The 60,948-nt window shown below is 43.6% G+C and overlaps 3 protein-coding genes across 5 annotated transcripts in view; 2 read left to right on the forward strand and 1 right to left on the reverse strand.

Moving 5' to 3' along the window:
- Nucleotides 1-4,699, reverse strand: part of taf13 (TATA-box binding protein associated factor 13) — a 9,508-nt gene extending 4,809 nt beyond the window's left edge. The window contains exons 1-3 of one of the 2 annotated variants that reach the window (XM_033969663.2): nucleotides 4,656-4,699; nucleotides 3,528-3,638; nucleotides 636-777 (exon numbers count right to left, since the gene is read on the reverse strand). In XM_033969663.2, coding sequence (XP_033825554.1) covers nucleotides 636-777; nucleotides 3,528-3,637 — 252 coding nt within the window. In that variant the 5' untranslated portion in view covers nucleotide 3,638; nucleotides 4,656-4,699. Of the gene's footprint in view, nucleotides 1-635; nucleotides 778-3,527; nucleotides 3,639-4,018; nucleotides 4,038-4,655 lie in introns of those variants that run through there. The other variant, XM_055223273.1, reaches the window with a different exon arrangement.
- A 1,076-nt stretch (nucleotides 4,700-5,775) lies between these two features.
- On the forward strand, nucleotides 5,776-12,298 carry slc35c2 (solute carrier family 35 member C2). Of its 2 annotated transcripts, XM_055223113.1 has the most exons (10): nucleotides 5,776-6,137; nucleotides 6,442-6,675; nucleotides 7,040-7,190; nucleotides 8,511-8,574; nucleotides 8,999-9,071; nucleotides 9,675-9,843; nucleotides 10,241-10,324; nucleotides 10,439-10,614; nucleotides 10,829-10,958; nucleotides 11,032-12,298. In XM_055223113.1, the coding sequence occupies exons 2-10, from the start codon at nucleotides 6,565-6,567 to the stop codon at nucleotides 11,169-11,171; spliced, it is 1,098 nt and encodes a 365-aa protein (XP_055079088.1). In that variant the 5' UTR covers nucleotides 5,776-6,137; nucleotides 6,442-6,564; the 3' UTR covers nucleotides 11,172-12,298. The 2 variants fall into 2 exon arrangements, with proteins under 2 accessions (XP_055079088.1, XP_055079089.1); XM_055223114.1 differs by having other exon boundaries at nucleotides 5,776-6,675.
- A 3,175-nt stretch (nucleotides 12,299-15,473) lies between these two features.
- Nucleotides 15,474-60,484, forward strand: LOC117372960 (collagen alpha-1(XIV) chain). The gene is made up of 42 exons (XM_055223115.1): nucleotides 15,474-15,657; nucleotides 19,275-19,383; nucleotides 21,584-21,688; nucleotides 22,735-22,878; nucleotides 25,841-26,014; nucleotides 27,897-28,067; nucleotides 29,106-29,273; nucleotides 29,803-29,922; nucleotides 30,694-30,858; nucleotides 31,120-31,278; nucleotides 31,993-32,258; nucleotides 32,865-32,994; nucleotides 35,042-35,187; nucleotides 36,084-36,213; nucleotides 36,608-36,747; nucleotides 37,299-37,425; nucleotides 37,544-37,683; nucleotides 38,413-38,545; nucleotides 38,881-39,026; nucleotides 39,961-40,090; nucleotides 40,801-40,917; nucleotides 44,959-45,105; nucleotides 45,615-45,671; nucleotides 45,784-45,822; nucleotides 45,998-46,136; nucleotides 46,768-46,910; nucleotides 47,595-47,704; nucleotides 48,136-48,294; nucleotides 49,086-49,163; nucleotides 49,256-49,342; nucleotides 49,930-49,983; nucleotides 50,765-50,860; nucleotides 51,152-51,205; nucleotides 51,289-51,342; nucleotides 51,661-51,714; nucleotides 51,808-51,879; nucleotides 52,060-52,095; nucleotides 53,301-53,367; nucleotides 53,972-54,160; nucleotides 59,246-59,323; nucleotides 59,399-59,560; nucleotides 60,308-60,484. The coding sequence occupies exons 2-42, from the start codon at nucleotides 19,278-19,280 to the stop codon at nucleotides 60,334-60,336; spliced, it is 4,821 nt and encodes a 1,606-aa protein (XP_055079090.1). The 5' UTR covers nucleotides 15,474-15,657; nucleotides 19,275-19,277; the 3' UTR covers nucleotides 60,337-60,484.
- Nucleotides 60,485-60,948: the final 464 nt, after the last annotated feature.

A 60,948-nucleotide genomic window follows, 5' to 3' on the forward strand; every position in this document is an offset into this window, starting at 1 on the left:
GCTACTACATCAAATAGATTTCTGTGGCGATTTCCAGCAGGATTTTCATGATACATCAGGTATCATAGTCATTATTCATTCATTTCCACACTTGGTGATGGTAAGCTACTATTGTAGCCACAGCTGCCCTGGGGCAGACTGAGGGTGAGATATGAGGGTCACAGCAAAGGGTCTGAATACTTATGGCCGGGTGATATTTCAGTTTTTCTTTTTTAATAAATCTGCAAAAAATGTCAACAATTTTGTGTTTCTCTGTTGATATGGAGTGCTGTGTGTACATTAATGAGAAAAAAAAGAACTTTTTAGCAAATGACTGCGATAGAAGAAAGAGTGAAAAAATATCGGGGGTGTGAATACTTCCTGTACCCACTGTAAGTCTGCTGTGTTCTGTCTACATCTAATTATAGTCTTTAATTGTCAGAGGATCAGAAAGTGTGTGTAGCATGCTAGTTCTGGTTAGCTTTACAGTGACAGCAAAACTCCGCTCTGGTCTGTGAGTTGTGAAAAGTGCTTATAAACTCATCATGGTGAGTCATTAGGATGCTTTGATGCATCTGCCTGCACTCCATCTGAACTCACATCGCCTGAACTCACCTCGGCACCCACCTCCACCTGGATTCTGCCCTGGCACTCACCTCCACCTGGACTCGGCCCTGGCGTCCGATGGACATGGCCTTGTGGGTCATTTCTGTGATGAACTCGATGACGAGGTCCTCCAGGATGTCCACAGACTCAGTGTATGGATTCTGATCGTCTCCAAAGCCATACATCATACAGCTGCAACATGAGAAGAAGAGGAATGAGGGGAAATATAAAACAAAAATGCTAATGTTTATGTGGTTTATCTTAATGATTTATTTGACTTTATACATTTTTACTACCCTTAATTAAAACGTTCTGTATCACACAAACTGACTCTTGTAGCTTTAAGTCATGTTCTAATGCTGTTCCCTCCTCAAAAACAGACCTGGAGTTGTGTTTTGTTTCATTCACACCTTTTTGAGTAACAATTTATTATTAGTCTGTCTACATCTCTAAAGCTCAAAATGCTCTGTTCCACCTTGTGATGTCAATTGGTAATTTTCAAGTTACAGCTCCTTTACCTTCAGTTCAGTAGAGATTGAATATTCCAAGTCTGAAATGAGCCAAATGATTCCATATGACATCATAAGGTGGAACAGAGTGTTTTCAGGTTGAGAGAACTCAGCCTCAAATATGCAGGTTTTGTAACCCTATCTCCAGGTATGTTTGTGATGAGGCAACAACATCAGAACATGCACAGGTCATTCAAATGGTCAAATATAAAGCGGTCATGACCTTTGAAAGCACCAAACTGAGTCATTACTGATTTGACCCTTTTGTCTAAATGTCCCGTTCACTGTTTGGATTCCATGTTCGTGTTATATAAGATTCTGTGCCCATTCTCTCCCTTTAACATGACCAGTCACTCTAATACAGGGGTGGACAAACTTTTTGACACACAAGCCACATTGGGTTCTAAAATTTGACAGAGGTGCCAAGATATGTATATATATAGATATATATATATATATATATATATATATATATATATATATATATATATATATACACACACACATATAAATATACATATATACACATAGATATACACACACAACTGATGTCTTTTGATTGCTAACAAAAATGCAAATAAATGTATGTACACCATTGTAGTTATTTATATTTTAATTACATTAATGTTATATCGGTAACACTTTAAAATACGGTCCGGGACTTACGGTGGTAGTTAGTAGATACTTGACTAGTAGTTACGGTGGTACTTACAGTGGTAGTTTGTGGTACTTACAGTGGTACTTATAGTGGTACTTACAGTGGTACTTATAGTGGTACTTACAGTGGTAGTTTGTGGTACTTACAGCGGTACTTATAGTGGTACTTACAGTGGTACTTACAGTGGTACTTACAGTGGTACTTACAGTGGTACCAGAAGTGATACTTAGACTAATAACTACTGGTACTAGTACTGGTACTTACTGCAAAATCATATGAAGTGAATGGTATTAAAGAATATGGTGTTATTAGGCATATGAATCTTTGATTTCATTATACGTTCATAGAAAATACACAAGACAAAACACTGTGAAAACACAAACACTTTATTATGACAAATTTCACATTAATACGACAATCAGATTTAAAAGAAATTTCCAATAATGACAATAACAAATAAATGACACGTTTTAAATGAACATGACAGTGATACATACTGTAAAATATCAAAACTTTAACTGCTAGTTTAAAGCGAGACATTATGGTACTTGCACTATTAATTACTGGTACTTACTGTAGTTTATACTGGTAATTACTAGTACTTTCCGTGGTACTTACTGCTGTATGTACTGGTAATTACCATAATAGTTACTATGGTAATTACCAGTACATACAGCAGTAAGTACCACGGAAAGTACTAGTAATACTATTTATACTGGTAATTACTAGTACTTTCCGTGGTACTTACTGCTGTATGTACTGGTAATTACCATAATAGTTACTATGGTAATTACCAGAACATACAGCAGTAAGTACCACGGAAAGTACTAGTAATTTACCAGTATAAACTACAGTAAGTACCAGTAATTAATAGTGCAAGTACCATAATGTCTCGCTTTAAAATAGCAGTTAAAGTATTGATATTTTACAGTATGTATCACTGTCATGTTCATTTAAAACGTGTCATTTATTTGTTATTGTCATTATTGGAAATTTCTTTTAAATCTGATTGTCGTATTAATGTGAAATTTGTCATAATAAAGTGTTTGTGTTTTCACAGTGTTTTGTCTTGTGTATTTTCTATGAACGTATAATGAAATCAAAGATTCATATGCCTAATAACACCATATTCTTTAATACCATTCACTTCATATGATTTTGCAGTAAGTACCAGTACTAGTACCAGTAGTTATTAGTCTAAGTATCACTTCTGGTACCACTATAAGTACCACTGTAAGTACCACTGTAAGTACCACTATAAGTACCGCTGTAAGTACCACAAACTACCACTGTAAGTACCACTGTAAGTACCACTGTAAGTACCACTGTAAGTACCACTATAGGTACCACTGTAAGTACCACAAACTACCACTGTAAGTACCACCGTAACTACCAGTCAAGTATCTACTAACTACCACCGTAAGTACTGGTAAGTCCCGGACCGTATTTTAAAGTGTTACCGTTATATCTGATGTAATATATATATATATTACATTAGAGATTTGGCCTGTAACATGTAGCAAAGCATGATTATGCAAGGTTCATTGTACAAATTGTTTTATCAAATATATTAATTCAATTAATAATTAATGTATTAAATTTCAGTTAAATAAACAGCAGAAAAACTTTGAACAAGGTTTACCCTTACCTATTTTAATATAATTTGGTCACGTTCGGCAAGCCAGATTAATAAGCCCAAAGGGCCGTGTGTGACCCCCGGGCCATAGTTTGCCCATGTCTGCTCTAATAAAACAAGGACTTAATGAACCAAATACCGGAGCTCTTTGGAGAACAGTCGTTTGCGTCGGCCATGTCCAGACTCTACTCCTCCGTGTGCCTCCTCCGGTTCTTCTTCAAACCCCGGCTCCTCCTCTTCATCAGCCATACTGAACAGGAACAGTTAAAAACATGATTACAGAAGTGAAATGTCATATTCTGTAGAAATGGGCCCAACTAAATCCAGGCAAAAATAATCCAACTTCAAGAGAAAATTATCACATTGAAGAGCGAAAGAAGTCAGATGTCTATCATGAAAATGTGTGTGAACAAATAAAACTACAAACTCATCAAAGTCAAAGCAAAATTGTCACTTTCAAGTAAAAAAAAGTGTTTTCCTAGAGCAGCGGCGTCCACACTTTTCCACATAATAATAGTAATAATATTATATTATTATTGAAACATATTCAAAGCAGAAGGCCACAGATTCAGGGGGCAGAATTGGGGAACAGACCCCTGCAAAGATTAAAACCACATTTAGAACCAGTACTGAAGTGTCTTGGATGAGCAGCCAAACGTCTTCAGTAATACAACTTCTTGTCCAGTTGACAGATTTTACTGTGACTTTTACTGTAGATCAGATCTGGAAGACTGCGGGATTAAACAGACAACCACATTTATAGTAAATTTAGTCTAAAGTTCTCACGGTATTGACGCTTTTATGAGACTAGAAAACGCGTGAATGTTTCAGTTTTCTGCTAAAACAAACCAAACTCGCCTGGCTTGTTTGGGCTTATATTGTACTGCTGTAGCCCTCTGTCCCATGCACAGACTGTATATAAACAGTCTTTATATCGTCTATAGACTGTATAAACACAGTCTTTATAGCGTCTATGGTCCCAATGCGCATGGCTCCGATGAGAGACGGTAAAGAATCATCTTATTGTATCTTAAAGTCGAACTAATCCCAGACTAAATAGCGTAAAGTCTGGGCTAAACTCGTTTTCAGAGACTACAGTGAGGGACAGACCCTAAATTAAAACCAAAACGGGCTGAAATTTAGTTAAGTTTATTCAAAGCATTCCACTACAGCTCTGTCAGTTTTTGCTCTGTGTGCTCTTACGAGCCTAAAATGTTCCTAGATGTTGTATAAATGTGAGTTGCTGCTCAAACAGCTCAAGTCTCACCTGCTCTTTTTTGCGAGTAATCAAATAGTTCACTTCCGGTCTGAGCTACACGACCCGGAAGTGCTCCACACAAATAAACACTGTCCCCATGGTCAGCTGACAGTACAGAATCAGAAGACTTTATTGCCATCGTTTGTGAACACGCTTCACAAACTAAGAACTTACGTCGGTGATCAAGTGCAACATAAAACACACTGAATAAATACAAATACAAATAAGGGCATGCACGAAGTTAAAAAGATATGCTTAAAAAAATAAAATAAAATACTTATAGGTAGAAAATATATACAACAGCAGCATCAGAACAACAATGCAAACATGACTTATTAAAGTGACCGGTATTATAAAGTGTCCAGTTTTGTGCAAATATTATAAAGTATTTTAATTGTACTTAAATCTGTTGAGTTGTGCAAATGATTATGAAATGATTTTATCTGCACTCTCAAAGTTAATTGTATCAGGATTATTTAATTTGTTACTAGTTTATATTTCGATTTTAATGACTTTTTTATTCTGTAAAGCACTTTGAATTACTTTGTGTTCGACTTTACAGATAAACTTGCCTTTCCAAAAATGACAAAGAAACTGCTCCGGACAGATAAAACGGGAAACTTCATCCTCGAGGCGTGGAACACGTGACTTTAATAATGACTTCAGTGACGTTTGTGAGTTTAGACAAGATAAAAAGTCAAACTGATTAAAACGCTGTGGCTGTAGGGGGCGCTACAGAGGCACACGTATCTGCTGAACGAACTAAACCCAGGCATTTCGACCGAATCGGTTTACAACTAATAAATTGGGAATATTTTAACAAAACTGAAAATGAATATTAGCTTAAGTGTCTTTTAAACTGCAAAGTTGTAGTTTAAACTGAATAAGATTATGATTTAAAATAAATCATAATTTGTATTAGTGTTAAATAATAAGTGACAGCAACCTCTGAATTTTCACAATTGCTTTCTCAAAAATAGACGAACCTTAATCTAAACAGGCAGTATTTGAAAACTGCATTTTAAAATGTATTTATTTATTTTAATTTTGTATTCAGCAGCTGATTGGATGCGAGTAAACCCCGCCCCGAGCGCAGAAGCGGCTTGGTGATACTTTTCTCGCTCGGTTCGTTGATTTTTAGGGTTTTAAAACTCAGAATCACCTTAAACACCAAAACAACACGACAGAGGTTCGGAGAGAGGCTCAGAGGATAACAGCATGACAGTGGTAGACAGGCTCGGAGGACGCGGCGGAAACGGGAGGTACCAGAACGGAAGGGAAAGTCGGAGGTGAAGCAGCAGGTAAAAGTGACACTTACAGGCGCAGAAACCTGCTGCTCTGCGGGGACAAGAGAAGACTGAAGCCGGGGACAAGAGGAGACTGAAGCCGGGGACAAGAGAAGACTGAAGCCGGGGACAAGAGAAGATTGAAGCCGGGGACAAGAGAAGATTGAAGCCGGGGACAAGAGAAGATTGAAGCCGCCGGGCAGAGGTGCTCGTCCCTGGGGAGAGGACAGACAGGCGGACAAGTCACTCTCCTGGAGAGTCTGAGACATCATCAGGATCTCTGAATGAATGAGTGCATGCAAGGACTAAACCAGGACTAAACCAGGACTAAACCAGGACTAAACCAGGACTAAACCAGGACTAAACCAGGACTAAACCAGGACTAAACCAGGACTAAACCAGGACTAAACCAGGACTAAACCAGGACTATACTTACCACCTTACTACTTACTATACCACCTCTATTCTAAAATGAAATCAAAGTAAACAAAGACTCTTTTTTTCCACAGTAAACTTTGGCCTGGATGCTTTTAAACCCAGAAAAAACCAGGTCTAAACTGGGTCCAGACCTGGACTAAACCCAGACTCCACAGGGCAGTGGCAGAGTGGTTAGCTTCGGAGGTCCTGGATGGATGGCGTTTCCCGTGCATTACCTGTGGCGTGCGTTGCGCACGCTGGGGCTAGTGCTGCTTTATTACATCTTCTCCATCGGCATCACCTTTTACAACAAATGGCTCATGAAGGTACATCAGATGCTCTTCCATGCTCTCCATGTGTGTCAGATGCTCAATTCTCCTCCTGTTTATCCCCTCTCTCCTCTTTCTTGTAAAGTTTCCATTACCCTCTCTTCATGACTCTGGTGCATCTGTCCATCATGTGACAGATGCTCTCCCTGTGTCTTAGATTGTATCAGATTCTGTCTCTCTCACCCTTACCTCCCTCTCTCTCTCACCTCTCTCTCTCATAGGACTTTCATTACCCTCTTTTTATGACCCTGGTGTATCTGTCCATCATGTGTCAGATGCCCTCCCTGTGTCTTAGATTGTATCAGATTCTCTCTCTCTCTCACCATTACCTCCCTCTCTCTCTCACCTCTCTCTCTCATAGGACTTTCATTACCCTCTCTTCATGACCCTGGTGCATCTGTCCATCATCTTTGTTCTGTCAGCATTGACGCGCAGAGTCCTTCTGTATGCTACTGGGAAACCCCGCGTGGTGCTGGGCTGGAGAGACTACCTGTGCAAGGCTGCGCCCACAGGTACGCAAGGAGGGGGTTAAAGGGTTAGAGCCATGTCTGTAAAGAGCTCTCAGGGCTACAGGATTTTCGAAAGTATCAAAAATTTGACACAAATCGATCTCACAGTGTGGTCACAATATTAAAATTCTACTAATAAATTACTATTTTGATATCAATCCTGATACCGCGATGATGGTGATAATAATAAAAACACTCTTTCTTTAGACACTGATGTTCCACATTAAATGTTGGTACTTTGTGTTCTCTTCCCATGCGTCCTTATATCTGTGTAATCCCTCAGTGTCCAGTAGGCTCCATAGTGGTCATGGGTGTGTGTGTGTGTGTGTGTGTGTGTGTATGCTAGAGTATGTGTCCTATATTCAACATTATCTTTTTTAGTATCGACACCTGTTTAAAATGAGTATCTAGTTTCAATGCTAGTTCTATTATCGATTAGGATCAGATTCTTGCTATTTGACATCCCCAACTCAGTGATGTGACTGTTAATAAGAATCATTAAGACACAGATTGATCAAAGGAAATACATTCTGTCCCTTTTTTCTGTTTTTAGCTGAATTCTTGTTTTTTTTTTTAGACGTTTGGACTTTTCCACAACTCATCGTGTCTTATCGGCTGGAGGCCAGAGTCCACACTGACACAGCTGTAGTTCAGTTCAGACCTAGAGTTTGTGTGGAAGGTGTATGTTTTAGATTATAATCATGTAAATCTCTTAATATTGAGTAAATCAGGCATTATTTAATTTCATTTATTTGCCCCAAAAAACTAAATATCTTATCTACATTGAGTAGCACCTTGTGGGACATGTTTAGACAGGGCTCTTTGGAGAGGGCTTCTTTTAGCTCGAAAATATTTAAGTAGCCCTCTGTGGTATGAACTCTCAAAAATGCATATAGAAAATAGAGATAAATACTTGGACGTTTAGATCTCCAGCAGGGGATAATATTTAGTTTCCATTTGCATAAAACTTTATTTACACACTCCAGTCCAGGGGGGCGGTGTAAAGATGTGACTAGACTGCTCTCTGATCCAGTTTGTAGTAAAACAAGGTTATGGATGGGTTTGTACTAAACTCAAATGAGATCATTTGGGTAAAATTACCATGAATGATGCTGATACCAATAAACATATTTTTACAGTGCCCCCTCTGGATTGGAGTGTTTAAATAAAGCTTTATGCAGATGGAAACTAAATTTCGGCCAACCAATATAACCGTCGATCTTTAGTTCAAGCCCCACTGTGGGACATATCCTCACATTAGAACAGGGATAAAGCCCAACAATGGGACATTACTCTTCTCATTCTTTATCCTCTGTGCTTCAGCGGTTGCCACGGCGCTGGACATTGGCCTGTCCAACTGGAGCTTCCTCTTCATCACCATCAGTTTGTATGTTTACTTTATAATATCACAGAACAATCAGTCTGGACCATCACAGTGTTTCTCAAACTATTTAAACCAAGTTACACCTAAAATGACATCTGACTTGCTGAGTACCGCCGGGTCTAAGCCGGGTCTAAGCCGGGTCTAAGCCGGGTCTAAGCCGGGTCTAAGCCGGGTCTAAGCCGGGTCTAAGCCGGGTCTAAGCCGGGTCTAAGCCGGGTCTAAGCCGGGTCTAAGCCGGGTCTAAGCCGCACCACAGTTTGAGAAGTACTGTTCTATTACACTTGACACTCATGTACTGTCTGCATGTGAGCCATAGGGGGCAGTACTGACAGTGTAGTGTTTGTGCCTGAGCCGTAGGGGGTAGTATGGACCCTGTAGTGTCTGCGCGTGAGCCATCGGGGGCAGTACTGACTCTGTGTCTCTGCAGGTACACTATGACCAAGTCCTCCGCGGTGCTCTTCATCCTCCTCTTCTCTCTCCTCTTCAAACTCGAGGAACCCGTGAGTTACACATTTCACATTATATTTATTTTATTTAGGATGGTTTGTCAGGGTAACCTCCAGCTGGGTACTCCCAGGTTTCTGATAGAGTTCCACTGCTCCTGACGAGGAGGATGGGTCAAATTCAGCTTTAACCCAGAGACACCGAAGAATGGGTCACATTTCCTTCAGGGACATCACACCTGAAGTCCCTCTAACTGTCTCTGGTCTTCTTCGTCATGGTCCTCCTCACCGCCTCTGGCTTCTCTGGCTCCTCTGGCTCTTCTTGATGTGATGATGTGGTCTTGTTTCTCCTCAGAATCTGTTCCACTTACTTCTGGTCCTCCTCATCTCCTCTATTTGCTTTGGCTCCTCTGGCTCCTCCTCATCTCCTCTGGCTCCTCCGGCTCTTCTTAATGTGATGACCTTGTCTTGTTTCTCCTCAGAATCTGTTCCTGTTCCTCAAGGTCCTCCTCATGTCTACTGGCTCTTGGGGGTTTTCTTTATGTGATGACCTAGTCTTGTTTTTCCTCAGAATCCGTTCCTCCTCCTCGTGGTCCTCCTCATGTCTTCTGGCTCTTCTGGGTCTTCTTTATGTGTTGACCTGGTCTTGTTTTTCCCCAGAATCCGTTCCTCCTCCTCGTGGTCCTCCTCATCTCTGTGGGCCTCTTCATGTTCACGTATAAGTCGACTCAGTTTAACCTGGAGGGGTTCCTCATGGTGCTTTTGGCCTCGTTCATAGGGGGGATCCGCTGGACCCTCACCCAGCTGCTCATGCAGAAGGCCGAGCTCGGTGAGAGACACAGCACACTGGACATATCTCCCCACCTGACGTTGCTAACACCCTAGCCGCCACGTTCTAAACAGGAAGTGAGCCTGGACACATTCAGCTCCATTGCCTCTGGCTCCAATTCACTTTCTGTGTAAAAACTGTGGCCCCTCTCTCTGTAACTGCTTCTGTCAGACTTGTCATTTTGGTCTTAAAATATTTGTATTAACCCGCTCTACATGATCCTGGGGTTTTTATTTCACTATTTTGTCCCAAATAAAGATATGAACATTAATAACAGACAAATCACGCACCTTCTTTCCCCGAGGCCACTTCCATTAGCATTAGCAAGTTTGATTTACAGCGAAAATTGTGGTATTAATTAACACTATAATAATTGACTGATTGATTCTGTGTTCAGGGCTGCAGAACCCAATCGACGCCATGTTCCACCTGCAGCCAATCATGTTCCTCGGACTGTTCCCTCTGTTCTTGTTCAACGAAGGTCTGACCCTGAATCAATTCTTTTATTTAAGGCAGTGGAACAGGATTTTTACTTTGGACCATATTTTAAATATCTTTTCTCTCCCTTTCTCTCTCTCTTCCCTCCTCCCTCCAGCTGTGAGCCTAAGCAGTTCGTCACGGCTGTTCCGGGTGACTCACCTCTCCCCCCTGCTCTCCTCCCTCCTCTCCCTCTCTGTGGGGGGGGTTCTTGCCTTCGGTCTGGGTTTCTCAGAGTTCCTGCTGGTTTCTCGGACGTCCAGCCTCACACTCTCCATCTCAGGGATCTTTAAGGTGACCCCATGTGACCCCACGTGACCCCACAACCTCCATCTGAAAACAGAATAATACACTTTGTAGAATGCTGTACTGTGTTCATGTGACATCCCCACATCCTAAAGTGTGTTTACATGCATATATATATATATAAATAAAATGGTCTGCTGTGTGTGTCTGTAGTGTCTGTATAACACATATAACACAGATGTACTGTATTGTGTTTGTACAGGAGGTCTGCACTCTGCTGTTGGCAGCACGGCTCATGGGAGACCAGATGAGTTCTGTGAACTGGCTCGGCTTCGCTGTTTGTCTCAGTGGTATCTCTCTGCACGTTGCTCTCAAGGTTTACTACTCCAAAAGTGAGTTATAAATATTATAATATATAATATAATAACTCCATAAGATTTACCCCCCCCTTTCTCTCCCTCTCAGATAAAGGAGTGTCAGTGCGACAGTTGAGCAGCAGGAGCCCAGAGCTGGAGCTGCCTCTGCTGCAGAGCGGAGAACAAACCAACCAACTGGACTGTGAGGAAGACTACACCGACAGAGAGGAAGAGATCATCACACACTGACGAAGAGGAGGAGAGAGAGGGGGAGGGAGGGAATGAAGAAGAGAGTCAGCTACAACACTAACAACTATAGTGTGGTGGAGAGAGAGAATAAAGGGGTAATGCTTTAAAGAGGAGAAAGAAAGAATAAGGCTTTATTGAGGAGGACAGAGGGAGGAAGAGCCGGTACTATGAGTGTGTGTCTCTCTCTGTTGGTGACAGTGGGAAGTGATCCGAAGTCTGCACAAACTCAGAAGATTTTCACTTTGAGCTCGATTTTAAATCCCAGACTGGAACTGAACTTCACTGGGTCCCTAGCCGGGTCCCAACCTCTCCAACATAAAAGGGACACGAGTCTAACACCTGATCTAAAGTTCCTGTGCCTGATTTTTTATTTTTTTTAAAGGGAACTAGTTCAGTTTAAATGGATTGCAGTGGTCCAACATTAGTCCTCATTTATGTTACCTAGGACCAAACCAGGACTGAACCAGGACTGAACCAGGACTGAACCAGGACTGAACCAGGACTGAACCAGGACTGAACCCGGACCGAACCCGGACCGAACCCGGACCGAACCCGGACCGAACCCGGACCAAACCAGGACCGAACCCGGACCAAACCCGGACCAAACCAGGACCAAACCAGGACCAAACCAGGACCAAACCAGGACCAAACCAGGACCAAACCAGGACCAATCCATGACATTCCAGTGAAATTCCGATTCATTTTTCCCAGAGATTCTTAATAATTTACAAAACTCATAAAAGAGCTGCAAGAGTTCTGACAATCAAATTTTTACTTTGACAACTGTCGGATATCAAGGAAGTCTATGATGTCACTGCATCAGATGCCCTCCATGTGTGTCAGGTGACCTACGAACCTTTAACTTTTATAGCTTTTACCACAGTTGTTTCTGTGAACCAACGGTCTCTCAGTTTGCAAGCCACTAGAGGGTTGCTGGTTCAAACCTAAACCAAAGTGTTTACTGTTTTGTGTCCCTGGGCAAGATACTTCACAGTCCAACCCCGCACTGCAAAAAGGAGGTCCATTTTGTGTGTGAAAGGGCATGTCACTTTGGACGGAAATAAAGGGTTTAATGTTTAAATATGTAAGAATAATGTCACAATGATGTCACTCACAGACATGTAAAAAAGGGGCTCTGTCTGAAAATGGAATTGATTAAGTACTGTTTAAAAATATATATATATATATATATATATATATATATATATATGTATATATATATATTTTTTTTTATTGTATTCATTAAAATCTGCATTTGAGCCATTTTAATGAGAACAGCTTAAATTATTTCAAATCAGTGGTTTTTTAAGAGTGCAAAATCACAACCTTACAAAACTGCTGATTTAAAGCTGCAATATATAACATTCCATTGTAAATAAGTGGCCTAGAATGTTCCACCATATGGCATTAAACATATCTATATTGCATTTATTCAAGCACAGATGTTTTTATTGTTCTAAATGCCTTAAAAACACATGTTCTGTGTGCGGGGCACCTCTCCACAGATCTGACCCATCACTCGGTAGTGTCGTCTAGTGTTTCCACGAAGATAAGTGCGTTTACTACCACACTGTGGAACATTCTACAAAAAGCATTCACATCTCCACTATTTGAAAGACTCTGTTGTAATTCTGCTTGAACCCATCGCACAAGAACAGCACTGAACACACGAAAACAGTTTGTTTAGAAAATAAAGTCTATAAGAATTCATCAAACCCACTTCAGGACAGATGCTCATGTATCACATTAAGTGTGAGCTCCATGTTCTAATGCTCCTCCTCAAAAACAGACCTGGAGTTGTGTTTTGTTTCATTCACACATGTTTGAGTAACACTTTATTATTAGTCTGTCTACATCTCCAAAGCTTAAAATGCTCTGTTCCACTTTGTGATGTCATGAAGTGGTAGTTTTCAAGTGAACAGCTCCTTTTACCCTTAGTTCAGTAGAAATTGGCAATTCCAGGTCTGAAATCATCCAATTGATTCTAGTGAAGGTGTGTGGAGTTTAAAAACACAATGGAGCACTTCCTGTATTACCACATGACATCACAAGGCAGAACAGAGTGTTTTAAGTTTGAGAGAAGAACTCAGAAGAAGAAATTAAATATGCAGAGTTTGTGTGTTAAACATGTGTGAATGAAACAAAACATAACTCCAGGTTTGTTTGTGATGAGGATCAGAGAATAGTGCATTATGGGACCTTACAGGTCTTTTTTCTATGTATGGTTTTAAATGTACTTTATTATTTATTATGAGGGCGTTTTGATCATGTTTCTGGCTCCTTTAAGTCTCTGACTTTCTAAGCTCATGTTGATGTAAAGGTTTAGATCCTGGTTCGTGTCTGGACACAGTCTGGCTCCTTCACTGAACTCCTCTGATATAAATCTCATTATCAAAGTCCTTTGGCTGCTCCCGTTTCACTGACGCTGCAAAAAGCATTTCATTAAAAACATGAAGCGCTGACAGTTTTCTGATTTCCATCTCAGTCTCTGACGATGCATGATCACCTGGGACCTGAGACCTGTGACCTGAGACCTGTGACCTGAGACCTGGGACCTGAGACCTCGGATCTGGGACCTGAACTGTAAACCTAAAAGATCAGACTTTACAGAAATGTCCACAAAACCCACCTTAGTTTCCTGGTCTCACGTTGTTGTTTCCTGGTCTCTCTCTCATTTCCTCATCTCACTTTGTTAGTTTCCTCGTCTCAATTTGTTGTTTTCCCGTCTCACTTTGTCGCTTGCCGTGTTTCAGTTTGTCGTTTCCTCGTCTCATTTTGTCATTTCCTGGTCTCACTTTGTTGTTTCTTGGTGTCACTTTGTCGTATCCTCGTCTAACTTTGTCGTTTCCTGGTCTCACATTGTTGTTTCCTGGTCTCACATTGTTGTTTCCTGGTCTCACATCGTTGTTTCCTCGTCTCATTTTGTTGTTTCCTGGTCTCACTTTGTCATTTCCTGGTCTCACTTTTTTGTTTCCTTGTCTCACTTTTTCATTTCCTTGTCTCACTTTGCAGTTTCCTCATCTCATTTTGTCATTTCCTGGTCTTATTTTGTTGTTTCCTGGTCTCTGGTCTTACTTTGTCTTTTCCTCGTCTCGCTTTGCCATTTCCTGTTCTCACGTTGTCACTTCCTGGTCTCACTTTGTCATTTCCTAGTCTTATTTTGTTGTTTTCTGGTCTCACGTTGTTGTTTCCTGGTCTCTGGTCTTACTTTGTCTATTCCTCGTCTTGCTTTGTCGTTTCCTGGTCTCACGTTGTCGCTTCCCGGTCTCACGTTGTCGCTTCCTGGTCTCACGTTGTCATTTCCTGGTTTCACTTTGTCATTTCCTTGTCTCGTTTTGTCGTTTCCTGGTCTCACTTTTTCGTTTACTTGTCTCACTTTGTCGTTTCCTCGTCTCGCTTTGTCATTTGCTGGTCTCGCTTTGTCATTTCATGGTCTCACTTTGTTGTTTCCTGGTCTCTGGTCTCACTTTGTCGTTTCCTGGTCTCACTTTGTCGTTTCCTGGTCTCACTTTGTCAGTGAACTCTCCTCAAACTGCGAGAAATCTTCTTAAAGTGTCTCGGTGTAACTTTCTTACTCGTTGCGATGGAGATGTCATTCCTTTGCCTGGGATGTTCTTAAAGAGCTTCATTGCCATCGGACCAAGTTACATGTCAGATCTGTGATTAATGTTGAACTGAAACAATCACCATGGAGACGACCAGGTGGCACGCCCTCCACTACAAAAGTTACATAGTACAGCTTTAATGCTCTATTCTGTGTGAGGATGAGTTTAACGACTAAAAGAGGCTAAAAGACATTGAACTTTGGGACAGTTTTTGTTTCATGTGGATGGGCCCAGTCCTTACAGAGGGAGTCAGGCTGGGCTCATTTGGTTTGTCCACTGATATAAAGGTTGTCGGTTTGAATCCTGCTCTCCACATAAACATCATTGGTAGAGCGGTCAGATCCACTGATCCAGACGTTGGCAGTGTGATTCCAGCTCCCACAGATAAATGCTGCTGCTGTTGTTGTTGTGTCCTTGGGCAAGACATTTAACCCGTCTCGCCACCAGTAAAGCGCTTTGAGCCTTGAAGTTCGAAAAGATCTTTTATAAAAATGTGACCTTTGGCCGTAGCTTGACCCTAAACCAGGTCACCAGGGAAACGCAAATTCCATAAATGGAAATTATAAAAACGTGGCCAGATTGAGCAATGGAAACTTGACGTAACCCCAGACCGGTGGCGTCTAGAGGAACGCGCTCGCACTCGCCCCGTGCGTTTACCAGACCCTTTTACAGCGCCCCCTCCCGGACCCCCACGTCTTCTCCCGGAGCCCCTCCCTCCTCAGGCCGGAGGTCGTTTCCCCCGCGGAGAAGGCTCGGGTTTCCCCGGGGAGAGGCTCGGGTTTCACCGGGGAGAGGGACGCCCTGACGCGGGGAGCTGGCGTCAGTCTATCTGCACCGCGCGGAGAGTCACGAGGGAGCGAGCCGCGCGCAACTGACCACAGGTGAGTCTGTGCCTGCCGTGTATTTACCTGTGCATTTACCTGTGCATTTACCTGTGTGTGCGCTTACCTGTCCGCGTGACTGTGCGTAACCTCATAAACAAAGGGAGCAGAGGTCACGTTTGTCCGGAGAATGCGCCACCCTGGGTCGCAGCGCAGCGCCACCTGTGGGATTCTTCACGCGCTTGAGCTTAATTAAAAGTTCGGACTCGGTCATGTTCCTTTTGTCTCGGAGAAGAGGCAGACTGTGGGGAAAGTACCTGTACTCTGGGTCAAATACACAGCGCCCAATGTGTAATAGTAACGTAACTCCCAAGTGTTTGAGGAAAAAAAGAGATTTTCATATTAAAAAAAAGTGTCATCAGCCCTCGTGGGAGATCGTAATGTTAAAAATTATCCGGAGCTGATTGAGGAAAATCTTAAAAATGCGTCTGAAATAAAAAGGCTCCTGGTCCTTTAGGAAAGTTTAAAAGCATTTAGACTTTATAAAGACTTTTAAAGACTATAAAGACTTTTAAAGACTATAAATACTTTATGAAGACTTTTAAAGACGTTATACAGACTTTACAAAGACTTTATATAGACTCTATAAAGAGAACGGGCATCCTACACACAGGGAAACAGGAAGATGGAAGGGCATCTGACATAGAAGGATACAGGAGGATGGGAGGGCATCTAACACACAGCGATATATGAGGATGGAAGGGCATCTGGCACACAGTCAAAAAAAACAAAACAACAACCCAATAACATGAAGCTGGTTTTGATCTGACATCATCCCTTCTGTTGCCTCAATAATTTTTTTTTCTCATTGCTGTTTCATGTTTTGTTTTGTGTTTAAAAGAAGCACCTGTTTATTTTTTCATCTGTTCATCTGCTTATCTTTTCTTCTGTTTCATTCATGGAACTTTATGTAACAACATGAAATGACCTGAATCTTTGTGTTTCTGGCTCCTTCAGATCAGATTTAGTTTGGCTCATTTTTGTGGCTCTTTGAAAATACCACATTTTGTGACTTATTACACTTATTGTGACTGATATATTTGTCACATCAACCAAAATTATAAATCAGATGTGATGACAGTTACTCTTTAAGTTACTCTTACTTGAGTAGTACTTTTCACAATTACTTTTTCTTTTACTTGAGTCCTTTCTTGGACCGCTGTTGTACTTCTACTAAAGGAATATTATTTTGAAGTAACGTTACTCCATCTCTGAACATATACTGCCAAAGCGTCGTACCTCTGGTCTAAGGTTAAAGTTATGGAGACGTGTTTCTGCTTTGACTCGACTTTGTGAAGCCCGTGGATTTATGTACACTCCTGTACACCACAGACTGACCCTATGAATTCCATGTTCAAATGTTGTTCCTCAAAAACAGACCTGGAGTTGTGTTTTGTTTCATTCACACATGTTTGAGTAACACTATTATTGTCTGTCTACATCTCCACCCTGTGATGTCATGAAGTGACAAGTTAACAAGTTTTCAAGTTAACAGCTCCTTTTACCTTTAGTTCAGTAGAGTTTGGCAAGTCCAGGGCTGGAATACGATTATGATTCTAGTGAAGGTGTGTGGAGTTTAAAAACACAGTGGAACACTTCCTTTATCACCACATGACATCACAAAATGTAACAGAGTGTTTTCTGTTTGAGAGAAGTACTCAGGCTAAATATGCAGGATTTGTGTGTTAAACGTGTGAATAAAACACAACTCCAGGTCTGTTTGTGATGAGGAAACATTTGAACAGAGGTCAAAGAATAAAGTTATATGGGCCTTTAAACTTAATTAATCTGATTTTGACAAAGCTGTGAAAAAAAAGTGCTTCGCTCCTCCACAGAGCCGGCTCAACACCTCCAGACTTAAAGAGATGGGCTCGGTGACACTAACATTGAATTAAACATGGCCGTCTTTGTTTGGCTCCACATGTCGCTGCGTGTCTGAAATCTGCTCCATCAGCCACATACCTCTGAGCTGACGAACCCCACACACGCATACAAGCGGGACATACACCTGATGCCCTTCCAGACCACTCTGTCATACCTCCAAGCTGACGAACCCCACACACTTATACAAACAGGAAATACACCTGATGCCCTCCCAGACCACTCTATAAGAGCCCCCCCAGTGTGACAGATGCCCTCCTAAACTCTTGCGTGTCAGATGCCGTCCCAGGCTACTGTGTGTCAGATACCCTCTCAGTGTTGTGGTGTGTCAGATGCCCTCCCAGACACCTGTGTGCCAGATGCCCTCCCAGATGTTGTGGCGAGATCCTCGTCACTGATAGAACATTTGTGTATATATTTGTGAGATGTCCTGTTTCCTGGAGTGGGCTGTAAAACACCTGGTTTGTCTGATGAGAGACTGTGGGGGCGGAGCTCTCTCTTAATGACAGCTCTGTGGGGGTCATTAGCTGTTAGCCATTAGCACCGGCCTCTAATATGGCGTCTATGAAGCTCCGGGGACAGAGGGAGGCTGTGGTTCCCGTGAGAAACAGACACCGGAAACTGTATAACACTTTAGACAGAACTGAAGCAGAGGGTGACGAGCTGAGAGACATTCAGAAAACTCAGAGAATGTCCTCTGTTAGTCAGAGCATGTCCTCTGTGAGTCTGTCATCATCATCACTACATCCACTCAATGTTCAGAGTATGAAAAAAAAAACGTCTCTGACTCAATGAAAATGTTTTTATCGAGACTAGGTCTAGTTCTTCACTTTTTCAGTCGCATTAGTTTTTTCTGTTTTGGGTGCCATTTTGAGGACTTTTGCATGAGATCTTTGATACTTTTCTTCAACAGTTTGCACACGATAATCCAAGTGCCCTGTCAGGACACAGAAATATTTGTGTAAAAGTAAAGATTTTTAAAACAATCAGTAAAGCAGTCCAGGTCCTGGTCCACCCTGGGCCAGAGTGAAATCCAGCCCCTCTGGGCCAGAGCCACACAGTGATTTTTCTTTTATTCTGATGGCCTTTTATCACTTTCTACCTTTGACCATTTGGTCCTGTACATCTTCCTTTTCTCCTGACCCGGGTCACGGGAACAGTAGTCTAAGCAGGGACTCCCAGACTTCCCTCACCCCAGACACTTCATCTAGCTCCTCCAGTGGGACCCCGAGGCATTCCCAGGCCAGCCGAGAGATATAGTCCCTCCAGCCTTTTCTGGGTCTTCCCCGAGGCCTCCTCCCCTAAAAGGACACCGTGGAACTTTTCTGATGGAGGATCTGCCACCTGCTCGTGTCCATGCTTTGCTTTCTCTGCAATGTGCCACAGTAAGGCATCCCACTTATCTCCATGGAGACACACAGATCTGTGGAGGAGCGACCCCACTGCATGAGGAATGCATGTTTTTGCAGTAGTTATAAAAGCAGCAGTAATGGAATAAATGCAGGGTGGGTTAGTTTAATGTCACACTGTGAAACCTTCCAGGCAAAGCAATGACATCTCCATGGAGACAAGCAGGTGGCAGAAACTCCAGACAGTGCCACATTTTGACATTTGAAGCCCATACATCCTTGTGTTTATTCATTTCCCCACTGTTCCATTTTGTCTCTGGTTTGTTCATGTCATGTCTTTGTGTTTTACAGTTTTATACATAACTTCTGCACTCTTCATGTTTTCAGGTGATGATGCCTCCACCCTCCGCCTCCTTCTCCTCTTCCTCCTCTTCCTTGCACAGACTTCTCCTCTTCTCTGCTCTGCTGCTGCTGTCCTCTGGAGTCTATGGACAAGGTAAAACACAACAGTCATGCAACATTATAACACAAAACACAGCTCTACTGTGTGTGGGTATGACTGTGTGTGTGTGTGTGTGTGTGGGGGGGGGGGGGGGGTGTTTGTCCGTGTGTGTGTGTGTGGGACTTGTGGTTCACTCTCCTCCATCTCCGGTCTCCATGGATATGGCAAAATAAGCTCATTTCATGAAGTTCAATGGTCCCTCATTTTTGTTGTTTGCTCATGCTGCATTTCTTCTCATGATCTGTCAAAAACTGCTCAGGGTGCCAGCCAGGCAGCCACAAGAGCAGACAACCTTTCCATTGCCGTGGGAGATTTGTGCAGAATCAACAACAGTTCTGACCTCTCCGTTGTTTGTGGCTCTTTGTGGCTCTGATTCTAGGCTCATCTGCATCAAGAACAGAATGTAGAGGGAGTGACTTCAGGCAGATTTTTCCTGGTTCAGTCCTGGTTCACTCCTGGTTTGGTCCTGGTTCAATTCTGCTTCAGTCTTGATTTGGTCCTATTTTAGTCCTGTTGTGGTCTTGGCACAGTTCTTGTTTAGTCCTGGTTGAGCTCTGGTTTAGCTCTGGTTCAGTCCTGGTTTAGTCCTTGTTTAGTCCTGGTTGAGTCCCGGTTGAGTTCTGGTTGGGTCCTGTTTTAGCCCAGTTGTGATCCTAGCACAGTCCTTGTTTAGTCCGTGTTTAGTCCTGGTTGAGTTCTGGTTGGGTCTCGGGGTCAGAGGGGGATTGTCTCAGACAGGAACTGGGTGACGTCTGTGTGACATGAACTTTGACCTCTGCACTAAATCAGCCCTGACTTTTTATTTTCCACAAGAACAGACACAAGAAGCGCTTTTACTGAGAGAGGGGCAGATGGAGGAGAGGAGGAGGAAAGAGAGGAAGGAGGGAGGAGGGGGAGGAGGAGAGAGGATATGAGGAGGGGAGAAAAGAGGAAGGAGGGGAGAGGAGGGGAGACTGTTTTTTACTGAGATGGGCAGATGGAGGAGAGGAGGAGGAAAGAGAGGAAGGAGGTAGGGAGGAGGGGGAGGAGGAGAGAGAGGATAGGCTCTGAGGAGGGGAGAAAGGGGGGAAGAGGGTAGAGGAGGAGGGAGGGTGAGAGAAGGAGGGAAGAGAGGGGGAGAGGAGGGCGGGAGGAGGGGAAGAGGAGGAGGAGAGGAGGGGGAAAGAGAGGGAAAGAGGGGGAGGATAGGGCGAGAAGAGGGCGAGAGGAGGGCAAGCACTCACAGCAAGAAGGTTCTAGGTTCAATCCCCAAGTCGCCCAGGCCTGTCTGTGTGGAGTTTGCATGTTCTTCCTGTGTCTATGTGCAACAAGGCTGTCACTCAAACCTGTTGCTAACGCTAGCAGGAGCGACTTTGGGGAAAGAAGGCGCCTGATTTGTCTGTTATTAATGTTCATATCTTGATTTACAGACACAATAGTGAAATAAAAACCCCAGGATGTAGAGCGGGTTAACACAAACATTTTAAGACCAAAATGACGAGTCTGACAGGAGCAGTTACAGAGAGAGGCCACAGTTTTTCAATGCAAAGTTTCATTTCCTGTTTGGAAAACGGTGGCTAGCAGATTAGCTATGACCATTTATATATACAGTCTATGGATACGGTTGTGTGTTTGTAGGATCTGAGTGATTTGAGCTGTTTGTGTCTCTTTAATATTTCCATGTTTATAGTTTGTGAGCCGTTCTAAACATGAGATTCAGATCGGAACTCTTCACTTCCTCCTCATCAATCACTCACTTTTGTTTTGGGCTCCACATTTTCCACAGCACATCTTCAACAACCCTCGTCTTTCAGTTCGGCTGCCCCCTACCCTTCCCCCCTTCTGCTCCTCTGTAAAAGCCTGCATCTCTCCTTTTTCACTTCTTCCCCTCTCTCCCCCTTTTTCTCTTATTTGTCTCAATTTAATTCTGTCTCCTCTCTTCCCCATCATCCTCACCCCTACTCCCCTCTCTCCCTCCTCCCTTTTTTTGCCTGGAAGAAAGTTGCACTCCCAATCCACAAGAAAAGTTACATAGTGCAGCAAGTGATTAAACACATCCTCTGCCCAAAGAGCCACAGGAGCAGAGCTAGAGTCAGGTTTAAGTCTCACCATAAGACCGGGTGGCCACTCCACAGACCTGACTTGTAACCTTGTCTCCGTGTTTAGTGGGGTGGTCTTTCTACAGATCTGACCTGTAACCCTGTTTGTGCCTCAGGTCGTCTGAAGCTGACCGTTCTCTCTGAGGAACGTCTCCAGGTGAAGTGGAAAGAGCCTGAGGGGCCAGTGCAGGGATACAAGGTCCGAGTCAAACCCATATCAGGTCAGTGAAACTAAAGATGCGCACACACACACACACACACATATATATATATATATATATATATATATATATATATGTATGTATGTATGTATGTATGTATGTATGTATGTATGTATATATGTATATATATATATATATATATATATATATATATATATATATATATATATATATATATATATATATATATATATATATATATATATATATATGCACACGTTTCCAAATTAAACCTGGTGCAAATACCAGATCATTAAACTGCAATATCCCACTTTATGTACAACTAATCAGTGTTCTCTGGTTTATAGACTATGAATGTAAAAGCGATATTGGTTACCTTTGTCTCTGTTATTACATTTTCACAAGGTATATTTTATTAAAGTTATGAAGTAGTTACAATATTATATATGCCTATTGATATTCAATCTAAACAGAAATAAATGGCCTCGGTGACGACACGTTGACTTTTCTTCTATTAAATAATAAATAATTATAATAACGTACGTAACGTACATATTGTACATGCAAAGACAGTGGTAGAAGTACAGTCCATGGTATAGGCCTGTCTCATTTCGGCAAGAGGGCGGCTACACTGAGGAGTACCCATTCTCGGCCGGGTGCTTTGAAAGATACTTAGGGGAGTACTTCGAAGGGTACCTTTGAACGGTACATTTGACGAATTTGGCCATGGCCACACTGTTCCATAGTCCTCTAGACCCCTCCCCTCCTCCCCCTCATTTTGGCCCCTTCACATATGCCCTCCCCCTCACATATGCCCCTCCCCTTCACATATGCCCTCCCCCTCACATATGCCCCTCCCCTTCACATATGCCCCTCCCCTTCACATATGCCCCCCCCCACATATGCCCCTCCTCCTCACATATGCCACCCCCCTCACATATGCTCCTCCCCCACATGTGCCCCCCCCTCACGTGTGCCCCTTCCCTTGCTGTAGAGAGAGAAGTATCATGCCCAGGGACAGTGAGGGACTTGAACCGGTGACCTCATTGATGTTGGACTGACACCATGTGACTCCTGTGTTTCAGATGTGCCTCAGCCTGAACTGATGCTGACCACCACCAGGGGGCGTGCCACTGTGGCTGGTCTGGACTCTACTCAAGAATACGCCCTGCAGGTGCTCCTGCTTAATGGTACAACGGAAAAACTGCTGGCCAAACGACGCTTCTCTAGTAAGAGCTGAACCCACAACAAAGAGTCTATTCTCTCTGTAACCCTGCTCTAATGTGATGAAATATCCCACAGTGGGGCTTTAACCCTGTTCTAAAATGGCATCCTCCTCAGAAACATCTCTGGAGTTGTGTTTTGTTTCATTCACATGTTCCAGTTTCCTGCAGATTCGTGTTTGTAACGTTTGGTGGTGAAATGATCCTAGAGTTTTATCCATTCCTCTGGACTCACTTTAAAGTCCCTCTGCCTCCGCCGTCGTAGGTCTGTTGTAGGTCTGCGGCTGTAGGTTTTTTGTAGATCTGTGGTTGTAGGTCTGTTGTAGGTCTGAGGTCCTAGGTTTGTTGTAGGTTGTAGGGTTGTTGTAGGTCTGTGGTTGTGGGTTTGTTGTAGATCTGTGGTCGTAGGCCTGTTGTAGGTCTGTTGTAAGTCTGTAGTTGTAGGTTGGTTGTAGGTCTGTTGTAAGTCTGTAGTTGTAGGTTGGTTGTAGGTCTGTTGTAAGTCTGTGGTTGTAGGTTTGTTGTAGGTCTGTTGTAAGTCTGTGGTTGTAGGTTTGTTGTAGGTCTGTTGTAGATCTGTGGTAACCTGCTCTCTCCAGACTGGTGTGTGTAACACTCTGAATAGACTTCTACACCTCAGTCTGGGACGGCTCTCACTGAAAGAGATCGGAATGTTCAAACAGATATTTCACTTTGATTCAGCATCACAACATCAGAACTAGCAGAAAAATCATACAACTCTAGTTAAATCCAGTTTAGAGAAAAGCTCAGACGTTTTTCCACAAAAGCACAAAGCTCTTCTTCCCTCTGAACACTGAGCACATACAAAGGCTGAAGTCTGTGCCGCCATGTTTGTTTTGGTTTGTTTGCTGCTGGCTCGGTACGAACCACAGTGCTTCTCTGTGATTGGTCAGGACCTACCACATACAGACGATTCAGCCGAAGCCGTTTAAAGTCGGATTCTGAAGAGTTTGTGAACTCACAAAATTTGGCAATGCTCAGTCTGCAGTTTAGAGCTGAACCATTTGGGAAGTGCCATTAGATTTGAGATTTATATGTTAAGAACAGGATTCTGTTCAGAGATCACAGGCTATTACAGAACACGTTTGCAGTTTGTATGAAGAATAAAACAGGAGAGTTTGCTGTTTGTGGAGAAAATTATGAAAATTCAAAAACTGCTGCCTTTGAGATTTGCTCATTGTGTATGTGTGTGTTCTTTGGTGTGTGTTCTGTGTGTGTTCGTGCTCAGACAGGTCGTGTTTGTTTTTTTATGTGTATATTCTGTTTGTGTTTGTGTGTGTGTTCTGTGTGTGTTTATTCTCAGATAGGTTGTGTGTGTTCTGTGTCTGTATGCGTGTGTTCTGTGTGTGTTCTTTGTGTGTGCGTTCTGTGTGTGTTCTGAATGTGTTCTTTGTGTGCGTGCTCAGACAGGTTGCTCAGTCTAAAGTCGCATAGATGAGTCTCATTAGGTGGATTCTTTCCTAAAGCATCTCCGTGGCCGTAGGCACATCTCAGGTTTAACAATGCACATGTTTCACTTTCACTGTTCCAAACACAGCTCCACAAGGCACTGGAGAGACGAGCAACATCACAGATTCAGAAAAATATTTTGTTTTTCACTAAGAACCTGCTTCGTCATTGCACAGTGCATAAAACTGTGCACTCTGCATCACACTGGGGGTATTCTACACGTATGTCTATGGTGGAATGTTCAGCAGTTACCATGGTGACACAGTGCACACATTAGCATTACCTGATATGTACTCAAGAAACTCAAGAAAAAATCCCAGTGATTTAAAGAGCACATTTTCAGGAACCTGGAGTCATTCCAAGTGTTCATGGCCCTATTTAGGAGTTTGATTTTACACAGAAAGGTGAAAGTGAATACCTGAAAAACTGTTGGCTAATGCTAATGCTAGCTAGCTCGTGACTGTAATGTTGTTTGAGAGGGACTTGTTTAACAGCACAAATCAGCTCACTTGTTGTAGTTCAGATCAGTCAACTCGTTATGGTCATATTGTGTTAAAATAAAGCTCAGATTAAAGTCACAAGCTAGCTAGCATTAGCCAGCACTTTTTCAGTTAGTCACTCTCACCTTTTTTGTTGAAAATCAATCTCAATAGGACCATGAACTTGTATTTTTTCTTGAGTTTAAAACTTTTGCTAATGGTTGCTAATGTGGGAATTGCGTCACCATCGTAACTGCTGAACATTCCATTATAGACATTCATGTAGAATACCCCAGTGTGATATCACTGTAAAGTATCCATACACTTTGACCACCAATCACTCTCACATTATCCATTAGACATTAGTAAGAATAATTTCTCTGGGTTAAATCATAGACTGTATATATCACTGGACATAACTGCCGCCGCGTTCCAAACAGGAAGTGATCATAGGCGCACATCAGGCTCCACTGACTCTGGCTCCAATTCACTTACTATTTAAAAACTGTGGCCACTCTCTCTCTGTAACTGCTGTTGTCAGACTCGTCATTTTGGTCTTAAAATGCACGTATTAACCCCTCTACATGATCCTGTGTTTTTTGTTTATGTTGTTATTTTTATGTTGTGGGTTTTCTGTAGGTTTTCTTGTCTGTATGATGTTGTGTCTCTGTGTTTCAGTGGAGTACCTCACTGTAGGTCTTGTCTCTGTGTTTCAGTGGAGTGCCTCACTGTAGGTCTTGTCTCTGTGTTTCAGTAGAGTGCCTCACTGTAGGTCTGAAGATGTGTGTCTCTGTTTCAGTGGAGTCCCTCGCTGTAGGTCTTGTTTCTGTGTTTCAGTGGAGTCCCTCGCTGTAGGTCTTGTTTCTGTGTTTCGGTGGAGTCCCTCGCTGTAGGTCTTGTTTCAGTGGAGTCCCTCGCTGTAGGTCTTGTTTCTGTGTTTCAGTGGAGTCCCTCGCTGTAGGTCTTGTTTCTGTGTTTCAGTGGAGTCCCTCGCTGTAGGTCTTGTTTCTGTGTTTCAGTGCAGAGCCTGAAGGAGGGGGAGCAGGTTCGGAGCAGACAGAGGAAGCGTCTCTTTTCTCTGGGCTCAGGTTCAGGAGAAACAGATGAGAGTGTCGACGAACCTGTCACCGAGCTAACCGCCGTGTTCTACCCACACACCTCTGCCCCTGCCCCCACGACACCAAGTAACTATGGTAACTACCCCCACACCTCTGCCCCCTCTAGCATACACTGTACATGTAAATGGACATACAGTGAGGCAAAAAAGTATTTAGTCAGCCACCAATTGTGCTTACCACAGTTCTCCGTCTTAAAAAGATGAGAGGGGCATATAATTTTCATCATAGGTCCACTTCAACTATGAGAGACAAATTATGGTGGAAAATAAGTATTTGGTCAGTAACAAAAGTTCATCTCAATACTTTGTTATATATCCTTTGTTGGCAATGACAGAGGTCAAACATTTTCTGTAAGTCTCCACAAAGTTTTCACACACTGTTGCTGGTAGTTTGACCCATTCCTCCTGCAGATCTCCTCTAGAGCAGTGATATTTTGGGGCTGTCGCTCGGCAACACGGATTTTGAACTCCCTCCAAAGATTTTATGTAGGGTTGAGATCTGGAGACTGGCTAGGCCACTCCAGGACATGGTCATGCTGAAAGACCCAGCCATCTTTCATCTTCAATGCCCTTGCTGATGGAAGGAGGTTTTCACTCAAAATCTCACGATACATGGCCCCATTCATTCTTTCCTTTACACGGATCAGTCGTCCTGGTCAGCCCCAAAGCATGATGTTTCTACCCCCATCCTTCACAGTAGGTATGATGTCCTTTGGATCCAACTCAGCATTCTTTCTCCTCCAAACATGAAAAGTTGAGTTTTTACCAAAAAGTTCTATTTCGGATTCATCTCACCATATGACATTCTCCCAATCCTCCTCTGGATCATCCAAATGCTCTCTAGCAAACGTCAGACAGGCCTGGACATGTCCTGGCTTAAGCAGGGGGACATGTCTGGCACTGCAGGATTTGAGTCCCTGGCGACATAGTGTGTTACTGATGGTAGATGGTAGTTACTTTGCAGGTCATTCACTAGGTCTGCAGGTCATTCACTAGGTCCCCCCATGTGGTTATGGGATTTTTGCTCACCGTTCTTGTGATCATTTTGACCTCACGGGGTGAGATCTTGTGTAGAGCCCCAGATTGAGGGAGATTATCAGTGCTTTTGCATGTCTTCCATCTTCTAATAATTGCTCCCACAGTTGATTTCTTCACATCAAGCTGCTTACCTATTGCAGATTCAGTCTTCTCAGCCTGGGGCAGGTCTACAATTTTGTTTCTGGTGTTCTTTGACAGCTCTTTGGTCTTGGTCATAGTGGAGTTTGGAGTCTGACTGTTTGAGGTTGTGGACAGGTGACTTTTATAATGATAACAAGTTCAAACAGGTGCAGTCATTGGAGAAGTCATTTGGAGGACACAACATGTGACAGAAGGCAAGATCTGAAAACTACAGTTCACAAATGGTCTCCATCAAATCTGACAGAGCTTGAACTGTTTTGCCAAGAAGAATGGGCAAAAATTTCAGTCTGTAGGTGTGCAAAGCTGGTGGAGACATCCCCCAAAAGACTTGCAGCTGTAATTGCAGCAAAAGGCGGTTCCACAAAGTATTGACTTAGGGGGGCTGAATACTTTTGCACGCTGCACTTCTGTTTTGTTGTTTTTTGTTTTGTTTTTTTTAATCTGGAAATATATAATTTTCTTTCTACTTCTTCTTTCTACAAAAAAATAATAAAATTATTTATGGTTATGACTTGACAAAATTTGAAAAAGTTCCAAGGGGATGAATACTGTATAAATGGACATAGCTAACCTGCTAGGATAGACTGTATATATAAATGGACGTAGCTAACAGGAAGTAATCATGCACACGCTTCCGGCTCCATCAACTCTGGCTCCATTTGGGTCACTTTTACTTTCTGTATTTCCTGTATTATTCCTGAGTTATTTTGTTGAGTTATTTCATTACAGAGTTTTTATAGCTGTGGCATATTTATTCCATTTGTTTTGTTTTGTTTCAGAGCCTGAGCTCACACTGACAACCTCTGAACCCCCTGAAGAAATGCCAGACAAAACAAAAGAGAGAAGGAAGAAAAAGAAAGAGAAAGATCGCTCCAAAAACGACAAGAAAGAAGAGGAGAGGACGAGTGAAAAAGAGGACAAGCACCGAAAGAACCATAACACACATTCAGGTACTCACCACAGAGAGGTACTTCCGCTAGCGTTAGCAACAGGCTTGATTGACAGCATTGCAAGTGTCCACTCTTTGCTAAACCAGCTGTGCGGGCGGGACAGGGCGTTACCTTCAACAAACTGGCTCCTGATCGGCTCTCTGATTTTGTGTTCAAACTTACAAATATGGTCTCTGGTTGCAGATTAGCTGCTATAACTGCTAGCCCCAGGAACACATCTGTATATAGGCGATGGGACAAACCAGCAGAGTCTGAGAGAGGAGGAGGTGTACAGGTCTAATGACAGACCTGCAGTGGCCCCTGCCCTCTGCTCTCACACCTGTTTAAAGGTGACGTGGGCCCTCCCTTCTGCTCTCACACCTGTCTAAAGGTGACGCGGCTTTTCCCCTCTGTGAGCTTTACAGTGATGTAACACGTTGGACTCGGGATCAGACTCAAAAATACTTTCTAGAACTGACCATGGCACCATCTTGGTCACTGGTTTGAACACTTTACTTTCTTTCATTCTCAAACCTGTCACTTTTAGAGCAGAAGTGTGAAAGTGGTGCTGTCAGTATGTTTACCAACCAGAAGTTACTGGAACAAATCTCTCTGAAGGCCTTGTTCATAAAAGGAAGGGCATCTGATGTAAACATTTATAGAAAACGGTTATACTGCAGTGTTGTTGTTGGTTATGGTTATGTGGGTGTCATGCTAACTGTAAGGACTGAACTGTTTGATGTTTGTTAAACTTTAATCTGAGCTTTATTTTAACACAATATGACCATAAAAAATGATTTATCTGAACTCCAACAGGTAAACTGATTTGTGCTGTTAAACAAGTCTCTCTCAAATAGCATTACAATCACAAGCTAGCATTATCATTAGTCAACGTTTTTTCAATTAGTCACTCTCAACTTTTAGTTGAAATTCAAACTCTTAAACAGGACCATGAATGCTCGGATTGATCACAGGCTCCTGAACATGAGCTCTTCTAATCTATTTTGTAGATTTGAACAGCACATGAATGAGTTGGTCACTGTTGCCCCTCCCCCTCAGGCCCGTCTGTGCGGAGGCCGTTCCAGTGCGACAGTGACGCGGCGGCCGACATCTTGTTTCTGGTGGACGGCTCATGGAGTATTGGACGTACAAACTTCAGACGAGTCCGAGACTTCCTGGAGGGGCTCATGGTCCCATTCCACATCGGACCAAAGCACGTGCAGATCGGTCAGACACTGTTTTATTTTAAAGTATGACACAAAATGGACCCCTGTTAGCTCCATGTTCTAATGCTCCACCTCAAAAACACACTTGGAGTTGTGTTTTGTTTCATTCACACATGTTTGAATAACACTTTATTATTAGTCTGTTACATCTCCAAAGCTCAAAATGCTCCGCTCCACCTTGTGATGTCATGAAGTGGTGGTTTTCAAGTTAACAGCTCCTTTTACCTGGCAATTCCAGGTCTGAAATCATCCAAATGATTCTAGTGAAGTTGTGCAGAGTTTAACCACACAGTGGAGCACTTCCTGTATTACCACATGACATCACAAGGTGGAACAGTGTTTTCAGTTTGAGAGAAGAACTCAGTCTAAATATGCAAGGGTTGCGTGTTAAACATATGTGAATGAAACAAAACACAACTCCAGGTCTGTTTGTGATGAGGGAACAACATTAGAACAGAGGGCAGAGTTGAGTCATATCGGCCTTTGAACTTTCATTGAAATATGACTCGTTCTAAGATGTTTGGTTCCAGGTCTGACACAGTACAGCTCCGACCCCAGAACCGAGTGGAACCTCAACAACTTCACCCACAAAGAGGAGCTGCTGGAGGCAGTGCGCAACTTCAGATACAAGGGAGGGAATACTTTTACAGGTGAGAAATACTAATACAATCTGACATTGCTACCACTAGCATTAGCAACAGGTTTGATTGACAGCAGTGCCAAGATGTTTCCTCCACGTTCCTCTCTGTATTTCATATGTTTCCTCTGTGTTACTCTCTGTATTTCAGATGTTTCCTCCATGTTCCTCTCTGTATTTCAGATGTTCCTCCATGTTCCTCTGTGTATTTCAGATGTTTCCTCCATGTTCCTCTGTGTATTTCAGATGTTTCTTCCATGTTCCTCTCAGTAATTCAGATGTTTCCTCCATGTTCCTCTGTGTATTTCAGATGTTTCCTCCATGTTCCTCTGTGTATTTCAGATGTTTCCTCCATGTTCCTCTGTGTATTTCAGATGTTTCCTCCATGTTCCTCTGTTTATTTCAGATGTTTCCTCCATGTTCCTCTGTGTATTTCAGATGTTTCCTCCATGTTCCTCTGTGTATTTCAGATGTTTCCTCCATGTTCCTCTGTGTATTTCAGATGTTTCCTCCATGTTCCTCTGTGTATTTCAGATGTTTCCTCCATGTTCCTCTGTGTATTTCAGATGTTTCCTCCATGTTCTTCTCTGTATTTCAGATGTTTCCTCCATGTTCCTCTGTGTATTTCAGATGTTTCCTCCATGTTCTTCTCTGTATTTCAGATGTTTCCTCCATGTTCCTCTGTGTATTTCAGATGTTTCCTCCATGTTCCTCTGTGTTTTTCAGATGTTTCCTCCATGATCCTCTGTATTTTAAATGTTTCCTCCATGTTCCTCTGTTTCAGGTCAGGCTCTTCTTCATGTGATGGAGCACAGTATGACCTCTGCCTCTGGAGCTCGCTCAGATGTGCCCCTATTCCTGATTCTTCTGACCGACGGGAAATCTCAGGATGACGCTGTTTCAGCCGCGGCTAAACTGAAGAGTAGTGGTGCCGAGATCATCACCGTGGGTACGAGGGACGGGAATGTTTTACCGCAAGTTTCATATGGGTCACTTTTATAGAGATATTATGGAGCTATATAAACTAGGACAAGCATCTGCAGGAGTCTCCACACTGTCAGCTGACCTCCTTTTTCTCTTCAGTGATCCTCATTCACCCATGACTCGTCAGGATTATAAATATCACTGCCAACTAAAAGTGTGTGTCTGTGTGTATGTCTGTGTGTATGTGCCTGTGTGGGGGTGTGTGTGTATATGTGTGTGTTTGTAGGAGTGAAGAACGCAGATGAGGCAGAGTTACGTCAGGTGGCGTCTGGTCCAGAGGAGTTAAATGTTTATAACGTGAACGACTTCCCTCTGCTCAGTAAACTGGTGTCACGGCTCGTGCACATCCTGTGTGGACGGATCCATGAGCGTGCTGTCTCAAAACGTGAGTCACATGGGACACACACACAGAATGGGAAAGTACGATATCTCCCAACATAAACAGTACGGCCCACGCCTCTGGTACAAGGCTCCGCCCACAAGCCCACGTCTCAAATACCCCCTCTTTAATACCCCATAGATGTATATATTCCCTCTTTAATACCCCATAGAAGTAAATACCCCCTCTTCAATACCCCATATAAGTAAATACCCCTTCTTTAATACCCCATAAAAGTAAATACTCCCTCTTTAATACCCCACAGAAGTAAATACCCCCGCTTTAATACCCCATAGAAGTAAATGCCCCCTCTTTAATACCCCATAGAGGTAAATACCTCCTCTTTAATACCCCATAGAAGTAAATACCCCTCTTCACTACCCCATATAAGTAAATGCCCCTTCTTTAATACCCCATAAAAGTAAATACTCCCTCTTTAATACCCCACAGAAGTAAATACCCCCGCTTTAATACCCCATAGAAGTAAATGCCCCCTCTTTAATATCACATAGAAGTAAATGCCCCCTCTTTAATACCCCATAGAGGTAAATACCTCCTCTTTAATACCGTATAGAAGTAAATACCTTTTAGAGGTTAATACGTCCTCTTTCAGGTTGTTTCAATATTATCTTTCATCGTTTATATTTTCTTCCAACATATATTGCACTTCACATTTATTATTATGAGGCCTCTTCACCTTTTCTTCTGTGTTTGTTGCAGGTATGGAGCCAGAGGCCACACCCTCCCCCGGCCCCGCCCCCAGACCAGATCCAGGCCGAGAACCTGGTCTAGACCCAAGTTCAGACCAAGGTATAGACCCTGGTCCACATCCAGACCTCCCCAGCCCCACAGACCTGCGCTTCTCTGAGCTGGAGTCCAGGAGCGTCCGACTGCACTGGAACGGCCCTAAAGCTAACAGCGCTAATGCTAACGTGCAACAGTACAGAGTGGTGTATCACAGCGCTGAGAGCCAGAGTGCACAAGAGGTCAGGACACACACACAACTGGTTTTAACATGTTTACTGTCACACAACATCATGAGAACAGGGACTGAACCAGGACTGAACCAAGACTAAACCAGGACTGGGCCAGGACTGAGCCAGGACTAGACCAGGACCAAACCGGGACCAAACCAGGACCAGACCAGGACTAAACTAGGACCAGACCAGGACCAGACCAGGACTAAACCAGGACTAAACCAGGACCAAACCAGGACCAAACCAGGACCAAACCAGGACTAAACCAGGACTAAACCAGCACTAAACCAGGACTAAACCAGGACTAAACCAGGACCAGACCAGGTTCAAACCTTCTTCTCAAAGCACTAGTAGTAGTTTTGGTTATATTTTCTCTTATTACACGCTAAATTCAGGTGGTGATCCTGTGCTCTCCTTTCCACAGATCTGACCTGTCTTGTGTTATTTTAGGCGGTGGGCTCTTTCTGCTCTGTTCTTCTGCAGAGTCTCTCCTTTCCACAGATCTTACCTGTCTTGTATATCCTGTTCTTTTACAGTTGTTGGTTCAAGGCTCCTGCTCTGTTCTTGTGTCTCTCCTCTCCCCAGATCTGATCCATTCTGCCTGCTCTGTTGCAGGTGGTGGTACCAGGCTCCTCCTCCTCCGTACTCCTTCAGAACCTCTCATCTCAGACTCTGTATCACGTTTCCATTTTCCCCGTTTACGAACATGACGTGGGGCTGGCACTCCGAGGAACCGTCACCACACGTGAGGAAATGAAACTAATCTAAACTGCTCTTTCAAAAATAGATTTAAAACAGTCCCACATAAGAAACTAAAACTATGGAATCTACACCACAGACAAACTAGGCCCTTTCAAAATAAGTCTACACCACAGACAAACCAGTCGCCTCACGAGTCCTTTCAAAATAAAACTACTTCAGAGGGACTGGTGCCACATGAGAGGAAAATCAAACTTTGAAATATTCTAAAGATGTGTCCGAGGGTCAGAGGCCTGGGCTTTACATCTGGAGGAGATTCACGTTACTGAAGTTATATTATGTAACTGCCGTTGTGTCCTTGGGCAAGACACAAAACAAATTCTAACTCAGAAAAGAGCCTTTGTTACAAAAGAGGAACACAGGGTCCCTCTACTGAACCCAGGGCTCTCCCGCCCTGGGTCCCGCTCTCTGGATTACTCTTGCTCGGCTCGCCCTGGTCTCGTTCCGCTCCTGTCCTCGCTCCGGTCCAGGCTTCCCGTCCCTGCTCTGCACTACGCCCGCCTGGTCTGCCTCCCGCTCCCTGCTCCCCGTCTGTGACTTATGAACTATTGACTTGTATTTCTGCACAAATTGTGAATAAACACTGTGAACTTGCCCCGAGTCTGCACTCCTTGGTCTGCACCTGCACCTGCCATCACGACAGTCTTCTTGATTATTTCTTCTTTGCTCTTGTAGTTTGAGAGCAATAATCGATCATGGGGGGTCATCTTTGGGGACCCAGCGCTCTGTGGGCTCTCTCCTCATTCAGCGCAAAAGTTGGTGGCAACTTGAGTTTCTCCCTAAGTAGAGCCTCCACGAAAACTGACACCGCACCATTCTCCACTCCTTCTTTGATACTGTGAAGACGTATGTTATCTCGCCTACCATGGCCCTCCTGATCAATCAGTCTCTCCTCCAGCCTTTTCTGTAGTTTAATTAACTCGCATGTTGCCCCCTTGATGCACTGGATGCGTTCTTCTGCGCCCACGAAACATCTTTGTGCTTCATCTAGCCTGCCATTAGCCTTTCTTATTTCTCCTCTCATGTCTTCAAGGTTTTCCATGGTTTCTCGACAGAAATCTTTTATCTCCCACAAGATAGCCTCCAAATCTGACATTTTTTTATCCACTTGTGTTCTTTCGAGGGAGTCCTGCATTAACATGCCAGTCTCCGCGCCAGCTAGCTCCAATCTTAGCTTAGCTTGTTCCTCCTTTTTATCCGTGTTTAATTCAGCGGTACAAATAGATTTTTTTGTTTTGCCTCTTGTCATCATCAAGGCCTCCAATATTGCCTTGATACTGTATCTTCTCTTTTTGCCTCAGAGTTTAACCATATGGGCCTATCACAACTTATTGTAGGGGAGCTATGTTTTTTACGCTGTCGCCATGTTTGAGTTTCGGTCAGAAGTCTCCCCCTCTCTATCTCTTTAAGCCCCCCTGCAGACTCCTGTCTCCCTCCTTGTCTCCTCCTCTTCTCTCTCTCTCGTTCTCACTCTCTCTCTGTCTGTCTTTCAGCCCCCCTGCAGACTCCTTTCTCCCTCCTCTCTCTCTTTCCCTGTGGTCTAATTCCTCTCCCTCTCCCTGTAGACTCCTGTCTCTCTCTCTCTGTCTCTCTCTGTTTCTCTCTATTTCTCTCCCCCTGCAGTCTAATCCCTCTCTCTCTCTCTTTCAGCTCCCATGCAGATTCCTCTCTCCCTCCTCTCTGTCTCTCTCTCTCTCTCTCTCTCTCTCTGTCTGTCTCTGTCTCTCTCTCTCTCTCTCTCTCTCTCTCCTCTCACTATAGTCTAATCCCTCCCTTTCTCTCTCCTCTCTCTCTTTGCGGTCTGATCTCTTTTTGTCTCTCTTTTTCAGCCCCTCTGCAGACTCCTGTCTCCCTCCTTGTCTCCTCCTCTTCTCTCTCTCTCTCTCTCTCTCGTTCTCGCTCTCTCTCTCTGTCTTTCAGCCCTACTGCAGACTCCTTTCTCCCTCCTCTCTCTCCTCTCCCTATAGTCTAATCCCTCCCCCTCTCTCCTCTCTCTCTTTGCGGTCTGATCTCTTTTTGTCTCTCTCTTTCAGCCCCTCTGCAGACTCCTGTCTCCCTTGTCGTCTCCCCCTCTTCGTATGACTCCCTGCGGGTGAGCTGGGGTGCTGTGGTGGGGGCGTCTCAGTACATGCTGCTGTACTCTGCCCTCAGTCATGGAGAGCCGGAGGACGCACGAGAGGTGAGCGGTCAGAGGTCAAAGGTCAGACACAAGAGGTGAGAGGTCATCCACGAGAGATCAGAGGTCATAAATGAGAGATCAGGAGTCAGGTAATGGTCTCAGACATCTGTGAACTAGTCCGGGTTTCGCCAGCAGATGGAACTATATACAGAGAAATGTCAACAATGATAGAACTGGAGGTGTGAGGAAGGGCATCTGACACATTCACCATATCCCAAATTGCCAAATGTACACTTCGTTGGGTGTATCGAAATCGAAGGGCACTTAGGTAACTTCCAGCGCGGCAAAGCCTGTCCCATTCCATGCACCCGACGAATGTGGCTGAAAATGTGCCATGCGTTTCCATTGAGATCGGCCATAAACGAAGCGTGCATTCGAGCACACTTCATGCACTGCTATATCCCATCATGCACCACACCTACGCAATAAAATGAAAAAAAAAAGAGTTTTAACAATGTATATTTTGTTAAAGTTTTGTAGTATCTACAATTTTGAAAAACTCAAACGTATTTGCCTATTGATATTCAAAGGGAAACATTAATTCATTACTTCATTCAATCTAAACAGAAATACAGAACAACAGCTGCCACGACGACACCTTGACTCTTCTTCTATTAAATAATTAATAATTAAAAATAAAACTGTAATTATTTCACCTTAGCTCATTAGTCAGCAGCCGTCACAGTTACTCGGCAACATAACGTAAGCGATGTAACGTAACTGACGTAACGTAAGCGACGTAACGTAAGCGCGCAGTGGTTGAAGTACACTCCGTGGTGTAGGCCTGTTCCATTTTGGCAAGATATACACGGAGGAGTACCCTTCGTCGGATGGGTACTTTGAAGGGTACTTCAAACTGCATTTGGTGACAAGGCCTTCTCCTCTGTGTCCTCCAGGAGAAGCTGAGCCCCTCCCTCACTGAGGTGACTCTGGAGGATTTACTGCCCTCTACAGACTACTCTGTGACACTGTACGCGCTGTATGACGACGAGCCGAGCGAGCCACTCACTGCGGTCGCTACTACGTGTGAGTACATGAATATATACACACACACATATATACATATATATATATATATATATTTATATATATATATATATATATATATATATATATATATATATATATATATATATATATATATGTACACAACACATCCACAGAGCACGCCGCTCACTGCAGTCGCTACATGTGAGCATATGTATACACGTATACTGCAAAAGTATATTTTTGTACAACAACAATACAAGTAGTACAGTTACATAAGACTTTCTCCGTAGAGATGGATTCCAATAGACAGGTGTCGGTCAGATAACGTGAGGGTCAGTCAGGTGAGAGTCAGGCAGGTGAGAACCCGACAGGTGAGGGACAGGTATTGCTGTTCCTTTACCTGATGTCTCTCTCCTCTCTCCCCCCTCAGTCGCCCTGCCTCCCCCACACTCCCTCTCCTTTCCTCTGGTGTCCCACAGTCGGGTGAGAGTGAGTTGGACCCCAGGAGCTGGGCAGGTGCCTGCGCACCGCATCACCCTGAGCACCAACCACGGCAGCGACGTCCGACAGGTAAAACTCACTGTAATTCTGCTCTAAGACAGCTGTGACTACAATCTGCACAATTAGCCTCTCCCTCCACCAGGTGGGAGGTGGATGAAGTGTCTCAAGAACACAGCTGGAGTATGGACTGATTATAGCAAGGTTCAAACCACAGACCTTCTGGTTGGTGGGTGAACACTGAGCCACTGCAGCCCCTCAATCATGAAACAAACTTTACTCTCTGTGAATAAAAAGCTGTGATCATTTTCACACGTTAGTGGCTCTGTGGAGCACCCCCCCAGTGGCTGTTGATTTAGTTGTGTTTACTTCTCTTTTGGGTTGGTCCTGGTCACACACATCACGCATCATTCACGCCAAACACCATGAGCCACGTGAGAGTCCATCACCTGATCAAAGAACTTATCTCCATGACCTGAGCTTGACAGAGCCACGTGAACACATGCGCACACCCACTTCAGCTACCACCTCACGCGGACAGTATGAAAATGACACTTGTGAATGTGCGTATGTTTATGTATTTTTGTTTATTTATTGGTCTGTTTGTTTGTTTATGTTTCCAGGTGGAAGTCTCGGGTCTAAACTCAGTCTTGGTCGAGACTCTTTCGTCTCTGTCCAAGTATCAGGTCTCAGTCCAGTCCCTGTTTCCTCAGGGCGAGTCTGCGGCCGCCACCGGGAACGTCACTACATGTAATATATCCCAGATGCCCTCCCAGCGTCTCCCTGTGTCTCCTCCCTATGTCTCAGATGCCCTCCCTATGTGTCAGATTGTGTCAGATGCCTTCCCTGACCTTCTCTCTCTCTCCAGTGAAGGTGCCCCCGCCCTCTGACCTCAGGGTCACAAACTTCTCGGGCAGTGACCTCACAGTGCGTTGGGACGCGGCGGCGGATGATGTCATCTCTTACCTCATCAAATGGATCCCTCTGAGTGGAGGAGAGCTGAAGGAGGTGGGGCTTAGGCTGAATGTTTGTGAGGGTGCAGAGGATGGAGTGAGGGTACAGAGGAGATTGTGTGGGTGCAAAGGATGAAGTGAGGGTGCAGAGGAGGTTGTGAGGGTGCAAAGGAGATTGTGTGGGTGCAGAGGATGAAGTGAGGGTGCAGAGGAGATTGTGAGGGTACAGAGGAGATTGTGTGGGTGCAGAGGATGGAGTGAGGGTACAGAGGAGATTGTGTGGGTGCAAAGGATGAAGTGAGGGTGCAAAGGATGAAGTGAGGGTGCAGAGGAGATTGTGAGGGTACAGAGGAGATTGTGTGGGTGCAAAGGATGAAGTGAGGGTACAGAGGAGATTGTGTGGGTGCAAAGGATGAAGTGAGGGTACAGAGGAGATTGTGTGGGTGCAAAGGATGAAGTGAGGGTACAGAGGAGATTGTGTGGGTGCAAAGGATGAAGTGAGGGTACAGAGGAGATTGTGTGGGTGCAAAGGAGATTGTGTGGGTGCAGAGGATGAAGTGAGGGTGCAGAGGAGGTTGTGAGGGTGCAGTGGATGACTGTTCTTGTCTCTAGCTCTCTGTGGAAGGGGGGGGGGGGTGAGGGAGCGATCCTGGACAGTGCAGAGGAGGTTGTGAGGGTGCAGAGGAGGTGGTGAGGGTGCAGAGGGTGACACGTGGGTGCAGACGGGGTTGTGAGGGTGCAAAGGAGTTGTGACAGTACAGAGGATGACTGTTGTTGTCTCTAGCTCTCTGTGGACGGAGGGAGTGAGGGAGCGATCCTAGAGGGTGCAGAGGAGGACAGAGAGTACCAGGTGTCTCTTTCGGCTCTTTACTCAGACGGAGCTCAGAGCGAAGCTGTGGCCATTCGATACAGCACCAGTGAGTACTACTAATACTGCAAAATATACTTCAAATACTGCAATATGTACTACAAATACTGCAATATATACGGCACAAGTGACTATAAGTACTGTGAAAAATACTGCATCTGTAAGTATAAGTTCTATGCGGTACTCCACAGTGAAGTAGTGCAGTACTGTGTAGTAGTGTGTAGTACTGTTACTCTCTGCAGTGATGATGTTTTAAATCTGCAGTTTTATTGTAAATCTGACTTGATGTAAAAATGTTCCTTTTCTCTTTTGCTTTCACAAAAGTTGGTTCTGCGGTTTCTCTCCCCCTTTCTCTCCCTCCCCCCTCTTCCCCCCCTCTCTCAGTGTCAGGGGCGGGGCCAAGTGCTGTGTCCGTGTCAGGGGAGACAGCGGTCAGTCTAGTGGTCAGCTGGACTCCTCCAAACGCCCATGTGCTGCATTATAGAGTGACCTACACCCCCCTGAGCGGAGCCGATGCCCACGACACCATCGTACGTGGACAGAGACGAGGAGCTAATGAAAGGGACTATACTGATACTTTACAGCTGATGTCATCGACATTCTATGGGGGTGTGATGCTAACCGTAGGCACTGCTCTGTCTGAAGTTTGTTAGACTTCAATCTGAGTTTTATTTTAACACAATTTGACCATGAAGATCTGACCTATTTGCATTATAACAGGTGAGCTGATTTGTGGTCTCTCAAGTCCCTCTCAAATAACATTACAGTCACAAGCTAGCTAAGATTAGCATTGGCATTAGCCAACAGTTTTTCAGTTAATTACTCTCACCTTTTTGTGTAAAATCAAACTCCTAAACAGGAACATGAATGCTCGGAAAGATTACAGGCTCCTAAACATGAGCTCTTTAAATACAGCTTGGATTTTTGAGTTTTCAGACTATCTTAAAACTTTTAGGGTAGTGTTTGCTAATGTGTGCATTGTGTCTCCATGGCAGCTGATGAATATTCCACCATACACACCCATACAGAACACTCCCAGCGTGACGTCTCTGCAAAGTATCAATAACTCTACTCTCTGACATCTGACCTCTGTTTTAATTTGTCCTCATCACAAACTGACCCGGAGTTGAGTTTTTTTTTTCATTCACGTGTTTAACATTTAAGCTGAGTTCTACACTAGAATCATTTGGATATTTCAGCCATGGAATTGCCAATATCTACTGAACTAAAGGTAAAAGGAGCTGTTAACTTGAAAACCACCACTTCATGACATCACAAGGTGGAACGGAGCATTTTGAGCTTTGGAGATGTAGACAGACTAATAATAAAGTGTTACTCAAACATGTGTGAATGAAACAAAACACAACTCTAGGTCTGTTTTTGAGGAGGTCATCTGAATGTGGAGCTCACAGGGTCAGTCTGTGATACTGGACCTTTAATCACGTGATGTCTGTTTCTGGACAGGAGCTGGTCTCGGGGAGCGAGAGGCGGGTGGAGCTTCAGGGACTACAGCCGGACACTCGCTACAGCATCATGGTGACCGCCGAGTACAGGAGCAGAGAGGGAGGGAGTGGAACGGCACAGGGGAAGACAGGTGAGATGAGGGGAGACAGGTGAGAGGAGGAAGACAAGTGAGGGGAGACAGGTGAGAGGGGCAGAGACAGGTGAGAGAATGGTGACAGGTGAGAGGAGGGAGACAGGTGAGAGGAGGGAGACAGGTGAGAGGAGGGAGACAGGTGAGAGGAGGGAGACATGTGAGAGGGGCGGAGACATGTGAGAGGGGTGGAGACATGTGAGAGGAGGGAGACAGGTGAGAGGCGGGAGACAGGTGAGCGGGGGGAGACAGGTGAGACAGCGGAAACAGGTGAGGGGAAGGGGAGACATGTGAGGGGAGGGGGAGACAGGTGAGAAGAGGGGAAACAGGTGAGGAGAGGAGAGACAGCTGAGGGGAGACAGTTGAGGGAGTGGAGACAGGCGAGCGGGGCGGAGCACATGGATGCAGCAGATTGACAGCATGTTTACACAGAACTATTATAAATAAGACAAGAAACCACCTGAAATGTGCCACTGTCACTTTACCTCAAATGAGACGTCATTAGGCCCAGACCCTCAAAACTACAAACTCTGTTCAGATCATTACAGTGGACTAGTCCCACAGTGTCATAACACGCGTGATGGTTACATGGTTACACCACAGACCAACGTTTAACTGCAGAAGTGTTCAGTGACTGAACCTGGACAAGTGTCACCACCTGAGTGCTGCCCAACATAATCCTGTCTCTCTCTGCCCCCCCTCCCCCCCAGGCAGTCTGCGTGTGAGCAGTGTGAGCGTGCTCAGATCCGATCACTCGTCTCTTTGTGTTTCCTGGAGGCCTGTGTCTGTGGTGGACGGATACCGCATTGTCATACAGGCAAACAGAGGTACTGCACCTGTCCCCTTTAGCAACACACTCACACAGGCCAAGAGAGGTACTGTTGTCTTTCATTGTCAGGACTAAACCAAAACTAGATATTTGAAATATTTTCCTCATGTGAATTCCCAAGTCTGCCCATAACAATGTCACACATGCTCTTTTATCTCTGCCCTTGTGCCTTTAAGCCTTACACTTCTGCTGTCTGTATCTGTGTGTTATATTTATATGTTTTATATTTGTATATTTTATTATGATTTTCTTTTAAATACACCAAGACTTTTAAATCATTTTTTACATTTTTAAACAAAATTTCTGACGAGCCAGCAACATGTCCGGGGAAAGAAACCAAAGGAATTCTTTCTGTGAACGCTGTCGGAACTATCAACAATAAATTAATGAGCTACAAGCACGGATATTTGCTTTATAATCGGATAAAAGACTTCCCCGCACACTCCGTGACTTCCAGTGGTAAGCAGCCCACAGTTACTTTCAGAGAAGAGGGTGAAAAAAATGCTACTTTCAACTTAAACCTGAGTGATACGGTGTCTTTTCCAAAACTTTGTAAAGACAAGAATGCCAACACAAAAGACAATGCTAATATAGGTACATCACCCAAAATACAGCTTACAAACAGATTTTTACCACTGTCACATATTGATGTTGATGTTCACATACACACAGAAAATGGATTTTTGTCACAAAACAAGAGCAATGAAGTTGGCAAAAGAATGCAGGCAGACAGGCGATCTGTGCTAAATATCAAGGTCAGAGATACGCTGCTGTTAGGAGATGGTGCTATCAGAGATGTTAGCCAGAGAGGAATGCAAACATGCTCTTATCCCAGTTACACTGTTTTTGAGATTACAAAACTCCTGCCAAAGGTTTTGTCAACACACCAAGGAGTTAAACAGTCAGTTGTGCAGGTGGGCGCAGGTGACACCAGAATGGAACAGACTGAAATCTTGAAAAGGGATTTCATTAAATTATTTGAGAAGCTTGATAAAATGGACATTAAGACATTCATCTTAATTCATCACTGGCCCTCTTCCTAGAATAGACAAACGGAAGATGAGTAAATTTCCCCTGCTGTTTCAGCTGAACACAAGGCTGTTCAACGCATGTGCAGCCAGAGGCTCCCCCAGCAAAGGAGTCACCACCAACAGCACAACCATCACCCCCCAGCGAGGGATTCAGCAGCACCACCAATTCCCCAGAGAACAAGTCAACAGCACCACCACCTTCCCAAGTGAAGGTTCATCTCCAGCGTCACTTCCCCCAGGGTCCTCGTCACAGGCCTTGAACTTGTTTGTGACAGCCCCAACAGAAGTTTCAGTCCCAGCAGCACCTCCATCACCTCCCTTACCCACAGACCAGGCCTGGGTCCCCTTGCTACATCTACTCCCTCTAGGGATTCTTTACTCTCCTCACCCATGGCCCTTCCCAACAATCTACAAAGCCTCATCAGATCAGGAATTAAGATGGCTCCCTCACACCCAATATAGCTCGATCAAGAGGTCTGGCATCAACTATGCTGAACTCTTCCCCATACCCACCTATCCCCCTTTGTCTTTCACCCAAACTCTCCCCTGCTCTGCCTCCTCGGCCTTCACCTGGTCCCTCACCTTAACTCCCCCCTGCTTGCCCTTCCCTGTCTTCCCCCAGAGCTGTTGTCACCAAGAGCTAGGGCACACAGGGCCTCTGCTGTCCCAGGACATACAGTCATGATAAAGATAATGTCATGCTGAGGCCCTGTAATAGAGCAATATCTACAGAAGGACAGTTAGACTGTCCAATCAGAGAAATTTAGTTCACTGTAAGAAGATAACATCCAGTCCTACCGAAACTAATCTGAAACTTGCTATGCAGTGTACAGGTTTTTAATGTACATGTGGATAATGTGTTTGACAGAAACACTAAAGAGCTCAGTTTTGTCCTTGAAACCTTTGGTCTGACTCAGTATGTCAGCGAGCCCACCCACAACAGAGGACACACTCTGGACCTGCTCATTACAAAAGGAGTAAATATTTCAGATGTCAATGTGGTGGATGTTGCTCTGTCTGATCATTTCAGTGTTTTCTTTAACTTGTCTGTTATTCCCAAACCAGCAGCTGGTCCTACAGTTGTTCGAAGGAGACACATAAATGATAACACAGGTGCACTGTTCATGGAAATGATGCACTTTGAAAATTCCTCATGTTCTAATGTTGATGATTTGTTAAACATTGTGACTTTGAGTGTTTTGAATGTTCTGGACACCACTGGGCCGATGAAGGTTAAAATGTTTAAAGATAAGCAGAAAGCGCCATGGAGGAATGATTACTCCAGAGCACGGAAAAAGGAATGGAGCAAGTCAAAGCTCCAGGTTTATTATGAGATTTACAGAGAAAAGATGTACAGGTACAACGACAGTTTATGTAGAACAAGGCAGAGGTATTTTTCTGACATTATCGTGTCCTGTTAGCAACACTAAACAGATTAACAAACCCTCCAGCTCCGCTGCCTTTAGAACTAATTTCGACATCTAAGTGTAATGAGTTTGCAGTATTCTTTAATGACAAGGTTCAGGGCATTAAAAATGCCATCAATTCTACAACGCAAATAACAACCCAGCACCCACCTAGACACTTAGAGCTGACTCACTTTGCACCTGTAACTTACAAAACTGTCCAAGAGATCGTCACCAATCTGAGTTCATCTACATGCTGCCTCCATGTGTTACCCACTAAATTTCTAAAGTCTGTGCTCAACAGTTTGCTGTCACCACTCGCTTGCATAGTTATATGTCACTTCAATCTGGAACATTCCCAAGAGCTTTGCGGTTATCAAGCCTCTCCTAAAGAAGAGCAGTCTTGATGCCACAATATTGATCCATTACCGACCAATCTCAAATCTGCCGTTTTAAGGCAAAGTCCTTGAAAAAGTTGTTTACCAACAGCTTATTAACTTTCTCCAAATAAACAACTCCTTTGATGTCTTCCAATCAGGTTTTAGACCCCACCACAGCACTGAGACTGCTCTTATCAAGGTGACAAATAACATCTGCCTCAACACTGATGCAGGCAAAGTCTCAGTCTTGATCCTGTTAGACCCGAGTGCTGCCTTTGACACTGTTGATCATGGGATCCTGGGACTGGGAGGGCATCTCTGGTATGGCACTAAATTGGCTCAAGTCCTATCTAGAAAACACGGAGTTCTTTGTTGAAATTTAAAAATGTGTCTCAGATAAAATGAGATAAAAACAGATAAAAACAACTTTCTCCAACTAAACTCAGACAAGACTGAAGGCATAGTCTTTGGCCCACAGAAACATAGATTAAGTGTCTAAAACCTTCAAATCATGTTAGAAATCTAGGGGTAATAATGGACTCAGTCTTGAATTGTAACAGTCACATCAAATCAGTAACATATACAGCTTTTTACGATCTAACAACATTGCAAAACTCAGAGGTCTACTGTCAAAACCCGACTTAGAGAGACTTGGCCATGCATTTGTCTCCAGTAGATTGGGCTACTGTAACGGCCTGCTCACTGGCCTCTCCAAACAAGCCCTAAGACAGCTGAAGTACATCCAGAACGCTGCTGCTCAGGTCCTGACTAGAACCAGGAAGTACGAGCACATAAGTCCTGTGCTCAGATTTCTGCACTGGCTCCTTTGGCTCAGAAAATAGACTTTAAAGCAGCTCTACTTGTGAACAAGTCTCTCCATGGCCTAGCACCAAAGTACATATCTGACATGTTAGTGCCATCTGAACCATCTCGCACTCTGAGGACTTCAGGGACCAGCGTCCTGCTGGTGCCCAGAATCAGGACTAAGCATGGGGAATCAGCATCTCAGTTTTATGCAGCTAAAACGGTTCTGTTTAGCTGTGCATATGACTGAAAGGTTTTTAATCTGGACTCTTCTCTTTTAATGTTAATTTTATAATGATTATTTGTGATTATTTATGTTTTGATTTGTTTTGTTATGATTTTAATGTCTTTCTGTAAAGCACTTTGAATTACCTTGTGTATGAATTGTGCTATACAAATAAACTTGCTGTTGCTCCAGACAAACAGATAGAGGAGCAGCGTGTGGACGCCTCCAGCACAAGTCACTGTTTCTCTGGCCTGCAGCCTGAGACACTGTACCGCATCAGTGTGTACTGCACTCTGGGAGCAGCAGAGGGCGCCGCCGTCACCATCCTGCACCCCACAGGTCCCACAGTGAAGCTTTAATCTCCTCCTCTCACCTTCTCCCTTCCTCCTCTCTCTCTCTCTCTCTCTCTCTCTAACATTTAAAGTCTCTGTCCCTCATTTTTACATTTTAAAACAAAACTAGTTAATTTTGAACAGTTTGGCCTAAGTAACTCCTCACTGACTCTATGCATCAGAGCATGCTAATGACTCACCATGAGTTTATAAGCACTTTTTACAACTCTCAGAGACCATCACAGTAAAGCTAACAACAACTAGCATGCTAACTGCTCCTGATTCTAGGACAATGAAACACTGCAGACCTCACATTTAAACAGAACAGTTTTTCTCTTATGATGTAAACAACGACTTTCACTGCAACTAAAGCCCCAGTCTGTCTCACTCTCACTTTGTTGTTTGTTCCTTTCACTCTCTCCTCTCTCATTCTCTCACTCACTCTCTCCTCTCACTTGCTCTCTCTCACTCACTCTCTCAATTTCTCACTCTGTCTGTTGTTTGTTTTTGTTCCAGCTACAGCTCCAGCTCGGCTCCCTGTTCACCCCAGACTCTATCCCGTTACTAATGAAGGTGACTGCTCCTGTTTTTATTTATACATATATACATACATATATAAATAAAATATTCCTCCTCTAAGTGTTACATATTAACTGTGGCTCTCTGCTGCCCTCTTGTGTTTCAGTGTGTCCAGAGGTCACCATCAGAAACAAGATTGTCAAAGGTAAAAGCATCTTCATAACACAGACGTATGTAATGATAAGAGTCTCAGGCTTTGACATGATGGAGGCATTCAACCTGTTTATGTGTGTCTGTGTGTGTATATGTATGTGTGTGTATACATGTGCATATGTGTGTGTATGTGTGTACGGGTCTATAATATGTGCGTATTACTTCAGGCTTTGACATGATGGAGGCGTTCGGTCTCACTCAATCATCTCACTCATCTCTGGACGGAGTCTCTGCTGAGCCTTTTGTCTTCACCTCTCTGCCCTCGTATTCCCTGCACAGGGACGCCCAGCTCACGCAGAGCACCCGGTATGTGAACTACATAACACTGAGAGCAGCCACAGAGCACCCACACGAAACACACACAGCACCCAGAGCACCCACACAACCCACAGAGCACCCATAGAACCGGGTGTAGGACACATAAGACATGGGAGACACAACACCTCGCTCTCACTGAGCCCATGTGCTGTCAAAGCTTTTATTTTGAAAGGGTCAAACATGACCCCTGACCCTGTGACTGTGAGTGCAATCTGCAGCCAGAGCAAACGTAAAAATACTTCATGCTTGTTTTGGTGTTTGTACATAAAAACAAACAAATATTATTCAGTCCTAATTTAGAACAAAACACCCTCTGCCAACAGAGGGCGCATGGACTGCAGTGGCTAAACAAGTTGCTTCTTGCTTAAAACATGCTTTGAAGTGAAGTGATTCATTTGAGCCTGAATTAGTCAGGTTTGATAAATGATCTCCACCTGATGACATCGCCAGGTGTAGCACAGTGTTGTGAGCTGTGCAAAGGGAGGAATACTGAAACGTGTGAACAAAACAAAACACGAATACAGAGAAGTCTGTGAGGAGGACACGACATTACAACAGGGTTAAAGCCCCACTGCGGGACATTTCCTCCTTCTTACCCCCTGTCTCCTCCCCCCTTTAGTTTGCTCCACCCCCTGGGCCTGTCTCCTGACCACACCCTCAGCCTGTCGCTCCGCCTCCTTCAGGACACGCCTCCTGAGCCTTTCGCTGTTTGGCAGATCACAGACGTTGACCACCAGCCCAAGATGGGGCTGGTCCTGGACCGTGAGTCTCTTTACATAACAAAATACTGCCTTACTCTCTTTACATAATAAAATACCGTCTTACTCTCTTTACATAATAAACACTGCCTCAGTCTCTGTGACAAAGTGGGCTTTTGTCATTTAATATCACCATAATTTTGTTTATATTCACACATTTATTAATTTTTCGAATAATTTTTCAATATGCAACTAAGCACTAAACATAACTATTCCAGGCTTGTTTTGTTTAGTCTTTTAGTTAGTCTACCTTTAATTTAAACACCACACATACACTTGTTACTTTAAAGATAATTAGCTAAAGGTATTCAATTCAGTTACAATACATACAATGGGGCAAAAAAGTATTTAGTCCGCCACCAATTGTGCAAGTTCTCCCACTTAAAAAGATGAGCGAGGCCTGTAATTTTCATCTTAGGTTCACTTCAACTATAAGAGACGTAATGGGGGGAAAGAATCCATCACATTGTAGAATTTTTAATGAATTCATTGGTAAATTTCTTGGTAAAAAAGTATTTGGTCACCTACAAACAAGCAACATTTCTGGCTCTCACAGACCTGTAACTTTTTCTACTAACTTCTACTTTTTGGTAAAACTCAACATGTCATGTTTGGAGGAGAAAGAATGCTGAGTTTCATCCAAAGAACACCATACTGACCATAAGGACACAATACTTTTGTGTTTTAGCGACGGTGAAGCGTCTGGTGTACTTCAGTCTAGATTACAGAGGAGAGGTCCAAGAGCTGAGCTTCGACCAGCCTCAGGTCCACAGGCTGTTCTACGGGAGCTTCCACAAGGTGCAGACATGAAGGGATTAAATATTATTACTGTTTAAATACGTTCTACGGGAGCTTCAGACATGAAGGGGTTAAATATTATCACTGTTTAAATATGCGACTGAAGCTGAAGCTGGACCCTCACTGCTTAAATTTTGAAGCTCAGTCGAAGTGAACAGGAAGAGGTGAAATATTTCAGTCTGACTATTTAAATACTGACAGATCTTTGGTGTGTCATTGTGTAAAACTTTCACACAGACTTTTACAAAGATTTTTCGGGTTGTTGTTCTGTAGTCGGTTTATTTTTAATTTTCCAGTGTCATCAGCTCCCTCCACTTTTAGTCTTTAGTCATGGCTTGTTTTTTTTATTTTTGACCTCTTGTTTTTGTGCTCATTTCTCTCTCTCTGATGTCCCTGTCTCTCTCACCTGTCTCTGCTCCTGTCTGTTGTAGGTGCACCTGTCTGTGAGCCAGGTGTCGGTCTCTCTCTCCATAGACTGTGAGCGTGTCGGGGAGAGAGCAGCTCGTCCAGTTGGTGCTCTGCCCACAGACGGCTTTGAGATGTTGGGCAAACTGACCCGAACCAGAGGCCCAAGGAGTGGCTCTGCTCCGGTAGCACACAGACTGTTTATATAAGTAAACATAGCTAACCTGCTAGCATAGACTGTATATATAATGGACATAGCTAACCTGCTAGCTACCGCCTTGCAAACAGGAATTGATCATGGGCTGTGCTTTTAGCTGCATCGGCTCCAATTCACTTTCTGTGTAAAAACTGTGTCCCCTCTCTCTGTAACTGCAGCTGTCAGACTCGTCATTTTGGACTTAAAACATTCATATTAACCCGTTCTACATGATCCTGGGGTTTTTATTTCACTATTGTGTCTGTAAGTCAAGCTGTGAACATTAATAGCAGAAAAATCAGGCACCTTCTTTCCCTGAGGTCACTCCCACTAGTGTTAGCAACAGGTTTGATTGACAGCGCTGCTAAGCTTCCGCTCCCTGCCAAACCAGTGGTGCAGGTGGGAAGGGCCATTACCTTCAACAGCCTCGCTCTGATTTGCTCTTTGGTTGCTATGATACTCACTGCTACAACTCTTAATGAGTTTCATTTGACTGGAGCCAGAGGGTGTGGGTGACGTCCCACTCCCTCAGTCCACTTCTTTATACAGACTATGGTTTAAACATGTGACCTCCACCCATCTCTAACCCTCTCTTTCCCTCTCTCTCTTCTTTCTCTCTCGCCCTCTCTCTCCTCTTTTCTCTGGTTCTCATATTTCCATGTGTCTCTCTTTGTCTCTCTTTTGCTCTCTTTCTTTTCTTTCTTTCTCCCTCTCTCTTTCCTTCTTTCTCTGGTGTAAACATATGTTTCTTTCTTATTTCCGTGTGTCTGTGTTCTTCAGTTCCAGTTGCAGAGTTTTGAGATCATCTGTAACACGACGTGGTCTTCAGAGGACACGTGCTGTGACCTGCCCGCTGTGGTCAGACTGTGACATCATCACCATCATTGTCACATTTAACACAGACCCAGAGAATTTACACTGTTTTATTCTGTTTCCTGTTTGTCACACAGAGAGACGAGGAAAGCTGCCCCGGCCAGCCCTACTCCTGCACCTGCTCCTCGGATATGCCCGGACCCCCGGGACCCCCCGGAGACAACGTACGAACCCAGACCAGTGCGATTAAGACCACAGATATCACCATTTAAACCCCTCACCCCAGATTAGCATGTTTGACCTGTTTTCTGTTAAATTAGAACAGTTCATTTTAGACTTTAATTGGGAGGGGCCAGACTTTATCCACTGCGGGCCACAGATGTAAACTTTATTTAAACTCACAGAGAAAAGAGGGCCACAAGTTTAAACTTTATTTAAACTCGCAGAAAAGAGGGCTACAAATTTAAACTTTATTTAAACTCGCAGAACAGAGGGCCACATTTATAAACTTTATTTTAACTCCCATAGCCAAGGGCCACATATATAAACTTTATTTAAACTCAAAGAGAACGGAGGGCCACATGTTTAAACTTAATTTAAACTCACAGAACAGAGGGCCACAGACACAGGACAGTGAAGTCAATCTATTGCACTGATGTAGGTTTGCGTGAGTGCTGCAAACCTACATCATTGGGACATTTATGTTAAGTCTGTATCACCTCAGAGAGTTTGTTTATAACAGTAATAAATTATAAAATAATAATATGGCCATAGTTTGGACTTCTGGTTTAACCTGTGTTACTCTCTTCAGGGCAGACCAGGTCCACGTGGAGAGAAAGGAGAGAAGGGAGAGCAGGGAGTGAAGGTGAGTGTCTCTGTGAGCGCTGGCAGAGTGGCTACCCCCTGTCGGCCACAAGGCCCTGGGTCTTTCTGTTCTGACTAAGAGCGTATTGTGCTTTTTTTACTTTATATTTCGTCCACTTTATTCTGCACTGTTTAGTTAAATTATTTAGTGTCATTGTGAGGAGCCCAGTCTGAAGTTCTGGTTCTGAGGTTTAACCTTTTAAGATGGGTCAGATGCAGAGGACATGTTGAGCCTTACACAGTGTTGTGTGCTGTGTGCTGTGTGCTGTGTGCAGTGTGCAGTGTGCAGTGTACACTGTGTGCAGTACTGTGATGGTGTGTGCAGTACTGTGATGTTGTGCGCAGTACTGTGATGTTTTGATGGTGTGTGCAGTACTGTGATGTTGTGATGGTGTGTGCAGTACTGTGATGTTTTGATGGTGTGTGCAGTACTGTGATGTTTTGATGGTGTGTGCAGTACTGTGATGTTTTGATGGTGTGTGCAGTACTGTGATGTTGTGATGGTGTGTGCAGTACTGTGATGTTGTGATGGTGTGTGCAGTACTGTGATGTTTTGATGGCGTGTGCAGTACTGTGATATTGTGCGCAGTACTGTGATGTTTTGATGGTGTGTGCAGTACTGTGATGTTGTGATGGTGTGTGCAGTACTGTGATGTTTTGATGGTGTGTGCAGTACTGTGATGTTTTGATGGTGTGTGCAGTACTGTGATGTTTTGATGGTGTGTGCAGTACTGTGATGTTTTGATGGTGTACTTGTGTCATAATGTGATGTTGTGTTCCAGGGAGAGGCGGGGCCGGCGGGGGGCCCGGGTCTAGAGGGGGGTCTGGGGCCCGTCGGCAGCAGAGGGCCTCAGGGTCTCACGGTGCAGGGGAAAACTGTGAGTGAAGTATGGCTTTGACGTTTTGTTTCCATTGAAACATGCAGGTGACACCTCCACAAAGTTACAGACTGTAGCTTTACATGTTCCATTGTTTGTTTGTTTTTTGTTTTGTTTTGTTTTTTCAAATATAATTCCTTGTGTGAATGAACTGATGTTTTTATTAATCTGATTCACAGTTTGTCATTGTGTTTTAAGATGTTTTAAAAAGTGACTCTCTCTCTGTGACACTTCTGAGCTTACATTACTTTCAGTGTTATTGAAGGTGGCTCCATTTTGTTTGTTCCTCAGGGTCCACCGGGGGCGAGGGGGGAGAAGGGGGACCCCGGGCAGATGGGAGAACAGGTTTGTTTTTATTGTGTGTGAATTTAAACAAAAAATGTTCCAGTGTTTTCGCTACAGACTCAGGCTATGCTGTGTTTTTAAAGGGACCTCAGGGACCCCCAGGACCAAAGGGAGAAGAGGGGATCCCCGGACCCAAGGTGAGAGCCCCCCCACAGGGCAGAGTACTTATAACGCACAAACACATGCAAATATATATACACATATCAGGTCTGTCAGAATCAGCTCATGTCATTAATCTAAAGAAACACACTGATAATCATGAACACAGAATCACATGGTCTGTTTTGACCAATCACACGTGAGGTTAGCTGGAAGCACCTGACAGGAAAATAAAGGTTATGACACATGCACACCCACATAAACACATTAACACACATACAGACACACAACACACACACAAACACATAACTCACAGAAACGCACATGCATAATCTATGCCCCCTCTTCCCCTCCAGGGCATCCGGGGCGCAGAGGGCACAATTGGACCCCCCGGCCTCACAGGACCTCGGGTGAGAACAGCTCGGGTTTAAACAAGACCTAAAGTTTATATAAAGTTTATAGAGTTTTTACCTCTTTGTTTAAATCTCTCACTTTGTGTTCAGGGTTTCCAGGGCATCCCAGGACACCCAGGGCCGATGGGGGAGAGGGGCCCCGGGGGGGCGGTGGGTCCCACGGTAAAAACAGCACAGAATGTTTCAAGTTTATATCTATTATAACTGAACTTATGTTAAGATCATTATGTTTTTTATAACTGTACTTATATATTTAAAGCTTATGTTTATCATAACTAATATATTTAAAGTTTATGTTTATTAAAACTGTACTTGTATAAAGGGTCTACGGTGCATTCACAGGGTCTGCCCGGCAACAAAGGCGAGCGCGGAGAGAAGGCAAGTAAAACCCTTTCATCTCAGCCACAGAAAAACACAGTGTTTAGAATGATTTATACTTAAAGTTCCAGTATCACAGTCTGACCCTGTGAGCTTTAAGCTATGTTATAATGTTGTTACCTCCTCAAAAACAGACCTGGAGTTGTGTTTTGTTTCATTCAGAAATGTTTTAGTAACCCTTAATTATTAGTCTGTCTATATCTCAAAGCTCAAAATGCTCTGTTCCACCTTGTGATATCATGAAGTTTTCAAGTGAACAGCTCCTTTTACCTTTAGTTCAGTAGAGATTGGCAATTCCACAGATGAAATAATTAAACTGATTCTAGTGAAGGTGTATGGAGTTACGTTCTGTTGGTGTTCTGTTTGTTCTGTTGGTGTTCTGTTTGTTCTGTTTGTGTTCTGTTTACATTCTGTGTGTGTTCTGTTTGCATTCTGTTTGTGTTGTGTTTGTTCTGTTTATATTCTGTTTGTTCTGTTGGTGTTCTGTTTGTTCTGTTTGTGTTCTGTTTACATTCTGTGTGTGTTCTGTTTGCATTCTGTTTGTGTTGTGTTTGTTCTGTTTATATTCTGTTTGTTCTGTTTGTGTTCTGTTTGTTCTGTTTGCATTCTGTTCTGTTTGCATTCTGATCTGTTTGCGTTCTGTTTGTTCTGTTTGTGTTCTGTTTATGTTCTGTTTGTTCTGTTTACATTCTGTTTGTGTTCTGTTTATGTTCTGTTTACATTCTGTTTACATTCTGTTTGTTCTGTTTGTGTTCTGTTTTTCTATTTACCTTCTGTTTACACTATGTTTGTTCTGTTTATGTTCTGTTTGTGTTCTGTTTGTTGTTTATTTTCTGTTTATGTTATGTTTATGTTCTGTTTGCATTCTGTTTGTGTTCTGTTTACATTCTGTTTGTGTTCTGTTTACATTCTGTTTGTGTTCTGTTTACATTCTGTTTACGTTCTGTTTGTTCTGTTTGTGTTCTGTTTATGTTCTGTTTGTTCTGTTTACATTCTGTTTGTGTTCTGTTTATGTTCTGTTTACATTCTGTTTACATTATGTTTGTTCTGTTTGTGTTCTGTTTATATTGTTTACTTTCTGTTTATGTTATGTTTATGTTCTGTTTGCATTCTGTTTGTGTTCTGTTTGCATTCTGTTTGTGTTCTGTTTATTCTGTTGATGTTCTGTTTATGTTCTGAGTGCATTTTAACCCTTTGTGTCCTAGGGCGAGCCTCAATCCATGGCTCTGATTTACCAGATTGTCACGGAAGCCTGTGAGCAGATGGTCCACAGTGAGTTTGTCAGTTTTTGTTTTATTATTTTTTACAGTTAAAGGTAAAATCAGTGTCAGGGCCGAGATGCGTTCAGTTGCTCCTCAAAGCTCACACTCTACAGTCTCTGGCCCCTGGCCCCATCTGGAGTATGACATCATCACACTCCACAGACTCTGACCCCTGACCCCATCTGTATTATGACATCATCACATCCCCTCAGTCTTTGACCCCTGACCCCATCTGGAGTATGGCATCATCACACTCTACAATCTCGGACCCCTGACCCCATCTGGAGTATGGCATCATCACACTCTACAATCTCGGACCCCTGACCCCATCTGGAGTATGGCATCATCACACTCTACAATCTCGGACCCCTGACCCCATCTGGAATATGATTCTACAGTCTGAAAAACAAGTTTTAAATCAGTGTTGTGATTAGAAACAGAATAAATGTAAAATCAAAAGATCTGTGTCATTGATTATCATCAATAACCAATTTCTGCCCCCATTGTGTCTGACCCAAACCCCTCTAGCTCTCTCTCTGTCTCTCTTTTCTGACCCTCTCTCCGTGTTGTATTGTGGCGATACACTTTTCTGACTGTCTCTTCTCTTGTTCCAGAGGAGGTGCTGAAGTTGGACCTGTTCATAAACGACATGAGCCGTAAGCCTGCCCCCCTCCAGGAGCCAGTTGGACCTCCGGGAGAACCAGGCATTCCCGGAGGCAGGGGTCCCCCGGGCTCCCGAGGGCCCCAGGGCAGTGCGGGGTCCAGGGGGAGACCGGGCCGGCCGGGGTACCCAGGCGAGCAGGGTCAGTGCAGTTTAATATCTGTAATTACTATGCTCTTTCTTCTCGTTCTTTTGGATAATGACATCACTGCGTCACTGGAGTGTGGGCTCTTATTGGCTGATGCTTGAAAACGCGCCACAGAAACGAAGGCCTAGACATGCATCCACTGCAGACTCTAGTGTATACTCCGCCCGACCCCGCGGGCTGAACACAGCATCAGGATCGTGAAAAGAATCCAAGCTCAGACATTCATCAATACAAAAATAATCTGGAAACTAAATCTTTCTGTAAAAATGTCATGAACAAAAAGCTCCTGAACAGTTTGTGTCATTCTGTCACTACAAAAGGAGCATTTTTATCATTGTGGTATTGGTATCGGCATTGGTATTGGTGTTGGTATCGAGTGAATTCCTTAGTATTGAAATGAATAGTGCATTTTTAAACAATAGTCTAAAAAAATGGCTGTTATTCCCTCACACTGCCAATGGGAGCTGACGTCACCGTAAACATCATCACAACAAAGCACCGCATACTGTCGGCACCCCCTATGGATAGCGGCACGTCACACTAGCGAGCAGCCCTTTTTTTTTTCATCTGTACCAAAATGACTGCAACACTTCCGAATCCTACGAGTCCTACCAATTAGAAAGTAAAAATGGAGAAAGATATGCAAACATCACAGTGGGCACGTACTTCACAGTGGGCGTGTCCTGGTGGAGGTGAAAACCCGGATAAATCGACAAAATGAAGTTTAAAATGAGATTAAAGATTACTCAAATATGTATTACTCCAAATACAACTTCAGAGGCTCAATGAGAAGAAGTGATTAGAACATGGTTAAACATCTAAACAGAATGACTTTGCATGGAGTAAACAGCACCAGGAACTAGCTCTGAAACCAAATCATTAATATTTCACTTCCCAAGCATTATATGAAAATCAAATAAGATACTGAAGATGGACACTAGAAAAGAAAAGCGGTATACACAAACAACCATAGATGTGGAGCTACTCACCTTCTCCTTCGGGGATAAAGATGAGGCTACTAAAACTAATGCTAACTCTCTTAATGCTGGACCTGTAAATGAGGAGGGGCCCACCTCACTGGGGATACTGCACGCGGAGCTACAAAAACAGCGCACAGATCTGGAGAATAGAAGCCGCAGGCAAAATATCCGAATAGTGGGTGTTGAGGAGGGCTGGGAAGCAAACCACACAACCAGCTTTGTGGCCAAGTTTCTTGTGAGGGTGCTTGGTGAAGAGAACTTCATTTGTGCTATTGTGGTAGATGGTAGTATGTTACATAATGGAGGAGGTCTTAAAAAAGGTTAAAAGGTATTTATACACCTTTATATACTTATGATTAGTGTAGGTAATATGGGTTCGGCAACCCAATATAATCTGGTAACACTTATTTCATGGAATTGTAAAGTGCTCCATGGAGCACAGGAAATATTTCTCATCTCAAAAAATTACAGGAAACTCATCTAAAAGATAAAGATCATAGACTACTGTACATGCAAAATAAGACCATCTCCAAGCAGCTTGATGTTCCTGTGATTACAGTTGCACATATTATTCAGAAATTTAAGATCAATGGGACTGTAGCCAACCTCCCTGGACGTGGCCGCAGGGAGGAAAATTGAAGAGAAATCAAAGAGGATAATACGAAAGGTAACAAAAGAGCCCAGAAAAACTAAAGAGGTTAAAGGTGAACTTCAAGCTCAAGGAACATCAGTGTCAGGTCGCACCATCCGTCACTGAGCCAAAGTGGACTTAATGGAGACGACAAGGAGGACACCATTGACAAAACAAATGATAAAAAGCCAGATTGGAATTTGCCAAACTACATGTTGACAAGTCACAAAGCTTCTGAGAGACTGTCCTATGGACAGATGAGACAAAAATGGAACTTTTTGTCAAGGCACATCAGCTCTATGTTCACAGACGGAAAAATGAAGCATATTAAGAAAAGAACACTGTCCCTACTGTGAAACATGGAGGAGGCTCTGTTATGTTCTGGGGCTGCTTTGCTGCATCTGGCACAGGGCGTCTTGAACCTGTGCAGGGTACAATGACATCTCAAGACTATCAAGGGATTCTAGAGAGAAATGTGCTGGCCAGTGTCAGAAAGCTTGGTCTCAGTTGCAGGTCATGGGTCTTGCAACAGGACAATGACCCAAAACACACAGCTATAAACACCCAAGAATGGATAAGAGGAAAACATTGGACTATTCTAAAGTATCCTTCTATGAGCCCTGACCTAAATCCTATTGAGCATCTTTGGAAGGAGCTGAAACATGCCATCTGGAAATGGCACCCTTCAAACCTGAGACAACTGGAGCAGTTTGCTCATGAGGAGTGGGCCAAAATAGCTGCTGAGAGGAGCAGAAGTCTCATTGACAGTTACAGGAATCATTTGATTGCAGTAATTGCCTCAAAAGGTTGTGCAACAAAATATTAAGTTAAGGGTACCATCATTTTTGTCCAGGCCTGTTTCATGACTTTATTTTTTAAAAATAATTCTGTTGAAGGATGGCTGAAAAGCAATGTCTGACATTCATTGGTTAAATTTAATAGAATTTTCATTTATTATTACTTTTGTCGGATTCAAGTTATTTCTCTGACCATTGTGAGTTTTTCTTTCATTAACTGATGGGTACCATCAATTTTGTCCGTGTGTATATGACCCATTTCGAGCTTTGTCTCCTAGTGCAAGAAAATATTAATTTTTCTCCCCAGTCCATCACTCATATTCTAGAATAGATTTCTTCTACGCATATGTATAGAAAATCAAACACAGTGATTATGACACGATGATACTATCTGATCACAACCCGTTTCAGCTCCAGATAGAGATGGAACGCAGTCCAACAAACAAAGGGTGGCAATTCAATAATTTGATAACATTCAAATACCTACCCTAAGCTTAGAAGATAAGCAACTATTAGAAGAATCTATTTCAAATGAAGAAATAAAGCAGGCAATTAATAGTATGCAGAACTCAAAAAGCTGGGAGGTGTTCTGGGCATGTCCCACCGGGAGGAGGCCCCGGGGAAGACCCAGGACACGCTGGAGGGACTATGTCTCTCGGCTGGCCTGGGAACGCCTTGGGGTCCCACCGGAGGAGCTGGAGGACGTGTCTGGGGTGGACGTGTCTCCAGATCAGGCTGGATTTATTAAAGACAGACAATTATTATTTAACATTAGAAGATTGTTCAACATTATCTACACTCACAGCCCTAAGGATCAAATATCTGAGGTTTTGGTCAGTGGACCAAAATCTAGGTCATTGGACCGAATGGGTTTAAGCTGGGACACATGGAATGCAGGGTGGATGCAGAGGGAAGGAGGGAGTTGAAGGCGTATTGCAGACGGACTGATGATTTTGGTAATCTTGAAAGGCCCCAAGAATTGAGGAGAGAGTTTCCGGGAGTCTGTTTTTAGAGGGATATTTTTAAAGGAGAGCCAAACTGTCTCACCTGGCTGATACTGAGAAACAGGAGAACGGTGCTTGTCCACAGCTGCCTTCATCCTGACCCTGGATTGGAGAAGGGCTGCCCTAGTTTTGCTCCAGACCCTGTGGGAGCATTGGAAGTGGTGTTGAACAGGGGGCACTGCCAAAGCCTTCTTTTCAGACAGTAACAGTGGAGGCTGGTACCCTAGAGAGGCTTGAAAAGGGGATAGACCAGTAGCAGAACTCACCAAGGAGTTGTGGGAGTATTCGATCCACGGCAAAACTGTGCTCCAGGTAGAGGGACTGGAGGAAACATCACAGCGTAGCTCAGACTCTAGGTCTTGATTGGCCCACTCAGTTTATCCATAGGTCTAGGGGTGAAAGCCAGAGGTAAGACTCACCGATGCACCCAAGCCCTCACAGAAGGAATGCCAAACTTGAGCTGTGAATTGCGTTCCTCAGCCCGACACAATAGCTTTTGGGATTCCATGAAGTCGGAACACATGGTTGGTTATGTGGTCCGCAGTCTCCCTGGTGGTCGAGAGTTTTGGTTGGGTGACAAAATGGGCTGCTTTGGAGAACCGGTCAACAATTTTGAGAATGGCTGTGTTACCTTGAGATGGGGGAAGACTGGTCACAAAGTCCACTGCCACATGAGACCAAGGGCATTATGGTAGCGGTTGCGGTATTTGGGAATAAATATTACGAAGGAAATGTCAGGCCTCTTCAAGCTAAATTTTGAGATCCTCTATCAACAAACGGATCAGCAACTTAAAAGACTAAACAACCTCCCTATCTCACTAGAGACTCTGGTACCGCCTCCGCACACCTGCTTCTGATCAAGCAATCAAGCTGCACTTGTGAGGATAAAAGGACTGAGGACCCGACACTCGGGGCCAGATCGTCTAGTCATCTCCCGGTATTTCCAAGGGTCGTCCTTAATGTCACGTTCCAGTTTATTCGTCCGTGTATCAACTGTGATCCCAATCCTTGGAGCCACTTGCACCTCCGTCTCCGACCCAGCTCTCCATGTCCGGTACGAACACCCCAGCCTCTAACCCTGCGACCCATGATCTGCTCCAAGATTACTGCCTATGACACTGCTCCCAACTGTCTGCTCTGTCTACCTTCATTCACATTCATGTATCTGCAAATAAACTCTGTTAAACTGTGCCATTTGGCAGCATATATGTATGTATAATTACTATTATTCTGTTAATAACTGTGCAGGTATTTAGTTCTGTTGTTATCGTTATTATTTTGAATGTTCTTTATTTGTTTTTTTGCACTCATGTCTCAAGCTGATTTATAAATATAAAACAAAGAAATATGTTAAGGGAGACATTGTTTTTTATATTGCAAAACTATAATAAAAAGAGTTTAAAAGAAAAAGATCTGAACAGAACAGTTTGAACAGGGATGATTTAAAGTTACATTGTGGAACATGCTGAAAGATATGAATAGTTTGACCAGGTCTTTTTAAGGACAGTCAGTTTCATTTCTCGTGGATTGTTTTGGGAATCTTGTTAACCTTGTGTCTCTGTCATATTCACGTTTCATGTTCACATGTCATGTTCACGTTTCACCTTCACGTGTCATATTCATGTGTTTATTTCGTTGTAATATTTTGTGTTGACTCTGACTCACAGGGAGGAGGGGGCTGCCCGGGCCAAAGGGGGATCCTGGGCCTAATGTTCAGGGCCCTTCAGGAATTAAAGGCTTTGCAGGTAAATAACCTCCCCACAGTGAGTAGGTCCCCCGGTTCTATTCCCAACCCTTCACTCCTGTCTCCTCGTGCTCAGGTCCTGTGGGGGAGTCGAAGCTGGGAGACCCGGGGCCAAAGGGGGAGCAAGGCAGGCCGGGTCCCGATGGAGGGTCCGGGTCCCAGGGTCAGCCCGGAGAGCAGGGACCCCCAGGCGTCTGTGACAGCAGTGGAGGCTGTGAGAGGAGCGGCCAGAGACCAGGTGAGTTATACCTGCAGATACAAGTTCTGGTTGTCCAGTCACAGGGGCTCTTGATTTCATAAAACTGGTTAAAGGCCCATGTGACTCTGACTTCTGATCTTTGTTCTAATGTTGTTTCCTCATCACAAACAGACCTGGAGTTGTGTTTTGTTTCATTCACACATGTTTAACACACAAACCCTGCATATTTAGGCTTCTCTCAAACAGAAACCACTGTGTTCCACCTTGTGATGTCATGTGGTAATACAGGAAGTGCTCCACTGTGTTGTTAAACTCCACACACCTTCACTAGAATCATTTGGATTATTTCAGACCTGGAATTGCCAATCTCTACTGAACTAAAGGTAAAAGGAGCTGTTAATTTGAAAACTACCACTTCATGACATCACAAGGTGGAACAGAGCATTTTGAGCTTTGGAGATGTAGACAGACTAATAATTACAGGTTACTCAAACGTGTGAATGAAACAAAACACAACACTAGGTCTGTTTTTGAGGAGGGAACAGCATTAGAACATGGATTAAAACTCACTTGTGTAATATGTTTAATCAAAACATAATTGGATAATCCACAGGTTTCAGAATGATGAAAACTGAGGGCTGTTGCCATAGTGATTAACCATTTTATCACCATGATAGTGACAGGGACACACTCTGCTCCACCAGCTCTGCCCCACTAGATGATGTCTTCAAATGTTTTGGATAAATGTAATTTTAAATTGTGCTCATGTTTCTTTCCTTTCCTTAGAAGACCCGTACTATGGGTACCAGCCCTGAGGAAGAAGTGAGCAGTGAGGAGAGAAAGAGGAAAAGAGGAGAGAAAGAAAGAGAGTCAGGAGGAGGAGGTCTGATGTTGTATTTTCTCTGACTCATTTTGGTCTCGTCGTTGTTGTTGTTGCACACGTGTCACAGATACAGACACTACAGAAGGACTCTACAGTTTTAGTGTTTAAACATCTGACTAAGTGTTTTATTAAAGTCTCATATTCTACTTTTGGCCTTAAGGTTTCACAGAAATTGCTCCTCTGTGGTTTTAAAGTTTGTTTGTCCTCTTTGGACTCGTTTGGATCATTTCAACTGAAATTCACTTCGGAGCATCCTCCCTGTAACCAGCAGAGGGCAATAAACACAACGCAAAGGACAGAATAAAGTTAAGTTTAAAGTGAGTACGACAGGTTTTTAGGATTCTTTCATTTTTTGAGATGGTGAATAAAACCTGCTGGAAATATAAATGATCAAGAGGCAATTTGCAAAAAGAAAAATGTTGAAAATGACAAACTGATGACATCACACTGAAAACATCACTCTGATGAAAACACACTTTAAAGAATTCTGCACAATTTACACAAGAAACACATGATACTTTATACATTATTTCCACTAAATGAA

Source organism: Periophthalmus magnuspinnatus, chromosome 7 (assembly GCF_009829125.3).
Source record: "Periophthalmus magnuspinnatus isolate fPerMag1 chromosome 7, fPerMag1.2.pri, whole genome shotgun sequence".
Taxonomy (NCBI): Eukaryota; Metazoa; Chordata; class Actinopteri; order Gobiiformes; family Gobiidae; genus Periophthalmus; species Periophthalmus magnuspinnatus.

Excerpts from the sequence above, each read along its gene's own strand:
- slc35c2 (XM_055223114.1), top strand. The coding sequence starts at position 6,565 with ATGGCGTTTCCCGTGCATTACCTGTGGCGTGCGTTGCGCACGCTGGGG. Across the intron at positions 8,575-8,998 it reads CTCTTCATCACCATCAGTTT|GTACACTATGACCAAGTCCT; the intron begins GTATGTTTACTT and ends GTGTCTCTGCAG. Across the intron at positions 10,325-10,438 it reads TCTGTTCTTGTTCAACGAAG|CTGTGAGCCTAAGCAGTTCG; the intron begins GTCTGACCCTGA and ends TCCTCCCTCCAG.
- LOC117372960 (XM_055223115.1), top strand. The coding sequence starts at position 19,278 with ATGATGCCTCCACCCTCCGCCTCCTTCTCCTCTTCCTCCTCTTCCTTG. Across the intron at positions 51,715-51,807 it reads CCGGCCTCACAGGACCTCGG|GGTTTCCAGGGCATCCCAGG; the intron begins GTGAGAACAGCT and ends CTTTGTGTTCAG. Across the intron at positions 52,096-53,300 it reads AAGGCGAGCGCGGAGAGAAG|GGCGAGCCTCAATCCATGGC; the intron begins GCAAGTAAAACC and ends TTTGTGTCCTAG.